Source organism: Hypanus sabinus, chromosome X1 (genome assembly GCF_030144855.1).
Source record: "Hypanus sabinus isolate sHypSab1 chromosome X1, sHypSab1.hap1, whole genome shotgun sequence".
NCBI lineage: Eukaryota > Metazoa > Chordata > Chondrichthyes > Myliobatiformes > Dasyatidae > Hypanus > Hypanus sabinus.
This window is the reverse complement of record NC_082738.1, coordinates 49,388,288-49,460,376: the sequence shown is the minus strand read 5'-3', so window position 1 is coordinate 49,460,376 and position 72,089 is coordinate 49,388,288.

Below are 72,089 nucleotides of genomic sequence, written 5' to 3'. Positions count from 1 at the left end.
TTATAAATCTCTCCCTTGATCATTGCCCTTCTTTTGGGTTTCAACACATCAACTACAGCCGTAGAGCCTTTCTCTCCCCTAACCCCCAGAACCCAGATCCTAGATGCAGCCTTGGTCCAGTACAGGAAATGGGACAGTCAAATTCACAGAGATGCACCACAACTAAAAAGGTCATAATGGCTACTATTATACCCAACAGTCATTGTTGAATTTAAGAGGTCCTTTAAGAGACTCTCTGGTAGGTACATGGAGCTCAGAAAAATGAAGGGCTATGCAGTAGGGAAGTTCTAGGCAGTTTCTAGAGTAGGTCACATGGTCGACACAACACTGTGGGCCGAAGGGCCTGTAATGTGCTGTAGATTTCTATGATTGCCCTGGGCTTAAGAATCCAGAATTAGAAAATCACTGGCTTGCCCAGGATTTTGGCATTGTGTGACAATCTGAGTGTGGTAGCACATGGAGAAAAACCAACAGTTTGGCAACAAACTAGCAGCATTCTCCAGCAAGTTATGCACAATGAACAGAAAACATAAGATATTGCAGATACTGGAAACTGGAGCAACAATTTCCTGGAGGAGCTCAGCAGATCAAGGAGCATCTGTGGCGATAATGGGTGGTGGTGGGATGTTGACATTTTGGGCCTGTACGCACTGGAGTTTAGAAGAACAAGGGGAAATCTCACTGAAATCTATTGAATATTGAAAGGCCTAGATAGAGTGGATGTGGAGAGTATGTTTCTTATATTGGGGGAGTCAAGGACCAGAGGGCACAGCCTCAGAATACAAGGACCTCCCTTTAGAACAGAGATGAGGAGGAGTTTTTTTAGCCAGAGGGTTGGAAATCTGTGGAATTCATTGCCACAGGCAGCTGTGGAGGTCAAGTCTTTGGGTATATTTGATTTGGAGGTTGATAGGTTCTTGATTAGTAAGGGTGTCAAAGGTTATGTGGAGAAGGTAGGAGAATGGGGTTTGAGGGGAATAATAAATCAGTTGTGATTGAATGGTGGAGCCAACTCAATGGGCCAAATGGCTTAATTCTGGACTGTGAATGGAAAGGTGAGATGGCAGAATAAAAGGGGGGTGGGGTGGGGAGACAGGAGCCCAAGATGATTGTTGGACAGAAGAGGGGTAAAAGATGATGGGTAGGTTGTGCAATGTAGGGGAGGACAGAGAGACTGGATTTAGGAGACAGCAGCAGGTAGATAATAGATGGAGGCAGACAGAGAGAAAAATGAGAGGCAGGTTGAGAGAAGTGGGGGAGTGGAGGATGACGTTTGGAGAAGGTTGTTGGTAATAAAATTGGAAATATGAGGAAATTCAAAATTGTTATTTTTATATAGCGATACATTAAGTTAATATGATATGAATAAACTCTCCCCAAATAATATTTCCCAAATGTCCTCATTAAATTGTCTGGACAAAGAATATTCACATTTTAATAATCTCTTCTTGAGATAATTCACCCCTCTTCTGTCCAACAATCATCTTGGGCTCCTATCTCACCACCCCACCCCCCTTTTATTCTGCCATCTCAACTTTCCATTCACAGTCCAGAATTAAGCCATTTGGCCCATTGAGTTGGCTCCACCATTCAATCACAGCTGATTTATTATTGGGTGTCAGGCCAATTTCCCTCTAGCTGACTTTGAAAATGTGCCTGACTTTACTGTAAGAGTTTTATCATTTACAATTTTCTACACAAAAATACTCTGGCTGCTGAAAATATGAAACAGAACAATATGCTGAAAGAACACTGACCTGAAAAGCCCGGCAGAATCTGTGGAGAGAAAATCAAAGTAAATGTTTCTAGGCATTGACTTCACATCAGAACCCAAAGTTATAGTGAAAACCTGCTGCTTGTCAGACAACAGCTTGGAAAGACAAACCAAGTTACTGAATGATCCCATTAACCCCATTGACCAGATTACCTCCACAGCTATGGCAACTCTGTTCTCACCCTTTTAAAGAGATGTCCTTTATCGTAACCATTTCTCCCTCACCTCTTCTACAGTTTAAAACAAACTTATTTCCCTTTTTCACAATTATGACAAAATGTCTTTTATCTTAAGTGTTAACTCTGTTTCACTTTCCATGGATGTTATCTGACCTGCTCAGTGTTTTCACCATTTCCTGTTTTTATTTCAGATTTCCAGCATCTGCACTTCTTTCATATTTATTTAGAGTTATATTATCATTATTAGAAATGTTAGAAAGTAGTTAACAGTAAATACAATACTGACAAAATAAATGAACTTTTAACTCTGTCATTGGAGGTTATTATTTTGGTTTTTCTCACTTGTTTTTTGCACAGAGGCTAATGAAAATGTATTTCCAAAATAGATGTTTGAAAGTGAATTTGATTTTATTATTGCTCATCATGATGCTACTGTTCTTTATTTGCTTGCGTTGTTAAAAAAAATTGAAGAATAAATGCTTCAAAGGTTTTCTGAATTGCTGGTTGTACTGTGGAGTCCCATCCATGGATTAATGGATTCAGATTTCACCAACTTCAGAGTATTTCAGATCCCAATAGAATAAAATATTCATACAAAATAAAGTAGCTGATTGAGGAGTGGGGAGTTAGAAATTGACAGGTATGACATGATGGACATCACAAAGTTCAAAGTTCAAAGTAAATTTATTATCTAAGTACATACAGTATATGTCACCATATTCAACCTTGAGATTTATTTTTCCGTGGGCATGCTCAGCAAGTCTATAGAATACTATCTATAATAGGATCATTGAAAGATCAACCAGAGTGCAGAAGACAACAAACTGTGCAAATGCAGATATAAATAAATAGTAATAAATAACAAGAACATGCGATAACAAGATAAGGAGTCCTTAAGGTGAGATATTTGGTTGTGAGAACATCTCAATGGATGATTAGTGAGTGTAGTTATCCCCCTTGACAAAGGAGCCTGATGGTTGTGGATTAGTAACTGTTCTTAAATTTGGTGGTGTGAGTCCTGAGGCTCTTGTACCTTCTACCTGATGGCAGCAGCGAGAAGAGAGCATGACCTGGGTGGTAGGGTATCTCTGATCTCCTCCGACAGTGTTTCATGTAGACATGCTAAATGGTTGGGAGGGCTTTACCTGTGATGTACTGGGCGGAATCCACCATCTTTAGTAGGATTTTCTGTTCAAAGGCAATGGTGTTTCCATACCAGGCCATGACGCAGCCTGTCAATATACTCTCCACTACACATCTACAGAAGTTTGTCAAAGTTTTAGATGTCATGCCAAATCTTCACAGACTCTTAAGGAAGTAGAGGTGCTGCCGTGCTTTATTCACAATTACAGTTGCGTGCTGGTTCCAGGACAGGTCCTCTGAAATAGTAACACCTAGGAATTTAAAGTTGCCACCCTCTCCACCTCTGATCCTCCAATGAGGACTGGCTCATGGACCTCTGCTTTCCCTCTCCTGAAGTCTACAATCAGTTCCTTGCTCTTATTGACATTGAGTAAGAGGTTGTTGTTGTGACATCACTCACCCAAGTTTTCAATCTCCCTCCTATATGCCAATTTATCACCACCTTTGATTCGGCCCACAACAGTGGTGTCATCAGCAGACGAATATGGTATTGGAGCTGTATTTAGCCATGCAGTCATAGGCACAAAGCGAGTAGAACAGGGGGTTAAGCACACAGCCCTTTGGTGCACCTGTGCTGATGGAGATTGTGGAGGAGATGTTGTTGCCAATCCAAACTGACTGGGTGTGGTGAACTATGTGCCTGTCTGGACACGCCCCCTGCTGACTGCTCCTGTGGCTCCTCCCACAGGCCCCTGTATAAAGGCGATCTGAGGCCTGACGCTCGGCCTCAGTCTCCAGGACATAGTATGATGGACACTCACTCCTAGTTCCTTCTTCCAGTCAATAAAAGCCGATATCTCGCCTTACGTCTCAGTGTGAGTTATTTATTTATTTTTTTTAAATAATTTTTTATTGCATTTTTAAATGATTACAAAGTATGAAAAAACAATGTATATAACCCATACCCCCTCCCCTTAACCCCTCCCCCCTAACTGCCCCATAGAAAAAAAAAAGAAAGAAAGAAAGAAAGAATGCCTGGTGGTTGGAAGATCTCCACATGCTCCATGGAATTCGTAATAATTTTAATATGTATATTTATTTCTTTCCCCTAATAACCAATTGTTTCATCTTCAAAGCATCTATATATTTAATCCTGTCTTTTGTAAATAAGGGCTCCAAATTTTCAAAAATGTTTCATATTTATCTCTTAAATTATAAGTAATTTTTTCTAATGGAATACAACCATAGATTTCTTTCTTCCAAGAATCTATACTTAAATGTGTATCCGATTTCCAAGTAACTGCAATAGCTTTTTTGGCTACTGCCAGTGCAATTTTTATAAGTTCTTTCTGATACTTATTTAGTTTATTTAGTTTGAGTTATTGATGGTGCATCAATTTTATTGACTGGAAGAAGGAACTAGGAGTGAGTGTCCATCATACTATGTCCTGGAGACTGAGGCCGAGCGTCAGGCCTCAGATCTCCTTTATACAGGGGCCTGTGGGAGGAGCCACAGGAGCGGTCAGCAGGGGGCGTGTCCAGACAGGCACATAGTTCACCACATTCACCCCCCCTTTGTTTGAAAGAGTCCCATGTGGCGAAGTTTCTTACAAGTCAAGTCTATCAGGTGGTCGAATCTGTTGCTGCGATCTACGTAGCACCGGCTGTGATCGCATGGATGCCGGCGACATTGGTGATTGCACAGGGGACGGAGGTTGCGCTTGTTCCTGCCCACTAGGCGCCGGTGATCCCTCACGCATGTGCGAGGCGCCTGGTATAAATGCGTACGAAACGCCCGGTATACAAGTGTCGTGAGGAGTCTGTGTAGGGCCTGGTGAGTACGGTGTCACCTCTGGTGCAGGGTTCATAGTTACCGGAGAGCCTTCAGGGTAGTGGTCTGCTGCACCTGCGGGTGCCAGGTCGCGGATGGAGACCGTGTCCTCCCGCCCATCAGGTAAGACCACGTAAGCATACTGGGGGTTCGCATGTAGAAGGTGAACCCTCTCTACCAGCGGGGAGTATTTATTGCTCCTCACATGTTTCCGGAGCAGCACTGGCCCTGGGGATGTCAGCCAAACTGGTAGGGCGGTCCCAGTGACAGACTTCCTGGGAAAAGAGAATAGGCGTTCGTGAGGGGTGGCAGTGGTGTCGGGGCAGGGAATGGCAAAGGGGAACCGTGAGTACTCGTCGATAACACTGAGAAAACAGACATTGCGGTCAGTGGAGGGAAGGGGGCCCTTAAAGTCAACACTCAGTCGTTCAAAAGGGCGGGTGGCCTTGACAAGTTGTGCCGTGTCAGGACGGTAGAAGTGCGGTTTGCACTCAGCGCAAATTTGGCAGTCCCTGGTCATCGTCCTGATGTCCTCCAGGGAGTATGGCAGGTTCCGAGCTTTCACAAAATGGTAAAATCGGGTGACCCCCTGATGGCAAAGTTGTGCATGAAGGGCGTACAGCTGGTCGAGCTGTGTGCTAGCCCATGTTCCCCGGGATAGGGCATCAGGGGGCTCATTGAGTCTGCCAGGCCAGTACAGGATATCATAGGTGTAGGTGGAGAGTTCTATTCTCCACCGCAAAATCTTATCATTTTTGATTTTGCCCCGCTGTTGGTTGCTGAACAGGAACGCAACCGAGCGCTGGTCGGTCAGCAAGGTGAACCTTTTGCCAGCAAGATAGTGCCTACAGTGCCTAACAGCCTCCACTATGGCCTGGGCTTCTTTCTCCACCGCGGAGTGCCGAATTTCGGAGCCTTGGAGGGTGCGAGAAAAGAATGCTACTGGTCTGCCTTCCTGATTGAGGGTAGCAGCCAGAGCAAAATCGGAGGCATCACACTCCACTTGGAAGGGAATGGTCTCATCCACCGCATGCATCGTAGCTTTGGCAATGTCCCCTTTAATGCAGCTGAAGGCCGCACAGGCCTCAGCAGAGAGGGGAAAAGTGGTGGACTTGACCAGGGGGCGTGCCTTGTCTGCGTAATGGGGGACCCATTGGGCGTAATAGGAAAAAAAACCCAGGCACCGTCTGAGGGCCTTGAGAGTGGTGGGAAGAGGGAGTTCTAACAGGGGGCGCATACGGTCGGGATCAGGGCCAATAACCCCGTTTTCCACGACAAACCAAGTATAGCTAGGCGGGTGGTTCCAAACACACACTTGTCTCTGTTATAAGTAAGGTTCAGAGCTGCGGCCACTTGGAGAAATCATTGGAGGTTGGCGTCGTGATCTGGCCTGTCGTGACCACAGATGGTGATGCTATCCAGATAGGGAAATGTGGCCTGCAGTTGGTACTGGTCCACCATCCGGTCCATTTCCCTCTGGAAGACAGAGACACCATTCGTGACACCGAAAGGGACGTGCAGGAAGTGATAGAGCCTGCCGCCCGCCTCGAAGGCGGTGTAGGGGCAGTCCTCTGGGCAGATGGGGAGCTGGTGATAAGCGGATTTCAGATCGATTGTCGAGTACACCTTGTACTGAGCAATCTGGTTGACCATATCCGCGATGCGGGGTAGGGGGTACGCGTCAAGCTGCGTAAACCTATTGATGGTTTGACTATAGTCCACCACCATCCTATTTTTCTGCCCAGTCCGAACAACAACCACCTGGGCCCTCCAAGGACTTGAGCTTGGCTCAATGATCCCCTCCCTGAGCAGCCGCTGCACCTCCGACTGAATGAAGGCCCTGTCGCCCACACTGTACCTCCTGCTTTTAGTTGCCACAGGCTTACAGTCAGGGGTCAGGTTGGCGAACAGCGGTGGGGGAGGGACCTTGAGGGTGGAGAGGCTGCAAGTGGTGTCGGTAGCGCAGCTGTCGGCCTGGTTCTGGATGGGATGTGTGTGCCCGTGTGTGTGTGTGGTCAGTAGCGGGGTATGTGAACTATGTGCCTGTCTGGACACGCCCCCTGCTGACTGCTCCTGTGGCTCCTCCCACAGGCCCCTGTATAAAGGCGATCTGAGGCCTGACGCTCGGCCTCAGTCTCCAGGACATAGTATGATGGACACTCACTCCTAGTTCCTTCTTCCAGTCAATAAAAGCCGATATCTCGCCTTACGTCTCAGTGTGAGTTATTGATGGTGCATCACTGGGGTCTGCAAGTGAGGAAATCCAGGATCCAGTTGCACGAGGGGGTATTGAGGCCCAGAGTCATGGTTGAAAGTTCGCAGCTGGGATTTTAACATCCAAGGATACATGTTGAATCAAAAGGATGGGGAGGAGGGCAGAAGGCATGGGGTGGCTTTGTTGGCAAAAAATGAAATCAAATCCTTGGAAGGAAATGACACAGTGAGTTGAATTGAGAAACTACAAAAGTAAAAAGAACCTGATGTGAGCTATATACAGGCCTCTGAACAGTAGCCAGGATGTGAAGTACAAATTACAACATGAGGTAGAAAAGACCATGCAAAAAGGGCAATGTTGCAATGGTCACGTGTGATTTCAATATACAGGTAGATTGGGGAAATTAGATTGGTGCTGGATGCCAAGGGAAGAAATTTGTCGAGTGTCTACGAGATAGCTTTTTTGAGCAGCTCATGGTTGAGCCCGCTGGGAAAAAGGCAATTTGGGATTGGGTGTTGCTTAATAAAGTTTTGATTAGGGAGCTTAAGATAAAGGAACTTAGAGGCAATGATCATAATGTATTAGAATTCACCTTGCAATTTGAGAGGGAGAAGCTAAAATCAGATGTATCGATATTACAGTTGAGTAGTCACAATAAAGGCATGAAAGAAGAGCTAGCCAAAGTTGATTGGAAGGGGTCACTAGCAGGTATGACAGCAGATCAGCAATGGCTAGAGGTTCTAGGAGTAAATTGAAAGTCGCAGGATTCGTTCTTCCTAAAGAAGAAGCATTCTAAAGGAAGAATAAGGCAACTGTGGCTGACAAAGGAAGTCAAAGGCTGCATAAAAGCGAAAGAGGACATATAATATAGCAAAAAATAATAGGAATCTCGAGGACTTGGAAGCTTTTAAAAACCAGTAGATGACAACTAAAAAAGTAATCAGAAGGGAAGGGATGTAAGCTAACCAATAGTATAAAAGAGAAAACCAAAAGTTTTCTTATATATAGAGTAAAAGATAGTCAAGAGTGGATAGCAGACCACTGGAAAATGACGTAATGGAGAACGAATAATAGCAGACAAACTGAATAAGTATTTTCCATCAGTCTTCACTGTCGAAGATACCAGCAGCCAGTTAGAAATTTGAAAGTGTTAGGGGGCAGAAGTGAATGTCACTATTACTAAGGACAAGTTGCTTGAAAAGCTGAAAGGTTTGAAGGTAGATAAGTCACACGGACCAGATGGACTACACCCAAGGGTTCTGAAAGAGAATGCTGAAGAGTTTGTGGAAATGTTAGTACTGATCTTTCAAGAACCACTAGATTCGGCAAGGGCTCCTGAAGACTAAAAATTTGCAATGTCATTCTACTCTTTAAGAAGGCATGGATGCAAAGGCAGGAAAATTATTGACAGTTAGCCTGACTTCAATAGTTGGCACGATGTTATTAAAGATGAGGCTTCGGGGTACTTGTAACCCCCCCCCCCCCATGATAAAATAGGCCATAGTCAGCATGATTTCCTTAAGTGGAAATGTTTCTTGACAAGTCTGTTGGAATTCTTTGAGGAAATAGCAGGCCGGATAGACAAAAGAGAGTCAGTAGATATTATTGATTTGGATATTCAGAAGGCCAATGGCAAGGTGACGCATATAAGGCTGCTAAACAAGATAAGAGCCCATGGTTTAAATGACAGATACTAACATGGACAGAAGATTGGATGACTGGCAGGAGGCAAAGAAGAGAAATAAAGGTAGCCTTTTCTGGCTGGCTGCTGGTGACTAGTGGTGTTCCACAGGGGTCAGTGTTGGTTCTGCTACTTTTCACATTAAATGTTCATGATCTCAATGATGGAATTGATGGCTTTGTGGCCAAGTTTGCAGATGATACAAGAATAGGTGGAGAGGCAGGTAGTGTTGAGCAAGCAAGAAGTCTGCAGAAGGACTTAGACAGATTAGGAGAATGGACAAAGAAGTGGCAGATAGTCAGCAAGTGTATAGTTATGCATTTTGGCAGAAGGAATACTGTTGTAGACTTTTTTCTAAATGGGGAGCAAATTTCAAAATTGGAAGTGCAAGTGGTCTTGGGAGTCCTGGTGCAAGATTCCTTAAAGGTTAACTTGCAGATTGAGTCAGTAATAAGGAAGGCAAGTGCAATGTTTGCATTTATTTCCAGAGGACTGGAATGTAAGAGTAAGGATGTAATGCTGAGGCTTTATCAGGCACTGTCCAACCACATTTGGAGTACTGTGAGCAGTTTTGAGCCCTATATCTTAGAAAGGATGTACTGGCATTGGAGAGGGTCCAGAGGAGGCTCATGAGAATGATCCCAGGAATGAAAGAGTGGACATATAGAGGATGTTTTCAATCATGGGAGAGTGAGGATTCATAACTACAATAAAGGCTCTTAGTCAGGTTTCTTGCCAACTTTCTCTGTTATCTTTACAGATTTGTATATATAGATATCAAGATATCTCTGCTTATCTACAATTTACAAAACCAAGCTATTTATAGTTTATGTATCTATTTAATTATAATCAATGAGCTCCTATTGAAAACGTTTCCATAATGCAAAATTTCCTTTACTGAATGGAAACAGATGTTCAAAGGGGAAAGCACAGAAGTAATGTGGGAGAAGTTTAGGGATCACTTGAGCTGGGTTCAGGATAGGTTTGTCCCACTGAGGCAAGGAAAAATGGTAGGAAAAGGGAACCATGGCTGACAAAACATGTGAGGCAACTCGTCAAGAGGAAAAAGGAAGTATATGTTAGATATAAGAAGCAGAAAGCAGGAGGGGCTTATGAGAAATATAGGGTAGCCAAGAAGGAGCTAAAGAAACAACTTAGGAGAGCTCAAAGCGGGCATGAGAAGGCCTTAGCATGTTGGATTAAGAAGAACCCCAAGGTGTTCTATGCATATGTGAAGAATAGGAGGATGACGAGAACGAAGGTAGGACTGCTAAAGGATAAAGAGGGCAACATGTGCCTGAAAGCGGAGGAGGTTGGGGTGGTTCTAAATGAATACTTTGCTTCAGTATTCACAAGTGAAAAGGATCTTGATCAGGATGAGGTCGAAGTAGAGCAGGCCTGTGTGCTGGACAGTGTGGAGATTAAGGAAGAAGAACTGCTGGATCTTCTTAAAAATATTAAGATTGATAAATCCCCAGGGCCAGATATGATACACCCCAGGTTGTTGTGGGAATTGAGAGAAGAGATCGCAGGAGCATTAGCCATGATCTTTGAATCCTCTTTGGTTGCAGGGGAAGTGCCGGACGACTGGAGAATGGCAAATGTAGTCCCATTGTTTAAAAAAGGTAATAGGGAGAAACCTGGGAACTATAGACCAGTGAGTCTTATGTCAGCGGTATGCAAACTACTGGAAAGGATTCTTAAGGATAGGATCTATGAGCATTTGGAGAAGTACAGTCTACTCATGGATAGTCAACATGGCTTTGTGAAGGGAAGATCGTGCCTCACAAGCCTGATTGAGTTTTTTGATGAGGTAACAAAAGAAATTGATGAGGGTAGGGCAGTGGATGTGGTCTACATGAACTTTAGCAAAGCATTTGACAAGGTCCCTCATGAGAGACTCATCCAGAAAGTCATGAGGCATGGGATAAGTGGAACCTTGGCTGTTTGGATAAAAAATTGGCTTAAAGGAAGAAAGCAGAGGGTAGTTGTGGAAAGGAAGAAAGCAGAGGAAAGTATTCTGCCTGGAGGTCGGTGACTAGTGGAGTGCCATAGGGATCTGTCCTGGGACCCCTGCTATTTGTGATTTTTATAAATGACCTGGATGTAGAGGTGGAAGGATGGGTGAGTAAGTTTTGCGGATGACACGAAGATTGGAGGAGTTGTGGATGGAGCTGTAGGTGGTCGAAGGTAACAAGAGGATATAGACAGGCTGCAGAGTTGGGCAGAAAAATGGCAGGTGGAGTTCAATCTGGACAAGTGTAAGGTGATGCATTTTGGAAGGACAAACCAGAAGACTGAGTACAGGATTAATGGTCAGTTACTTAAGAGTGTGGATGAACAAAGGGACCTTGGGGTTCAAATCCATACATCCCTCAAGGTCGCTGCACAGGTTGATAGGGTAGTTAAGAAGGCCTATGGGATGCTAGGCTTCATTAACAGGGGGATTGAGTTCAAGAGTAGAGAGGTCACGTTGCAACTCTACAAATCTCTGGTGAGACCGCACTTGGAGTATTGTGTTCAATTCTGGTCACCTCATTATAGAAAGGATGTGGAAGCTATGGAGAGGGTGCAGAGGAGATTTATCAGGATGCTGCCTGGATTGGAGAACAAGTCATATGAAGCAAGGTTAGCAGAGCTGGGACTTTTCTCTTTGGAGAGTAGAAGAATGAGAGGGGACTTGATAGAGGTCTACAAGATTATGAGAGGCATAGATAGGGTGGATAGCCAATACCTGATTCCCAGGGCACCAATAGCAAACACCAGAGGGCATATGTACAAAATTAAGGGAGGGACATTTAGGGGAGACATCAGGGGTAAGTTTTTTACACAGAGGGTTGTGAGTGCCTGGAATGACTTGCCAGGAATGGTGGTGGAGGCTAAAACATTAGAGGTATTTAAGAGTCTCTTGGACAGGCACATGGATGAAAGAAAAATGGAAGGTTATGGGGTAGTGTGGGTTTAGTACTTTTTTTAAGGGTTATATGGGTTGGCACAACATGGAGGGCTGAAGGGCCTGTACTGTGCTGTAGTGTTCTATGGTTCTATGATTGTCTCTGTCCCTATGTAACTGGCATATTAAAATGTAATAATATAATTAAACATTACAGTTTCAAATTCTGTGAACTATAGGATGAGAACTTAAATATTGGAATTCAATGTATTATGGGGGAAGTTTATTAATTAAGAACTGATTTGGATATGGATATCTGAATTTGAGATGGTCAAATCAAGTGGCTTCTGTTTCACTGCTGATCTTAAAATTGTGTCCTCTATAAATGTCTTAACAAAGGTTATATGAAATATAAATTAATATTGCATTCATATTTTGGTGTAGTACACAATTATACCTTTAGAGATGTCAGTTTGAAGGAGGGGACCCATCAGTACTTGATCTCTTGTGTTAAAACGGAACTACTGAAAACAGTGAACCAATGTGGTAGTGGTTACTGGAACAAATTTGCGCAAATAATTCAGGCTCCATCGAGTCTAGTCATTTTAAAGTTCTTCCATTACCTTTAGTCAGTTGTTCAAATGACTTTGGGGATTTTATTTGCTTTAGCATCCAGATTTGCCAAATGCTTGTTTGTGACATTTGTATATTGTTACTGGCCATCAGGATAGCTCTGTGTCAATAAAGCAATGACATTTATATGTACTAATATTTACACTTTTGATGAAAAGGTTGGGTCTATAATGGTAAGAGGCTTTTGAAACATGAAATAACACACAGATAATAAAAACTATGATTAAGGAAAGGCTTGATAGTGTCATGGTTATATGATCTATCAATAACTGTTTATTTTCAGGAGGATTATAGGCTTTGAGCAAATGACCGAGTGACTGCAAGAAAACACAAGCTGTGGGATTTTTACCCATGAATTCTCCAGAAGGTGGAAGTCTCAATCTTCTTACAGCTGTCTAGGGAGAGAGAAAGTAGATGCATCTTGCCTGAATGTCTAGACTGGATGGAGACAGAATGTGAGAAGGAGTGGGACAGGAGCGCAATCAGGAGATGGTGAAACCCAAGCTCTCCTTGCACAAACCTAATTTGTTAATAGCATTGTGGTTATGGCAAAGACTTGGTGCACAGGGTGCCTAGTTGTTTGAATGCAACAGTGAACCATAATGGCGAGGCTTGATTATGAGAATAAGTAAATACATAAACCTCTGCCCTCTCCTATCTTCCTCTCCCCTCATTCTCCTCTGCCCTTTGTCCCTCCTTTCCCTCTCCCATCTCCCCTCTCATCTCCTTCCCCTCTTCCCTCTCCCCTCTCCCTTCCTTCCCCTCAATTGGTTCACCACTCACCTGCCAGCTTGAAATCCATCCTCTCCCACCTCCTTCTCATTCTGGCTTCTGTCCCCATGCTGACCCCATTTCTAATGAAAGTTCTCACTCTGAAACTGTTTATTCCTCTCCATAGATGCTGCCTGACCTGCTGAATTCCTCCAGCATTTTGTGTTTAATGCCTCATACTTGCTCAAGGTTACCAGCATCTGCAGGATCTCTCGTGTTTACGTCGTGAAAATCGTATTGGTTGCCGTACTGGGAAAGCCAGAACATGCGCTCCACACTCACAAATTATGCAATTGCTATGCCCATGACTGTGTAACACTGATTTAATGGCAACACATAGAATCACAACATTAATAAATGAATGATTAGTTGTAGGAAGGAATCCTTTCTGTACTATTTAATGGACTCAGTGGAGTTTAAGTAGGACCTTTACAGTGAATGGTAGGTCCCTGGGGCGTGTTGTAGGTCAGAAGGACCTGGCAGTGGTGTCAAGGGGAGACAGTTGTTGAAGAAGGCTTTTGGCAAGCTGATCTTCAGCATTCATGGCACCGAGTACAGTCATGTTGCAGTTGTAGAAGGCATTGGTGAGGCAACATTTGGAATACTGTGCTCAGTTTTGGTCATCCTGCTATATGAAAAATGCCACTAAGCTGGAAAGAGTTTCAGAAAAGATTAACGAAGATGTTGCCAGGACTGGAGGGACGGAGTTACAGAGAGAAACTGAGCAGGCTAGGACTTTATTCATTGGAGTGCAGGAGAATGAGGAATGATTTTATAGAACATAGAACAGTACAGCACAGGAACAGGCCATTCAGCCCTCAATGTTGTGTCGAACCAGTTAAATTAGTAATCAAATGGCCAACTAAATTAATCTCTTGTGTACACAATCTCCTATTTTCCTCACATTCACATTGCTTATCTAAACGTCTCTTAAAAATCTTTAATGTTTCTGCCTCTTCCACCACCCCAGGCAGTACATTCTAGGCATCCACTACTCTCTGTGTAAAAATACTGGCCACTCACATCTCCTTTGAAATTACCCTCTCTCACCTTAAGTGCATGCCCTCTGGTATTAGACATTTCAAACCTTGGAAAAGATATTGTCTGCCCAATCTACCTATGCCATGCATAGTCTTATAAACTTCTATCGGATCTCCCCTTAGCCGTCGCTCCAAAAAACAACCCAGTTTTGTCCAACCTCTTGTTATAACACATGCCCTCTAATCCAGGCAACATCCTGGTAAACCTCTTCTGCACCCTCTCCAAAGCCTCGACATCCTTCCTATAAAGGGGTGACCAGAGCTGTACGCAATACTCCAGATGCAGCCTAACTGGAGTTTTATAAAGCAGCAACATAACCTTTGAACTCAATGTCCCAACCAATAAAGGCAAGTATGCCATGTGCCTTCTAAACCACCCTATCAAACCGTGTAGCCACTTTCAGGGAGTTATGAACTTGTACCCCAAGATCCCTCTGCTCAATAACTCTGTAAGCAGTGTACTGCCTCTTTACATTTGACCTGCCTAGGTGTAACACCTCACATTTGGCCGGGTTAAGCTCCACCTGCCATTCCTCCGCCCATTTCTGCACTGAACTATATCCCATTGTATTCTTTGCCAGTCTTCTCTGCTATCCACAACATCGCCAATCTTTGTATCATCTGCAAACTTACTAACCAACCTACTGCATTTTCATCCAGGCCATTTATATATATATCACAAACAGCAGAAGTCCCAACACAGATCCCTGCAGAACTCCACTAATCACAGAACTCCAGCTAGAATAAGTCCCTTCAGTCATCATCCTCTGTCTCAGATGGCCAATTCTCCATCAATCCCATGCATCTTCGTCTTCTGGATGAGCCTCCCATGAGGGACTTTGTCAAAAATCTCACCAAAAACCATATAGACAACATCCACAGCTCTAACCTTATCATCACCCTCATAATCTCATTGAAAAAACACAATCAATTTAGTAAGATCCTGTTTTTATAGAGGAATATAAAATCAAAAGGGCGAATGTGTACTGTATTTTTCCCAGGGCTGGTATATCAAGAAGTGGAAGCACCCTGGGGGCTTACTTTCTCACTGAGAAGATGGTTTGCATATGGAACAAGCTGCCTGAGGAAGTTTTTCAGGCAGGTACATTAACAACATTTAGGGATGCTTGGACAGATATGTGGATAGGAAAGGTTAGGGTGACACAGGCATAATGGGAGCAAGTGTCGTGCTTGGATGGGGCTTCATGGCTATCATGGACCACTGGGCCGAAGGGCCTGTTCTCATGCTGTATTACTCTGAATGGAAAAAAAAATCACTTGTGTATTTGTTGCTGGATAGAGGTAAGCATAGAAACATAGCAACATAGAAAACCTACAGCACATTACAAGCCCTTTGGCCCACAATGCTGTGCCGAACATGTACTTACCTTAGAAATTACCTAGTGTTACCCATAGCCCTCTATTTTTCTAAGCTCCATGTACCTATCCAGGAGTCTCTTAAAAGACCCTATCGTATCTGCCTCCACCACCATTGCCGACAGCCCAATCCAAGCACCCACCACCCTCTGCATAAAAAACTTGCCCCTGACATCTCCTCTGTACCTACTTCAAAGCACCTTAAAACTCTGCCCTCTCCTGTTAGCATTTCAGCCCTGGGAAAAAAGCCTTTGACTATCCACATGATCAATGCCTCTTATCATCTTATACACCTCTATCAGCTCTCCTCTCATCCTCCATTGCTCCAAGGAGAAAAGGCCAGGTTCACTCAACCTATTCTCATAGGGCATGCACCCCAATCCAGGCAACATCCTTGTAAATCTCCTCTACACCCTTTCTATATTTTCCACATCCTTCCTGTAGTGAGGTGACCAGAACTGAGCACAGTACTCCAATTGGGGTCTGACCAGGGTTCTATAAAGTTGTAACATTACCTCTCAGTTCTTGAACTTAATCCCATGGTTGATGAAGGCCAATGCACCGTATGCCTTCTTAACCACAGAGTCAACCTGCGCAGCAGCTTTGAGTGTCCTATGGACTCAGACCCCTGGATCCCTCTGATCCTCCACACTGCCAAGAGTCTTACTATTAATACTATATTCTGCCATCATATTTGACCTACCAAAATGAACCACCTCACCTTTATCTGGGTTGAACTCCATCTGCTACTTCTCAGCCTAGTTTTGCATCCTATCAGTGTCCCGTTGTAACCTCTGACAGCCCTCCATACTATCCATAACACCCCTAACCTTTGTGTCATCAGTAAATTTGCTAACCCATCCCTCCACTTCCTCATCCAGGCCATTTATAAAAATCATGAAGAGCAGGGGTCCCAGAATAGATCCCTGAGGCACCCCACTGGTCATGCAGTGTATGACCCGTCGACAACTACTCTTTGCCTTCTGTAGGTAAGCCAGTTCTGGATCCACAAAGCAATGTCCTCTTGGATCCTTTGCCTCCTTACTTTCTCAATAAGCCTTACATGGGGTACCTTGTCAAATGCCTTGCTGAAATCCATATACTCTACATCTACTGCTCTACCTCCATCAATGTGTTTAGTCACAGCCTTAAAAAATTCAATCAGGCTCATAAGGCATGACCTGCCTTTCACAAAGCCATGCTGACTATTCCTAATCATATTATACCTCTCCAAATGTTCATAAATCCTGTCTCTCAGGATCTTCTCCATCAACTTACCAACAACTGAAGTAAGACTCACTGTTTTATAATTTCCTGGACTATCTCTATTCCCTTTCTTGAATAAGGGATCAACATCTGCAACCCTCCAAAACCTCTCCTGTCCTCAGTGATGATGCAAAGGTCATCGCCAGAGGCTCAGCAATCTCCTCTCTCACCTCCCACAGTAGCCTGGGGTGCATCTCATCCGGTCCCGGTGACTTATCCAACTTGATGTTTTCCAAAAGATCCAGCACTTCCTCTTTCTTAATATCTACATGTTCAAGCTTTTCAGTCCACTGTAAGTCATCCCTACAATCGCCAAGATCCTTTTCCGTAGTGAATACTGAAGCAAAGTACTCATTAAGTACCTCCACTATCTCCTCCGCCTCCATACACACTTTTCCTCTATCACACTTGACTGGTCCTATTCTCTCACATCTTATCCTCTTGCTCTTCACATACTTGTAGAATGCCTTGGGGTTTTACTTAATCCTGCTCACCAAAGCCTTCTCATGGCCCCTTCTGGTTCTCCTAATTTCATTCTTAAGCTCCTTCCTGCTAACCTTATAATTTTCTAGATCTCTATCATTACTTAGTTTTTTGAACCTTTCATAAGCTTTTCTTTTCTTCTTGACTGGATTTTCAACAGTCTTTGTACAGCACAGTTCCTGTACCCTACCATCCTTTCCCTGTCTCAGTGGAACGTACCTATGCAGAACTTCACACAAATATCCCCTGAACATTTGTGACATTTCTTCCGTACATTTCCCTGAGAACATCTGTTCCCAATTTATACTTTTAAGTTCCTGCCTGATAGGTTCATATTTCCCCTTACTCCAATTAAACACTTTCCTAACTTGTCTGTTCTTATCACTCTCCAATGCAATGGTAAAGGACATAGAATTATGATCACTATCTCCAAAATGCTCTCTCACTGGGAGACCTGACACCTGACCAGGTTCATTTCCAATACCAGATCACATACAACCTCTCCCCTTGTAGGCTTATCTCCATATTGTGCCTGGAAACCTGCCTGAATACACCTAACAAACTCCACCCCATCTAAACCCCTTGCTCGAGGCAGATGCCAATCAATATTTGGGAAATTAAAAGCTCCCACCAAGACAACCCTGTCATTATTTCTCTGCTCCTTGATGTCCCTGTTACTATTGGGTGGTCAATAAAAAACATCCAGTAGAGTTATTGACCCCTTCCTGCTTCTAACTTCCACCCACAGAGACTCAGTAGACAATCCTTCCATAACTTTCTCCATTTCTGCAGCCGTGACACTATCTCTGATCAGCAGTGCCACACCCCCACCTGTTTGGCCTCCCTCGCTGTCCTTTCTGAAACATCTAAAGCCTGGCACTTGAAGTAACCATTCCTGCCCCTGAGCCATCCAAGTCTCTGTAATGGCCACAACATCATCTCTCCAAGTACTGATCCACGCTCTAAGCTCATCCACTTTGTTCATGATGCTTCTTGCATTAAAATAGACACATCTCAAACCATCAGTCTGAGCACATCCCTACTCATCACCTGCCTATCAGGTAGTTAGTGACGACTGGATTCAGGTACTTTCTGGTGTTTTCTTGGCAGGGATTGAGTGACAGGCAGTTGGACTGTGTATCCCGATTTTGAGGCTTATGCAAATCATGTGACATAAAAGCTTTGATTCCCATTTTCCTTGGAGCACAGGGAGAATGAGCACACAGATCAGAGTGAGCTTTGCAGAGAGGGAAGGTGAGGAGACAACAGGGTCTCTCCAGAGAAAGCCCCACTTGGCAGAAGCAAATCTCTTTTTGGTAGCTCATTGAGTAGCAAGCCTTGAGATAGTTCCACTGAGCCTAACAGAAATATATCATTTGCTGCAGACACAACTATAGCTGCAGAGCAAGGCCAGAGATGCATTACCTATTACTATTGAGGAAAAGACACTATTAATCTTCATGCTCCGATTCTTCTCATGCTGGAGGACATGCAGAAGTCTCTATGACTTTGCAGCAAAGGTGCATTTTCTGTACATAATTGCACAAAAGGCCTGATATTCACAATTTTAATGCACATGGCACTTAATGCTTGTGAGAAAATGGCATTCTTGCACAAAACTTGTATATATCCCTCCCAACCCTTCCATTCCCGCACTGCAGTTGGGATTCCCATGTGCTTTTTAAAGTACGGAAGATCTGTTAAGCTGTGCCATTGATTCTGTATTTGCTCTGCATTTTCCATCTTCAACTGAATTGTGTTTCATCTTCTAATAAGCTGCTGAGAGGTAACTTCTTTCCTGTGTAAAAGATGCTGCAATTTTTATTTTGTTGGCATATTGCATCTTCTGTGGATGTCTGTAGAAGTCTCTAAACGGGAGAGGATCCCGGAAGCAGTTGTCACAGAGTGCAAGAAGGTGCAGGAAGAGCAGCTGCTCGGCAGCCTCACTGACTGAGTGAATATGGAGAAGTCTGCTCGGCACTCCAAGCTCTGCTCAGCTCCATCCAGACCCCAGATGTTGCGTCTTCAGGGCTGGGGTGAGGTTGGGGGAGAAGGCGCCTGGAAATGCCCTCTTCCCACTTCCCAGAAGATGCTAACAGCCCCACATGAGATACTAAATCTATTCCCATCACCCTGCCGGTTTCCCAAATGCCCATTTGTATGCAAGAGGAGTCAACACCCCAAGGTGGTCCAATATTTTAGTTACTAATTTGAATCCCTTATTGTGCCTGAAGCTTCTTGATTTGCAGCAAGTGAGAACTCTTCCACCTGATTGGCTGCTTTGATCTGATGATGATTGTTGCTGGATTCCCTACAGAAGGTGCCTGTTGGATTTCCCAAGGGAAAATGCACAGCACACCAACAAACTGTTGAATTTACTAAATCTCAGACAAATTTCTGAAGCAGCTTTTAGCCTGCCTGGCACTTTAAATGCTGCAGTAGATTTAATCTTACAGGGTCAGGTTAACGTGCAGAAAGGACACAGAGTGACAGTATGAATTAAAAGGAAGAGGATAAGATCAGCTAAGATGTTTCTGCAGCAGGCTGCACAAAGTGAATGCTTTACTCCACATGCTTTTACCACCTGCATACTTAGAGAATATGTTAAAATGCAGTTTGAGTTTTGCAACTATTATAATCTTACATTAGAGGGGTGGGTGTGGGTGTGTGGGACGGATGTTGATATTGTTTTATTTATTGGTAGTGATGTAAAAATAGTGAGAGTTGGAAGGGAAAAATAAACAAAAAATAAGGAAAGAATGGTATAAAAATCAGAAAATGATGGAAACCATTAGCAGGAAAGGTAGTGTCTGTGAAGAAACAGAACTAATATCCCAAGCTGATGACTCTTCTTCCAAATTAAAACAAAGGTAAAATTGTGCCATCTTGCAATTAGCCAAATTGAATTCGAGTTGCTATAATTGGAAAGAATGATCCTGCTGCTTCAGATCATTAATTCTTTGGAACACTGAATCACATGACAGCCTATGCAGCTAATTTAAAATAGTTGGGAAAACAATGACTTGTATCAGTAACAATATTGTCAAAATAGCTCCACTTAGTAATTTACAAATCAGTTACATTCTGTATTTGAAAATACAAAGTAATGAAAAGAAAGTGTATCTGCTTCCTAAACAAAATCTTTCACTGTCATTAATGCATTGCTAAAACATGTTATGGGCATTCCATTCTCCCAGTTCTTCCTGGTCTGTTATGTCTTTTCTGACCAAGAAATTTTCCACACTGGTGCATCCAAAATGTCTTATTTTCTCCTTAAGTATGTCCACTCCTCTACCATAGTTCATAAGGCTAACATCATCATCATCATCCGTGGTTCTGTTCTTTGTTCTCTTCTCCCACTCAAGGCAAGGACAAGGTTCTCCTTGTTCTCACCATAAGGTCATAAGACCATAAAACATAGGAGTAGAATTTGGCCATTTGGCCCATCGAGTCTGCCCCATGATTTCCTCATGACTGATCCATTTTCCTCTCAACCATGTTCTCCTGCCTTCTTCCCATAACTTTTTACACCCTGTCTAATCAAGTAGCCATCAACCACTGCCTTAAATACACCTAATGACCTGGCCTCCACAGCCACATATGGCAATGAATTCCACAGATTCACCACTCACTGGTTGAAGAAATTTCTCCTAATCTCTCTTCTAAATGGGTGCCCCTCTATTCTGAGGTTGTGCCCTCTGGTCCTAGACTCCCCCTCAGCATCGTCTCCACATCCACTCTATCTCGGCCTTTCACCATTCAACAGGTCTCAATGAGATTCCCCCTCATTCTTCTAAATTCCAGCAAATACAGGCCCAGAGCTATCAAACGCTCCTCATATGATAAGCTTTTCAATCACTTAATCATTTTCATGAACCTCCTTTGAACTCTCTTAGATATCAACAGATCCTTTTTTAAGTAAGTGGTCCAAAACTGCTCACAATACTCAAAGTGAGGCCTCAGTAGTGCCTTATAAAACTTCAGCATTATTTCCTTGCCTGTATATTCTAGCCCTCTCAAAGTGAATGCAAACCTTGTATTTGCCTTCCTCACCACCATCTCAAACTGCAAATTGATCTTTAGGGAATCCTGCACAAGGACTTCCAGGACCCTTTGCACCTTGGATTTTAGAATTTTCTCCACATTTAGAAAATAGTCTGTGCTTTTATTCCTTCTGAAAAACTGCATGACCATAATTTTCCCGCCATTTGCCACTTCTTTGCCCATTCTCTGAATCTGTCCAAGTCATTCTGCAGCCTCCTTGCTTCCTCAACACTACTTGTCCCTCCACCTATCTTGGTATCATCCACAAACTTGGTCACAAAGCCAACAATTCCATCATCCAAATCACTGACATATAACATAAAAAGCAGCGGTTCCCACACCGAGCCCTCAGAACACTGCTAGACACCAGCAGCCAATCAAAAACAGCTCCTTTTATTCCCACTCTTTGCCTCCTGCCAATCAGCCAATAGTCAGTCTATGCTCGTATCTTTCCTGTAATACCATAGGCTCTTGACTTGTTAAGCAGCCTCATGTGCGACACCTTGTCAAAGGCCTTCTGAAAATCCAAGAAAAACATTGACTGATTCTCCTTTGTTTATCCTGCTTCTAACTTCCTCAAATTATTTTAACAGATTTGTCAGACAAGATTTTCCTTGAAGTAAACCTTGCTGACTTTGGACTATTTTATTTCATGCCTCTAAGTACTCCAAAACCACATCCTTAACAATCAACTCCACCATCTTCCTAACCACTGATGTTAAGCTCCCAACTATGATCTTCTTTCAGCCATGACTGAGTGATGCCCACAACGTCATACCTGCCCATCTCTAGCTGCACTATAAACTTGCATTCAGATATACTATCTTCAGTCCTGTATCCGTCACCCTTTTCGATTTTGTCCCCCTCTTACACTGCAACTTATCCCTCTGACTGCAATTTTGCTATTTCATCTGCCTGCCCTTCCTACCAGTCTCACTACACATGGCCTCTCTTTGTAAGCCAACAGCCCTATCACTCTGATTCCCATCCCCTTGCCAAATTAGTTGAAACCCTCCCCAATAACTCTAGCAAACCTGCCCGCAAGGATACTGGTTCCCCTCAGGTTCAGGTGCGACCCGTCCTTTTTGTACAGGTTGTACCTTCCCCAGAAGAGATCCCAATGATCCAGAAATCTGGAACCCTTCCCCATGCGCCACTTCCTCAGCCACACATTCATCTGCCAAATCATCCTGTTCTTACCCACACTGATGCGTGGCACAGGCAGCAAATCCAGAGATTACTACCCTGGAGATCCTGCTTTTCAGCTTTCCACCTAGCACCCTAAATCCTCTCTTCAGAACCTCCTCACCTGTCCCCTCAACAGCATTCAAATGGTATTCTTATTATTTCGGGGAATGGCCACAGAGGTACTCTGCTGGCTGCTCATTTCCCTTCCCTCTCCTGACAGTTACCCATTTTCCTACCTCATGCAAGTTAGGGCTGACTACCTCCTTGTAGCTCCTATCTATCATCTCCTCAGATTCCTGTATGAACTGAAGGTCATTGAGCTGCAGCTCCAGTTCCTTACTATTTACTCTGAGGAGCTGCAGCTCGATGCATCTGGTGCAAATGCAGATGTGGCTATCCAGGAGGCTGATATCTCCCAGAATTTCCATATCTCACACAAAGAGCACAACACAGTCCCGGGAGGCATTCGCCCTGTTCTAACTAAGGTACTAAAAGACAAAGAATGAAGAATAAATAAGAAGAAACTTACCAGATACGTACCTTGCCCAAGGTTGAGGAGCCAAAGCCTCCCCACTCTAACACTGGCACACTCACACAATGGCCACTCCGCTTGTCCCTGCCTTATTTATATTTGCTTTTGCTAATGCGTGAGGCCTCCTGCACTGATTTGACTGTGACTGCGTTGCCAAAATCCCATGAAATCTGCAATAATTAATGGGTCACCCTCTGTAATTTCTGCCACTTTAGTGAGATGCTACCACCAGACCTGTAGTCCTCTCTTCATTCAGCATTCAAATGGACATCTCCTTGCCTCACCTTTCCGTCTCAAACAGCATTTGCTCCCTTCCTCATAGCACCATCCCATACAAATGCAGATCATTGTATTGTAAAATGACATTCTAATCAGGATTGTGTACAATTAGAAGTGAGGAATGTTGGCCTTTCACCCCACAATTATTTGTGAATTTATGATAATTGTTTAGGGAAGATTTAATCTAATTTGGCAAGGGGATTAGAACCAGAGTGACAGGCTGAGGATGGGGCAGTCGGTATACAACTAGATGCAGTATGTAGTGAGACTGTGAGGAAGGACAGGCACATGATAGGGCAAAATTGTAGTCAGTGGCATGTGTTAAAGTGTACAACATTATATTGAAAGGATAGGCAGGTCATCAGAAGGGGGGGGGGTGGGTGGCTCTATTGAGAAAAATGAAATCAAATCCTCCGAAAGAGGTGACATAGGATCGGAAGATGTATAATCCTTGTGGGTAGAGTTAAGAGACTGCAAGGGTAAAAGGACCCTGATGGGAGTTATATACAGACCTTTAAATGGTAGCCAGGATGTGGGCTACAAATTACAATGGGACATAGATAAGGCATGTAAAAAGGACAATGTTGCGATAGTCATGAGGGAGATTTCAATATGCAGGTAGATTGGAAAAATTAGGTTGGTGCTGGATTCCAAGAGAGGGAATTTGCAGAATGCCTGCAAGATGGATATCCTGAGTAGCTTATGGTTGAGTCCACTAGGGGAACAGTAATTCTGGATTTGGTGTTATGTCATGACCTAGACTTGATTAGGGAGCTTAAGGTAAAGGAACCCTAAGGAGAAAGTGATCATAATATAATAGAATTCACCTTACAGTTTGAGAAGGAGAAGCTAAAGTTAGATGTATCAGTATTACAGTGGAGTAAAGGGAATTACAGAGGCATGAGAAAGGAGCTGGCCAAGGTGGATTGGAAGGGAACACTACATGGGGTGACGGCAGCAGAACAATGGCTGGAGTTACTGGGATCAATTTGGAGGGACAGCAATGATACTGAAAGATACTGATCAACTGGCTAGTGTGTTCACCAATATCAGTACCCATCTGCTTCAAACAGTCTTCAGTTATACCAGTGCCCAAGAAGAGCATGGTGACCTGCCTCAGTGACTATTGTTCAGTAACACTTCCATCCACAGTGGTGAAGTGCTTTGGGGTTGCTCCTGAAACATATCATTTCCTGCCTGAGAAGCAACTTAGATCAGCTCCATTTTGCCTACTGGGGCAACGGCTCCACAGCAGATGCCATTTCATTGGCTCTTTACTTAATTCTGGAACATCTGGACAACAAAAATGCATACATCAGGATGCTCTTTATCGACTGCAGCTCAGTATTCCATACCATCATCCACTCAAAGCTAATTAATAAATGTCAAGGCCTTGACCTCAATACCCCCGTGTGCAATTGGATCCTGGATTTCCTCACCTGGTAGTCCCTAGTCAATTCAGATTGGCAACAACATCTCCCTCACAATCTCCATCAGTACAGGTACACCTCAAGGCTATGTGTTTTGCCCCTTGCTCTACTCTCTTTACACTTATGATTGTGTGGCTAAGCACAGCTCCAATGCCATATTCAACTTTGCTGACAAGACCACTGTCATAGGCTGAACTAAAGGCGGTAACAAATCAGCATACAGGAGGGAGATTGAAAAACTGGCCGAGTGGTGTCATATCAACAACCTCTTACTCGATGTCAGCAAAACCAAGGAGCTACTCATAGACTTCAGGAGAAGAAAACCAGAGGTCCATGAGCCACTCCTCATCGGAGGATGAGAAGTGGAGACGGATAGCAATTTTACATTCCTGTAAGTAATAATTCAAAGGACCTGTCCTGGGCCCAGCACGTAAGTGCAATTACGAAGAAAGCATGACAGTGTCTTTACTTCCTTGAGAGTTTGCGGTGATTTGGCTTGACATCTAAAACTTTGACAAACTTCTATAGGTGTGTATTGGAGAGTACATTGACCAGCTGCATCACAGTCTGGTATGGAAACACCAATGCCCTTGAATGGAAAGTCCTACAAAAAGTGGTGGAATGAGCCCAGTCCATCACGTGTAATGCTCTCCAACTACTGAGCACACCTACATGAAATGCTATTGCAGGAAAGTAGAATCCATCATCAGGAACCTCCACCACCCAGGACATGCTCTGTTTTTGCTGTTGTCATCAGGAAGAAGGTACAGGAGCCTCAGAACTCACATCACCAGGATCAGGAAAAGTTACTACCCCTCAACCATCAGGCTCTTGAACAAAAGGGAATAACTTCACTCAACTTCACTTGCCCCCATCATTGAAATGTTCTCACAGCCAATGGACTTTCAAGCATGTTCTAATTATTTATTACATATTTATTATTATTATTTCCTGTTTTTGTATTTGCAAAATTTGCTTTCTTCTGCACTCAGGTTGAACACCCTAGTTGGATGGACTTTAATTGATTCTGCTATGTTTATTATTTTATAGATTTATTGAATATGCCCACAAGAAAATGAATCTCAGGGTTGCATGCGGTGACATATATAAATAATACACATATGATAATAAAATTTACTTTGAACTTTGATACATCCCAAAGATTAAGAAGTATTCTAAAGGGAGGATGAGGCAACCATGGCTGAGAAGGGAAGTTAAAGACAGCATACAAGCAAAACAGAAGGTTTGTAATATAGCAAAAAATTGAGGGAAGATAGAGGACTGGGAAGTTTTTAAAAAACTTATAGAAGGCACCAGAAAAAGTCATAAAGAAAGAAAATATGAAATATGAAGGTGAGCTGGCCAATAATATAAAAAAAGATACAAAAACTTCTTCTGTTATATAAAGTATGAAACAGAGATGGGAAAGGATATTGGACCATTAGAAAATGACGCTGGAGAGGTAGTTAATGGGAGGACAAAGAAATAGCAGATGAACTTAATAACTATTTTGTGTCACTAACAGAATGCCAGAAATGCGGGAGCTTCGGCGCAGAATTGAGTGTTGTTACTATTACTGAGGAGAAGGTGCTTGGGAAGTTGAAAAGTCAGGCTAACAGACCTATAATTTCCTTTCTTCTTCTTTCACTTCTAAAAGAGTGGAGAGACATTTGCAATCTTACAGTCTTCTGGAATCATTCCAGAATTTAGTGATTATTGAAAGATCAGTACTAATGCCTCCACTAGCTCTTCAGCTAGTTCTTTCAGACCCTGGGATGTAATCCATCTGATCTAACTACACACCTTCTCCTTAGTAATAGCAACAACACTCACTTCTGTCCCCTGACACACTCTTGAAGTTCTGGCATTCTGCTGGTGTCTTCCTCAGTGAAGACTAATGCAAAATACTTATTGAGTTCTCCTGCCAATTCTTTGTCCCCCAGTAATCACTCCATCATCATTTTCCAGTGGACCAATATCAATCTTTGCCTCTCATTTCGTGGGCTCAACCAAAAGCTGCTCTAAAAGGCCATCTTGTAGGCATTCTACAAATTCCCTCTCTTGGGATCTAGCACCAAGCCGATCTTCCCAATCTACTTGCTTATTGAAATCCCCCATTACTATTGCAACTTTGCCCTTTTTACATACCTTTTTTCGCCCATTGTAATTTGCAGCCCACATCCTGGCTACTGTTCGGAGGCCTGTATACAATTCCCATCAGGGTCTTTTTACCCTTGCAGTTTCTTAACTCTATCCACAAGATTCTACATCTTCTAATCCTATGTCAGTTTTTTGTAAGGATTCGATTTTATTTTTTACCGACAGTGCCACACCATCTCCTTTGGCAACCTGCCAGTCCTTTTGATACTATGTGTAGACTTGGATGTTAAGCTCCCAACTATGACCTTCTTTCAGCCACGAATCAGTTATGCCACAATGTTATACCTGATGTTTTCCTGTTTCTTCTTGGTAGAGAAGCCAAGAATACTCTCACAGGTTCAAACTTAAGTTTGAATCATATTTAAGTTGTGCTGTGATGGTGAGAGAGACTGACCATTCTCTATACAAAATGCCAACAAATAAACATTGAGAAAGTTACATTGATTATCAATAACTGTAGCGCTTCTCTTCTTGATGAACTTAACGTATTCTATGCAAGATTCAAACAGAAGAGGAGTGTCCCACCCCCTCTGGATGAACCGGACCTGGTGGCATCGAGATTCATCGTCACCGAGGAAGGCGTTAGAAGAGCCTTCCTGAAGATAAATCCAAGGAAGGCGACGGGCCCAGATGGCATCCCGGGACGAGTTCTCTGGGCCTGTGCAAGCGAGCTAGCTGAAGTATTTGCTGACATCTTCAACTGCTCCCTGCTTCAGTCTAAGATTCCCTTGTGTTTTAAGAAAGCAACGATAATCCCGGTGCTGAAGAAAAGCAAGGTGGCATGCCTGAATGACTATTGACCTGTGGCTCTGACATCAATTGCTATGAAGTGCTTCGAGCGATTGATTATGGCACACATCAACCATAATCTACTGGTCAACCTCGATGCTTTGCAATTCGCCTACCAGAGCAACAGGCTCCTTTTCATCGACTACAGCTCTGCCTTTAATACCATCATTCCAAATAAACTGATTCCTAAGCTCCGGAACCTGGCTCTTAGCACTCAGATCTGCATCTGGATCTTCAACTTCCTCACAGACAGGACCCAGGCTGTAAAGATAGGGGACACGCTCTCCTCTACAATCCCTCTGAGCACCGGTGCCCCACAAGGCTGTGTACTCGGCCCCCTGCTGTACTCACTGTACACCCACGATTGTGTTCCCATGTTTCCATCGAACTCAATATATAAGTTTGCTGATGACACCACAATTGTAGGCCGTATCTTGGGTAATGATGAGTCTGAGTACAGAGAGGAACTTAAGAACCTGGTGGCATGGTGCAAAGACAATAATCTATCCCTCAACATCAGCAAGATGAAGGAATTGGTTGTTGACTTCAGAAGGAGTAGCGAACCGCACAACCCCGTCTGCATTGGTGGTGCACAGGTGGAACAGGTCAAAAGCAGGTCAAAAACAGGTCAGGGTGAATATCACAAATGACCTGACTTGGTCTAACCAAGCAGAGTCCACTGCCAAGAAGGCCCACCAGCGCCTTTACTTCCTGAGAAAGCTGAAGAAATTTGGCCCGTCCCCTAAAACCCTCACTAATTTTTATAGGTGCACCGTAGAAAGCATTCTTCTAGGGTGCATCACAACCTGCAATGGAAGTTGTCCTGTCCAAGACTGGAAGAAGCTGCAGAAGATCGTGAACATGGCCCAGAACATTACACAAACCAATCTTCCATCCTTGGACTCACTTTACACCGCACCCTGTCGGAGCAATGCTGTCAGGATAGTCAAGGACACGACCCACCCAGTCAACACACTCTTTGTTCCTCTTCCCTCCAGGAGAAGGTTCAGGAGCAGGAAGATTCGTATGGCCAGATTTGGGAACAGCTTCTTTCCAACTGTGATAAGACTGCTGAACAGATCCTGACCTGGATCTGGGCCGTATCTTCCAAATATCTGGACATGACTTGCACTACCGTACTTTCCCTTTTCTATTTTCTAATTATGATTTATAATTTAAGTTTTTATTATATTTACTTCGATTTGTACTTAGGGAGTGCGAAGCGCAGAATCAAATATCACTGTGATGATTATTCGCTTTAGTATCAATTGTTTGGTGACAATAAAAGTAAAGTAAGTGATTGTGATAGAGACAAGTTTAATTTAGTCCCTTGAGAATAGATTTCAATACTTTGATGCCTGATGATCTCAGACAAATGAAAAAATACCACAAACTACACCTTCAAATTTGAGAAACATCAGAATTTAAAATAGTTTCCTTTGGTATACCGTATCTTCAGAACACAGAGGGTTAGTTTTCATTTCATTTAATACTGATTGCTACTATCCAATCTGAGTGCGTCAATTATACAATAAAACGGAAATGACTGTGTTGATATATCTAGTACACAAAACTATCTATTACAGAGGCTCAATAGGTTTATGCTCAGTTAATTTCAGTGGTGTTGCAATCTTCTAAACTTCCATTTGAATGGAAAAGCACATCTTTCCCTCCCCCCACTTTCCACTTTCTGCTGGGATCGCTCCCTACATGACTCCCTTGGCAATTTGTTCCTTCCCACTGATCTCCCTCCTGGTACCTAACCTTGCAAGCAGAACAAGTGCTACACCTGCCCCTACACCTCCTTCCTCACTACCATTCAGGGCCCCAAACACTCCTTCCAGGTGAGGTGACACTTTACCTGTGTGTCTGTTGGGCCATATACAGTGTCTGGTGCTCCTGGTGTGGTCTTCTGTATGCCGGTGAGACCAAACATAGATTGGGAGACCGCTTTGCTGAGCACCCATGCTCCACCTGCCACAAAAAGCAGGATTTCTCGGTGGCTACTCATTTGAAATGTACTCCCCATTTCCATTCCGACTTGCTAGTTGATGACCTCCTCTACTGTCGCGATGAGGCCACACTCAGGTTGGGGGAGCAACACCTTGAATTCTGTCTGGACGGCCTCCAAGCTGATTATTACCCACATCCCCCTCCACATCACCGTTCCCCATTCCTGTTTCCCTCACTTACCTTATCTCTTTACCTGCCCATCACCTTCCTCTGGTGCTCTTCCTCCTTCCATTTCTTCCATGATCTTCTGTCCTCTCCTATCAGATGCACCCTTCTCCAGCCCTTTCACCAATCAACTTCTCAGCTCTTTACTTCACCCTCACCCTCTCTCCCGGTTTCACCTATCACCCGCCAGCTTGTACTTCCTCCCCTCCCCCCACATTCTTATTCTTTCCCCTTCCTTTCCAGTCCTCATAAAGGGTCTTGGCCCGAAACATCGACTTTTTATTCCCATTCATTGATGCTGCCTTCAGTTCATTGTGTGTATTCCTTTAGATTTCCAGCATCTGCAGTACTTCCTGTGTCTATGAAAAACTCAATTATCTTTGCTGCTTGTGATTGGTCGAATTTGCACTCCGCACAACTGATTTGGACTTGGGAATCAGAATTTCTTGTGGGTAAAATAACTACCCGAATTGACTGCTGAATGGCTAGTTAAACGATGGACTGGAGTTAACACCGTGCCCGTGAAGCTGAATCTCTGTATGACCTGATGTCTTTAGGAAGGGAGATAGTTAATAATATCTGCATAAAATCTTACAAATATGAGTGACAAGCTATATAATTAGGGGATTGGCAGCAATTGGAATTACCTTCATAAAAATATAGTTTGATGCTTTTCTTTAGCATTGAAAGGACTCATTTTCAAAACAAAGTATTAGCCAATGAGTGCCTTTCTAGACATTAACGCCATTTTATTGCAGCATTATATTAATAGCTCTCTAGGTAATCACACACGCACACTCACTTTAATTCAAGTAAACAACTATTTCAGTTTTGTTGAAAGGAGTTATTGATTTCAGAACACATTTTAGAGATATAACATTAAATAGTGCAAAGTACTGACCATTTTAAAGGTGATGGTTATTCTTCTGTTTTTAATCTGTCATGGGCATTGATTGCTGGCAAGCAACTGAAGTTACATCTATCCACAGTGCAATAAATTGCGGAATTTTCCAGCTCGTATGGTGGCTCTGTCAAAATGATTGGAGATGTTTATTATTAATGTGTGTTCCCAAATGTTTAATAGCTAAACCAGCAAAAAGACTCTGTGGCACTTTGTTAAGATTTAATCTAGAGTTTGAAGCACATTTGTCCAACATTTCTATCCTGTGTTGTGGTTAGAAGAAAGGGTCCTGATGTAAGTTAACAGAACCACAGAATATCCATTTTCACAGCACCTTATCAAGTCTCCAGGATATCTTAAACCATCTTGAAGTAAACAAACTCAGTGAAATATTCTTAAAAGGTAGTTATGGCTGTAACTTACAAAATGTAGTGAGAATTTTCCCCTTAACATGACCCCACTAACACAGTAATCTGATTTATTGATTTTGAGATAAATATTGGCAAGAATGTTTGGAATAATTCGGCAAGGTGCTCACTATTCATAGATGGCTTGTAGTTGCAATTTGCCCGCCAAATTCCTGATTGTGATGGGTAGGTTCAGCCTTTTGTAGGCTCTGTACCAGCTGTCGATGATTGGCTCACAAGGGAGGTTATGAAACTGACTCCCACATACACTGATGATACTTGTTTCTCCCAGGTGGTTGAACTTTAACCTTTTGTTGGGGGGGGGGGGAGGAGAGTATCCCAATACTAATTCTTTGTCTCAAATAAGGACACCAAGGTTTTACATTTCAGTCATCTGGGAGAAAGGAAATATTCATTAAACTGTAGTACTGTGCAAAAGTCTTAGGCGCATCTATATAGCTAGGGTGCCTAAGACTTTTGCAAAGTACTGTAATAATTTTATGTATTGCACTGTACTGCTGCCAGAAAAATAAACTAATTTCATGACATATGTGAGTGATGATTCTGATATGGGTCTCTATTGGGTCTGAGAATGGGAAGGGGACAGGGAGAGAGGAATCATGGTTGGGAAGAGGGGAAGGGAGAGTTGGACAGTGCTTATTAAAAAAAACACCTTTAAGCCAGCTTTCCTAGTTTTTTTTTAAATACATGAATATCCCTTATGCTAAAGCTGAAACTCAAAACTGTAAAACTGTACCCCCCCAGCTCAAACTGCCACACCAAGTCTCCACCAGCCCTTAGACTGAGCCAGGAATCCTATTTCATCTTGATGCCCCACTCTGTCACAGGTCTAAACCCGAGGAAATCTGCAGATGCTGGAAATTCAAGACACGCACACAAAATGCTGGTGGAACGCAGCAGGCCAGGCAGCATCAACTGTGCTTCTTCCTATAGATGCTGCCTGGCCTGCTGCGTTCCACCAGCATTTTGTGTGTGTTGTCACAGGCCATTATGAGAATGCTGTTCTTGGGCTACAGTTCAGCATTCAACACCATAATTCCCTCCAGGCTCAAGAAGAAGCTCAGAGACCTCAGCCTTCAGCCTGCCTTGTGTAGCTGGATCCTGGACTTCCTGTCAGATCGCCAGCAGGTGGTAAGAGTGGGCTCCCTCAGCTCTGCCCCTCAGACCCTCAACACAGGTGCCCCTCAGGGCTGTGTACTAAGCCCCCTCCTTTACCCCCTGTACACCCATGACTGTGTCGCCACCCACAACTCCAATCTGCTAATTAATTTTGCTGATGATACTGCATTGATTGGCCTAATCTCAAATAATAATGAGGCAGACTATCGAGAAGAAGTCATCATCCTGACACAGTGGTGTCAAGAAAACAACCTCTCCCTCAAAGTCACAAAAACAAAGGAGCTGGTTGTGGATTACAGGAGGAGTGGAGACAGGCTAACCCCTATTGACATCAATGATCTGGGGTTGAGAGGGTGAACAGCTTTAAGTTCCTTGGCATACACATCACCAAGGATCTCACGTGGTCTGTACACACTAGTTCTGTGGTGAAAAAGGCACAACAGCGCCTCTTTCACCTCAGACGGTTGAAGAAGTTTGGTATCGGCACCCAAATCCTAAGAACTTTCTATAGGGACAGAATTGAGAGCATCCTGACTGGCTGCATCACTGCCTGATATGGGAACTGTACTTTCCTCAACTGCAGGACTCTGCAGAGAGTGGTGTGGACTGCCCAGTGCATCTGTAGTTGTGAACTTCCCACTATTCAGGACATTTACAGAGACAGGTGTGTAAAAAGGGCCAAAATGATCATTGGGGACCCGAGTCACCCCAACCACAAACTGTTCCAGCTACTACCATCCAGGAAGTGGTACTGCAGCATAAAAGCCAGGACCAACAGGCTCCGGGACAGCTTCTTCCACCAGGCCATCAGACTGATTCATTTATGTTGACACAACTGTATTTCTATGTTATATTGACTGTCATGTTGTACTAATACTTATTATAAATTACTATAAATTGTACATTGCGCATTTGAACAGTGACATAATGTAAAGGTTTTTACTCCTTGTGTATATGAAGGATGTAAGGTAATAAAATCAATTCAATTCAACTCAATGATCTTTGTGGCTGAAAGAACCAGCAGAGCCTGGAGCACTGCCTGCTAATCCAATGGCTGGGGGTTTAAGCTCCCAGTGATGTGACAAGGGATCTGATTCATCAGTGGGTGGAAGATCAACAGTCTGAAGGTGTCTGTTAATTTCTGAGCAGATACAAAGTCTCAGTGGCTACTCCTATGACAAGTCTGCAGTGTGAATGAGCCAGCTACAGATCCTCTCCTCAAAGGGCAATACCCCCCCCCCCCCCCCAGCTATGTAGCATCCCCTCAGTGCAACACTGCTGCATCAGCTTAGACTTCTGTATTCATGTTCTCTGAATGGTTTGAACCAGAATATATTGACTTAGGTGTGTAATCATTCGAGCTAGAGTTGACTCTGAATTCCAGTTGCCATTGCTATTAAACAATGCAACTAAACATTGCTAATAAACAAGGGTGCCAACTTCACACACCAAACAATGCCATAGAGAACGAATTGGAAGAAGTTGTTTTACTGATTTTGCCGACTGAGGCAAACATTTGGTCCATGATCCTTGCTGCTGGTATTGAACTAGTACAATGAAATCTTTTTTTCTGCTAGGCCTGGTGGACATGAGTTCAGGTTAGTATTTCATATGCACAGAGTTCTAAATGGGACTCTGAGAAGGAATGGGGTCTTTAGTTTTGTCCAGGAGTCAGAAAGTTGAGCACAACTGTGGTGGTGGAGTGGAGGAGAGGCAGTGGGAGGAGTATAAAGTGGAATCTGGAAGTTGAGACAAACTTGTGGTTGGGAATGTTATTTGGAGAAGTAATACATTAGTGAGGCTCTTCTGACTCAAGGAACTGCTGTTTGAGCTCCTATTCCTTCCTATTTACCACCTCTAGAACCAATGATGCAAATATAATATGACCCTGTAAACCTGATGCAATTTTGGAGAAGCAAGTCGAGTCCCTGAGATTGTAAATGGTTAATTGGTTTATTATTGTCACATATACTGAGGTGCAGTGAAAAGCTTGGAAATGGAATTCGAATTGGCTTATTATTATCACATACTCTCATTAAACACATTTATGATAATAGCTATGTAGATTTTTGCATAACAGGGGAATTAAGGGTTATAGGGAAAAGGCAAGTAAGTGGAGCATAGTCCACAGTGAGATCAGCCATGATCTTATTGAATGGCAGAGCAAACTTGATAGACTATTTCTTATGTACCAAGATACAATGAAAAGCTTATCTTGGATACTATTCAAGCAGATCAAATCATTACACAGTGCATAGAAATACAACAACATAAAACAATAACAGAATGCAGAATCTGCAAGATCATCACAAGGTAGATTGTAGGGTCAGAGCTCATCTTATCACACTAGAGAACCATTCTATAGTCTTGCATACTGTTCATACAGATCATTACAACAAGGTAAAACAATAACAAATGCAGAATAAAGTGTTCCGGTTACAGAGAAAGTGTGAAGCAGATTGACAATAATGTGCAAGGTCATAATGACGTAGATTAAGGTTAAGAGTCCATGGATTGTAGGTGGACTTGTCATCAATAAACAGTAGTCTAACATGGGTACCTTTACTGTCTCGATGCTCCAGCAATGAGTGAAAACTAGGGAGAAGGTGTCTGCTCTAGACCTGTTTTGGTGGTAGGTGTGTTGCAGTGGGGTGTGTTGTTTCGGAGGCTGGAGTTTAATGCTTGCCATGACCAGCCTCCTGAAGCACTTCATGATGATGGATGTCGGAGGCACTGGGTGGTGGCCAGTAAGGTATTATTACCTTGTATTTCTTAGATATCAGAGTGATAGTGATCTTCTTACAGGAGGTAGAAACTTCAGATTGAAGCAGGGAGAGGTTAAAAATATCTGCAAATAACTTTGTCAACGGATCTGCACAGGATATAGGGACACATCCAGGGCCACCACCCAGATCTCTCTGGAACACTGACCTTATGTCCGCAATGGTGCATTGGAAGCTGCCAGGGTGGGTGGTGGCATAACAGTCCTTTGCTGTTCGAAGTATGGGAATATCTGATCTGTGGTGGATGCACAGTTGCACATCATATTTAGCCTTGTAGATCCTTGCAGCAAATGTATCTGCTCTGGCAATCTGATCCTGCTTTCTCAGCCATTTTGGACTCTCTTCTTGCCTCTGGTCTTTCATGCTCCCAAATTCCCCTGTCAAGTTAATGGAATTGTGAAGTTGAGAAGTGGTTGTATGGCCCATTGGGCATATTCTAGCTCTTTGAGAGGCCTACCTAATTAATACAGTTAAAGAGCCAAGGCAGTTTCTGGGAGTCTTTTGGACTGATGTACTGTTATTTCAATTCTCTGAATATACCAATACCATTGTACCTGCTGATGGAAGCATCCAAGACAGTGTTGGTTGGACAGAAGAAATAATCTGATTGCCTTGTTCTCTTCTGGTGATGATCCTTAATATTTAACGATTAGTTAGAATAGAATGGGAATCTTGGCAAATCCTGGATCATAAACACAAGGCTTTGTTTTCATTTTAAAAATAATGAGCCAATTTCCTTTTGATGGTTTTTATTGTATTTACCTACACCTGCTTTTATGTAGTGCTTTTCAGAAAAGAAACAACTCACTGCACTTAAAAGTCTCAATTCCTGCTTCCTTTGCCTTCGAGTCTGTGTGTTCTGGCCACTGACACTCCAGTCAGTGAAGGATTTGCTATTTACCTAGGCAATTAACACCCTATTGGTTTTTCATTCCCTACTTGTCCACCTAGCAGATAGCATGAATTAAATCAAATTTTTTGTTTGGTGGGGTGAGTTGTGATGACCACAAATTGGGGATCTTTTTTCTCTTCAAATCATTTGATTGAATAGTTGGAGGGGGTATCTTCTGCAGTGTATAATTGCAAAGTAAGATGCAATTTTTCTGAAAATCCATGAAAAGTTCTTTGACAGTAAACAGAAATCTGAAAGGGAAAACATCAGAAAGAAAGTACAAATTTCACCTGTATATCTCAGAAACACTTTTATGTGGCATTTCCTCCTAATCACATTATGTAAAATAACAGCAAGAATGGACATCTTTGTGCAATGTGCTGCGTGGAATATCAATGAGATATCTCAACTGACCTAAAACTATAAATAGTCTTATTGCCTTTGGGCATAATTCTGGTATGATTGCTCCTGACTTATTTTTTGACCTAAGATTGTTGTAATACCTGAGCTGGGGAAATGAGAATCTCTATGTACTGTTATTGAAAAACATACAAATGCAATCCAAATCTTGATAAAAAATGTAGTGCAGTGTTAGATTTTTGTAGTTCAATAAAACTCAGGAATGTTAAAACTTCTCCCTGCAATGATCCATAGAGTTTATAAATTGATTAGATTGGATTGGCTTTCACCGTATTAGACAAATCCTGGATCATAGAGGCAGACTGAAGATGCATAGTTTTGTTTTCAGAATCAGGTTTAATACCACTGGCATATGTCATGAAATTTGAAAACGTTAATAGACTGTATAAAAAATGTCACCAAATATGTTTGAAAACAAGTAAGTAATTTATGAGTAGCAGGTCATATTCCTGTCCCCACTTTTTTAGTGCCCCTAGATGATAAAATTAACAGGCATTCATAGAAATTCAGTGGTAAGGCAATTTTTAAGATTGGTTTGTGGTTATTCATCAATAAACTTCATCAACATTTTACAGCTGCATTAAATCAAAGGAGAAGGATGCTGGATTTTCACTGCACTGAACAGTCTGAGCAATCTGCAAAGATGGAGTTGTTTTGCTAACTCAGGGAAGCTCTTTACATTATTCCTGTTTTCATGGTTGGGAGTGCAGCTCCAAATAGAAAACCCACTTTGATAGAAGTTCACAAGTGAAGGAGATCAGGCCTGTCCCTGTCTATACCCTTATCCTATAGATAGATGGCCTTGCGGAGTCAAATAAAGGCTCCACCCTTACAAGGTCAAAACAGAATCGTCAGAGTACATCTGGTGCTTGGTTCAATTCATGACTATTGCGTTTGACTTACTGTAAAAATCACTGAAAATACCACACAATTTCACAACACGTTCAAAACTAGTAAATGATTTGTACAAATTCTTTCTTAAAGTGAAAAAACAAATTATTTGTGAAAAACAAAGCAGTGTGTTTACCTGTTAATTTGAGCATTACCTTTAACCTCAATTCTTTCGGGTCATTAAATATAAATGTAAGAATTCTGCTTCCAGCTTGCACAGTGCGGATGCAGAAATATATATTTTCACACGATAGGTAAATATTGAAGTCTTTACGTTTTTGGATCTGTTCTTAAGTTCTTTTGGTACATAATCCTGCATTTCGCATTACATTCAAGATCGAATCTTTAGCCCCTTAAAGTGTGAAGAGTAGTTTTGCTGCACCTGATGTCTGGTTAAGCTGTTTAGAGATAGCAAGACTCTCTTGAGAATTGCTTTAGATACAGAATTTATCTTATGCCTCACAGGAGCTCACTCATGACTTTGAAAAGCAGAATATTGGTTATTCCAGACTGCAAAGTGACTGGGGGTGGGGGAGAGATGGTAGTTTATAACTCCGATCAACTCTGAATAATGTTAGAGAGAGCCAATAGAATTTCAATGTCTATCCACTTTGACACCAGTAACATTGTATTAGCTTAGGCATTATCACGATGGTAATATTAGATAATCACTGATTTATCTCCCGATCGAAATATTAGCAATTTACTTATCCCAGACTACTTCGTATTGGTATGTGTGCTACCTTGTGCTTTATAACATTGTGATCAGCAACCTTTCCAGCTATAAGTGGTCAGTTTTATGCCTGAATGGCCTTGTAAGCTGATGAGGCCTGGCTCCCAGGCTCACCAGCTGCGACAGGTATCAAGCGGCCAGCAACGTTATAAAATGTTTCTGGAAACTCCATTATCACATTTAAAAGAATATCAAGATTTTAAATCTAATTGTCCTCATTGACTGGAGAATCCCTCTCTCAAAAATACTTCTAATACTGTTTGAGTTCTTTTATTTTGCTGTTAGTTTTTGCCTTTTAAATGGTAATTTCAGCATACATTAGTTCTAGATTGTCAGACCTCTAGTGAAGGAAATAAAAGAAAACTTGGATTTTGGACAGAATCTCCTACTGTTTACAAAATCACTGTGCTGCATTGCTGCAGTTTCTTATGTACAAATTTTTGCTTTCCTGCTATATTGGATGATTGATACAACTGGGCTCTAGTTTTAGGCCACCTTTCACTCTCCAGCTTTTTAATGCCAGCTCAAATACTGATAGATAAACAAATAATAGGTGAACTTACCTGCCTTTCTCCAATAGCCAACTATTGCTGATGCTGGAAATCGGAAATAAAAACAGAAGTTGCCGGGAGTGTTCATTTGGTTGGGTAGCATCTGTGGAGAGAGAAACAGAATTATCATTTCAGGTCAATAACATTTGTTGGAAAGCCAAAATAAAAATACAGATGCTAAAACCTATCCTTTTTGTCCCTCTTACCCATTTCTGGCAGAAAGGTCATGAATCTGAAATGTAAAATTTGTTTCCCTTTCTGTGGTGAACTACATATACCTGTCTGGACATGCCCCCCCTGCTGACTGCTCCTGTGGCTCCTCCCACATACCCTGGTATAAAGGCGATTGGGGCCTGAGCCCTGCCCTCAGTCTCCAGGATGTAGCATGGTGGTCAATTGCTGCTTGTTCTTTCTTCCAGTCAATAAAAGCCTATATCTCACCTCACGTCTCAGAGAGTTATTGATGGTGCATCACTTTCCACAGCTATTATTGGTCTGCTGTTTCCAGCAGTTGCTGTTTTTATTTCAGACTTTATAGGAAGGTAGTTGACCTGACACTTTTACTTTGTTTCTTTTATCCATGATGCTTGCTGTGCTGAGTATTTTCAGCAAATTTTATTTTTATCTTGAGTACCAAAAAGTTACCACTTCAGGTTTGGCATGGATCAAACATCTGGGTACAAAAGTGGGTCTACGCCCAGCATTACATCTTGACTTTCCAAAATAAAGCTAACACTTTCTGATTTGTGTCCTTCTGTTGCAAAATTTCTTGTGTGCATCCTGTTTCTGTGATTTTTGTTTTTGCAATTCTTGCTCTGATTATATAGAAATCTGTAATGAAGGCTAAGTTAACCAGTTTTTCTTTTAACACAATAAAATTAAGTCTGTGAACTACACAAGAGGATTTAGCTAAAGTACAAGCAACTTAGGTTCCCAAATGACTGTTTAGGATAGTAAACAGTGTACCCACATCAACTCAGTAGCTTGACATAATGGTGTAAGGAGAGTGTAATAATTGTTACTCTGCATCACTGAGGATCTCACATGATCTGTACATACTGGCTGTGTGATGAAAAAGACACAACAGCCCCTCTTTCACTTCAGACCATAAAAACATAAGACATAGGAGCAGAAGTAGGCCATACAGCCCATCGAGTCTGCTCTGACATTCAGTCATGGGCTGATCCAATTCTTCCAGTCATCCCCACTCCCCTGCCTTCTCCCCATACCATTGATGCCCTGGCTAATCAAGAACCCATCTGTCTCTGCCTTAAATGCATCCAATGATTTGGCCTCCACAGCCGCTCGTGGCAATAAATTCCACAGATTTACCACCCTCTGACTAAAGTAATTTCTCTGCATCTCTGTTCTAAATGGACGTCCTTTAATCCTGAAGTTGTGCCCTCTTGTCCTGGACTCCCCTACCATGGGAAATAACTGCCATATTTAATCTGTTCAGGCCTTTTAACATTAAGAATGTTTCTATGAGATGCCCCTCATTCTCCTGAACTCCAGGGAATACAGCCCAAGAGCTGCCAGATGTTCCTCATATGGTAACCCTTTCATTCCTGTTGAAGAAGTTTAGAATGGCCCCCCAAATTTTAAGAACTGTCTATAGGGGCATGATTGAGAGCATCCTGACTGGCTGCATCACTGCCTGGTATGGGAACTGTACTTCCCTCAATCACAGGACTCTGCAGAGAGTGGTGCGGACAGCCCAACACATCTGTAGATGTGAACTTCTCACTATTCAGATCATTTACAACGACAGGTGTATAAAAAGGGGCCCGAAAGATCATTGGAGACCCGAGTCACCCCAACCACAAACTGTTCCAGCTGCTGTCATCTGGGAAATAGTACCGCAGCATAAAAGCCAGGACCAACAGGCTCCTGGACAGCTTCTTCCACCAGGCCGTCAGATTGATTAGTTCATACTGACACAACTGTATTTCTATGTTATTGTGGTGAGCTAGATATACCTGTCTGGACACGCCCCCCACCCCCCCCCCCCAGCTGACTGCTCCTGTGGCTCCTCCCACAGACCCCTGTATAAAGGCGATTGAGGCCTGAGAACTGCCCTCAGTCTCCAGGATGTGGTATGGTGGTCAATTGCTGCTTGTTCTTTCTTCCAGTGAATAAAAGCCGTTATCTCGCCTCACGCCTCAGAGAGTTATTGATGGTGCATCAATTTTATTGACTGGAAGTTTAAACCATGGACAGCATCTTACGTCCGGAAAAATTAGACCTTGATCCGCAAGACTCTGAAGCAGCTCTTGCCTTTGAACTCTGGCTTGCATGCTTCCAATCATACTTGGAACAGATTCCAGTGACTGAGCCTACCACGAAGTACAAAGTATTACTATCTAGAGTAAGTCCGAAAGTATTCTCCCTTATCAGAGACCCACTGACCTACCAAGGGGCACTGGATGCCCTTAAAAGACAGGTATATGTAGTTCACCACAGTTATATTAACTATCCTGTGGAACCATAATATTTATTATAAATTACTATAATTACACATTGCACATTTGAACGGTAATGCAACATAAAGATTTTTACTCCTCATGTATATGAAGGCTGTAAGTAATAAAGTCAATTAAATTCAATTCAATGCAGCATAAAAGTATAGAAAAGATAAAGTGACGCTAGGCCGTGCAGAAGATGACTGACAGCAAATAATACAGTAGAGGCGGAGTTAGGTGTTGATCAGTCTTACTGCTTGGGGAAAGTAACTGTTTTTGAGTCTGGTGATCCTGCTATGGATGCCGCGTAGCCTCCACCCTGATGGGAGTGGGACAAATAGTCCATGAGCAGGGTGCGTGGTATTCCTTATGATATTACTGGCACTTTTCTGCACCTTTCTGTATATATGTCTTTGGTGGTGGGTAAGCTGCTGCCATTGATGCATTGGGAAGTTTTGACTACCCATTGTAGAGCCTTCTAGTCCACCGCCGTGCAGATTTTGTACCATGCAGTGATGCAGCTTGTGAAGATGCTCTCTACTATGCATCTGTAGAATGACGTGAGTATGGATGTGTAAAGCCTCTTCAAAAAGTAAGGGCATTGGTGAGCTTTCTTGACTATGCAGGATGTGTTCTGGGACCATGAGACAATGTGCACTCCCAGGAGTTTGAAACTGAACAGAACCGCTGATGTAAAGCGGGGTGTGAGTGGTGCGAGTTCTCCTGAAGTTGATAACCATCTCCTTTGCCTTGTTGATATTGAGGAAGAGGTTATTTACTTGGCGCCAGGCCCTGAGCTCTTCTACCTCCTCTCTGTAGGCTGTGTCAGTATTGTTTTTGATGAGTCCCACGACTGCCGTGTCATCGGCGAACTTGACGATGTGATTACTCAGGTGTTTGTTTGTGCAGTCATGTGTGAGCAGACTAGACAGCAATGGGCTCATCACATGATCCTGGAGAGCATCCGTGTTGAGGATGATGGGGAGTGAGGAGAGGTTGTGCATCCTGACTATGAGGTCTATTCATTTACACAGTGCTGTATTTAGACCGAGGAGTAGAAGTCTATTCATCAAAATCTGTGGGGTAATAGTGATATTATTATTATTGTTGTGTTTTTATTTCTTTTCAGCTCAAGCTGAGGTACAGACATAGATAAGCACACTTTTCTCAATTGCAAGGAACTTTTGGTCTATTCTAGTGGTGTTTAGTATTGTAGCTTTCTGAAGATTTACATAGATATTGGTGAATAGCCCTAATTGTTTAATGCTCTTGTGTAGTGCCAGTTGTAGATAGTACTATAAGGACAATGTATACCCTGTTCATGTTCCAAAGTCTTTTGATTTCTTCTGTTAATTCAGCATATTTCTGGTGTTTTCCACTTATTGATTTCTGTAAGTTATAAGTGTTTGGAATTGTTATATCTATTAAATAAGCTGTTCTTGCTTGCTTATCCATAATATTATATCCAGATGGTTATTATGGATTGTCCTATCTGCAATAATAGATTGGTTGTAATATAATTTGGAGACACTGACTATAAAACTGAATCAGGTTTATATTTATAGTGAGGTATGGCTTTGTATTTTAAAGCAAGATTTCGGTGAATGGTGTTCGCCACTTGATTGTGCCTGTGTAAGTAATCAGATTGAGTTAAACTGCTGAAGGATCCTGTAAAGTGTTGGATTGTTTCTGGTTTCTCTTGGTATTTTCTGCATTTATTGTCTTTAATTTGTTGGTCTTTTAATATGTATTTTTGATTTTTCTTTGTGCTAACCACCTGGTCCTGTATTGCCACAAGGAACCGCTCTGGTTGAATGGTGCTGCAACAACTCAATGTCTGCAAAACCAAGGTGTTGATTATTGACTACAGGAGGAGGAAGTCAGGGGATCAGGGGTGGAGAGTGTCAGTAGCTCTAAATTCCTTGACTTTATAATTTCGGAGGATCTGTCCTGGGATCAGCACGGAAGTGCCATTACAAAGAAGACACAGAAGTACCTCTACTTTCTTAGCAGTTTGCACAGATTTGGCATGATATCTAAAACTTTGACAACTTTCTATAGATGTGTGGTGCCGAGTATACTAACTAGCTGCATCACAGCCTGGTATGGAAACACCAATGCCCATAAATGGAAAAGTCTATAGGTACAGCCCTGTCCATCACAAGAAGAAACCTCCCCACCAATGAGCACCAAGGAAGCAGCACTCGTTATCTAGGACCACCCCGTCCCCCCACCACCCATTCAGGACATGCTCACTTCTCACTGCTGGCATCAGGAAGGAGGGACAGGAGGAGTTTTAGTTCCACACCAGAAGGTTCAGGAATAGTTCCTTCCCTTCATCCATCAGGCTCCTGAACCAGCATGGATAACTTCACTCACCTCGACTCTGAACTGATTCCAAAACTGTAGGACTCACTTTCAAGGACTCTGCACCTCATGGTTTTTAATATTATTTATTACTTTTTTTTGTAACTGTACAGTTTGTCTTCTTTTGCACTTTGGCTGTTTGTGAATCTTTGTGTGTAGTTTTCATTGATTCTCTTGTATTTCTTTGTACCTACTGTGGGTGCCTGCAAGAAAATGAATTTCAGGGTAGAATATAGTGACATTTATGTACTTTGGTAATAAATTTATTTTGAACTTTAAACAAGAGATCAGCCTTCTCTTCATTCTCCATGTGAGTACTAGCTAAGTTGAGTCTGGCCTGACTACTCACTGGGCTCACCATGTGGTGAATCAAATGACCCTACCAGCAGAATGAGTTCAACAATAAACACAGTCGTTTGGCTTTAAGTTGGCAAAAGTTGGTTCATGGGTTCTTTCCGTGACATCTGGTGCTGCTTATATCTCCTCCTGTGCTTAAGTCATATTTCTGTGGCCTTCTACCCTATATTCTGCTCTTTTATGTAGTAGCAACGCTATTGGCTATAGACACGTGTTGTGCATTTAATATTTCAGTAATATTTGTGTAATATTGTAAATATATTGTTTGATTAAGCATTCTTTGTTGTTTACACAATTCATTACAGGTTATTTGTAAAAGTATGTGAATGTCATGTGTCATGCCACCACGTCATAGTTGCACACCTCACTAAAAGTAAACGCGAAGGCACACATCTCCTGGCTCCCGTGTTTTTCTTCTGCTTAGTTTTGGAGTCACAAAACATAACCCTGGTGATGAGGAAGCTTTAAAGTGAACCTGAGATGACTACCTACTTGTTGAAGCACAGTGAGATTTTGAGTTTAAAAAAAAAACTCAGCAAGCGTTTCTTCAGAAAGGGACAGAGATGGATGAGTTAATAAAAGCAGAAAATGGCCAAAATTCATGGATTCATAAACACTGAGTACGGGGTGATACTAATCATAAATTAAAAAAAAGCAGAGATGTCTGTCTACATTGGAAAGATAGAAGCGTTCAATTGCACAACAGTTAACTGGCTGATGGATACTGAACAAATTGAGCAGTATTTTCAAGCAAATGAAATAGTCAATGAGAAACAAGTGCCAGTTTTGCTGAGTGTAATAGGTGGAAAAGTGTACAGCTTTCTTACAAGTTTCACTGCTCCAAGCAAATCAGCCAGAATCAGCTTTGCAGATATCATGAAAATAATGCAGGAACATATAGAATCAAAACCATTGCTGATTGCAGAACGCTTTCGGATTCATAAACAGAACCAAAATGAAGGGGAGTATGTGTATGTGGCTGAATTGAAGAAATTGACTGAGCATTGTCAATTCAGTGATGGGCTTGATGATGCACTGAGAGATCATTCAGTTTGTCATAGAGTCATAGAAAACTGCAGTACATGCCCTTCAGCCCATCTGGTCCGTGCTGAACCATTTAAACTGCCTAGTCCCATCAGCCTGCACCCAGACTATTAAACATTTCACCTTTCACCTTTCACCCTGAAGTGATGACCTCTAGTTGTAGTCTCACCCAACCTCAGTGGAAAAAGCCTGCTTGCATTTACCGTATCTATACCCCTTATAATTCTGTACAGCTCTATCAAATCTCCATTTAACCTTCTATGTTACAGGGAATAAAGTTCTAACCTATTCAATCTTTCCTTATAACTCAGGTCGTCCAGTTCCAGCAACATCCTTGTAAATTTTCTCTGTACTCTTTCAACCTTAAATTAGGTCTCACCAATGTCTTATACAACTTCAACTTAACATCCCAACTCCTGTACCAGGCAGCTTGGTGTGACAAGACCAGCAGTCCCTAGGTTTCTTTTCTCTCTTCACTATCTTGTATAATTCACATATAATTTATATTCAGTGTGTTGTCTGAACCTCTGATGCTGCTGCAAGGAAGTTTTTATATTGTACCTGTACCTCATCATACTTGTGCATGTTTTAATAAACCTGACGATTTGACTTGAATCAGAAGGGTTGGCGGGTTGGTGTGGGGTGGGGGGGGGGGGGATTGGTCACTCCTGACTAATGTTCACCACTGCTGAGTTAAATTATGCCCACTGCAATTTATCACTTAACTCGAGCCATTATAGACCTGCTGATATTTGGACGCTACTTCTGCTGATTTATTGTTCATTTCTTCAGAAGATGGCCTCTTGCTGATTCACTTGAGTTCTGCATGGACGTCAGTCAGCTTGGGAACCCAAGCCGAAGTGTCTTATTGGAAGTTTTCATTGATTGTGCTCACTCCATAGGGTTTAATGCTTCCCCTCCCCCCCCCATTTTACTCCAAGATTAAGATATTCACTAAAGGATCCTTTAGAAGGGGCAAGCTATCAACATGCAATTTAGAAACACTACTTGCATAAACAGCAAACAATAACTCACAGTAATAAAGCCATCAGGGTTGGACTGTGTGCCTATTAATTGTGAAGCCATGTGATTTAATGTTTGTATTGATCTGAATCACCGGCCTGCTTTTGCGTATGTTTATTTTGCTCAGTTATCTTAGATAAACAATTCCAAAGTGGAGCAACTGTAGATTGTTCCAAATCACCCCTTTTGTTAGGTTGTAGGAAGACAAAGTCTGTTTTCCATATTCAATAACTTGCATGCAGCTGTGATCAGGGAATTCTGAATTATTGATTGATAGACTTTGGGTTCTGCCACAAGCATTGCATATAACATTCAAACATTTTAGCTTAACACAGTCATCTTAATTCCACAGATACCTACTGTAGGTAGCAACATTGTATGGGATGTTTTGCTTACAAAACAAATTATTGCTATGAAGATTAAATAAAAACATTGGCGGATCTGAACATTATGTTATTCAGTTAATAAACTATTGCTACTTTTATCTTTTCTGGATTGGCATTGCAGTTACTTATGTGAGCAAGTGTGAATCTAACTAAATAATTCAGTCGTGACTTTGTTTAAGCAAATGGAAGCCCACTGATTTAAACTGAAAGGGTGCTGGTGGAACTTGTGGGCAGAAGTGCTTTCCTCTGAGTTTCAATGGGCCATTTTGGAACTGGTTGCTCATCATTGCAAAGCAACTGAGTTAATAAATAGTAAGTTGGAATGCTCGAGCAACTTTCTGACTGTAGATTTCAATATAAACACTTTTAAATCCAAAGGATTAGATCCAATCTGTCCAGTCAATTTATCATTCTGGGGAGTGGTAAATTGAATTTCATCTGCTCACTGTGAAACAGACATGATTATATTGGCTGCCTGTTTTATATCCTGCTTGGAGTTAATGGAAAGCAAAATTGGATATGGTATAAATCTAGTGTCTGATCTGATCCTGTCAGTGTCCTACCAAGTGGGAGAAGTTAAAATGAACTCTGTGATTTTGTGTTTGTGAACTTTACTATGCTCAAGTTGTTTGAATGTGGTTTATAGAAAGTTAGCTTTGTAACAGTAAGTTTTTCTTGTTGTGAGGTGGGAGGAGACAGTACCATCCACAAGGACCAGTATTCTGCTCATTCTTCATCTTACTTAGAGTAAATGACCAAAACCTGGGAGCAGTATTATAATGTTTGTAGATAATTGGAAACTTGGTATGGTATGTAGTGATGAACTGACTCGAGCTGACAAAACAGGGTGACTCCATGGAAATGCAAATGATAATAAACTTGACACTGATTTTGATTCTGATTCTGATCCTGATTCCTTCATGCTCTTTCAAGATAGGGTTCCCAATGTCTTCTCCACCACCCTCTGTATCCAATTAATTGTCCTCTATAATGTCTGTCACCTTCAACATTATGTAATGACAACTATACCTTCGCACTCTCTCCATTCACTAGCTCACTCCTTATTCACCCACAACATTATTCCCCTTCCAGTTGCACCTCTCCTTTGTAGCTGAAGGAGATGGAACACCAGCCTGTTTACTCTCAACTTACCCAGTGCCCTAAGCATTCCTTCTAGGTGATATAGCAGCTTGGAGTCCAGATGAAGTGTTTCAATGCAAAATGTTGACTGTCCATTTCCATCTGCAGATGCTGTCCGAACTGTAGTTTGCTTTTTTGCTCCAGACTCCACCATCTGCAGTTTCTGTGTCTGCGGCCATTTTCTTGATTCCACAAGACTTACTTTCCTTCTCAGAGCATCTTTCCTTGCAACTGCAGGAGATGCAAAACCTGACCTTATGGCTTTTCCCTTCCCAGCATCCAGGGACCCAAATGTTTCTTCCAGGTGAAGTAGTGTTTCACTGTTATTTCTTTCAATCCTGCGTATGGTATTTGGTGCTTATAGTATGATTTTCTCTACACTGGAGAAACCAAGCACCGATTGGCTGGCTGTTTTGCAGAATACTCCTTTCTGTTCACAACAATAATGCCAAGTTTCTAATTTAATTCATCATTCTCTTTCTGATCCCTCTATCAATGGCCTCTTATGCTATTTCCACAAAACCTGATGAAAGCTCAAGGAACAATATCTCATCTTCTGACTCCATATGTTCCAGTTCTTAGAACTCAACACTGAATTCAACAATTTCAGAAAATGGATTAATAAATTTGACCATAGATGAATTGATTAGCTCGAAATGGTTAGCTTGGTACCACCTTAAATATTAGCCTGCCTTTTTCTGAAATACACCAAATTACCGGTTACCAAGATAATATCATGGTCCCGACTGAATGCAGTGGGCATCCAAGTTTTGGCGCTCCAGTTCCCCGGAGTATGATTATCTGCCATTGTCCCTTTAAGACTCAGACTACCAATTATTGCCTGCCACATTCCTTCATGGAAAGTCTGTACTTAAAGGCTTTGTGCTGACCACCTACTGCTCAATTGTAGGAGTTTGCCTTTGGGTTTTTTTTTATATTTTAAAAAAAAGGTGTTGTGTTTATTTTGAGTCAGAGTTAATTCCAGACCTTACTCTGCATTTGGGTTCACTACCATCCACAGCTCTCTAGGTAACTAGTTTGCAGTTAAATCAAGCCAGTCACTTCTGAATAAAGCTTATCCTCCTATTACATTAACTCCTCTTCTCACAGATATTGCCTGGCCTACTGGGGATTTCTAGCATTTCATGGTCAATTTCAGGTTCCACATTATGTTTTATTTACATCTGCTTCAGACAGATCATATCCAATTAATCACCCAACATTACTCTCTTGCAAGGAATGCTATCACTGAACTCATTTAATCTCTCTAGGTTTCCACCCCAGCACAGACCTTCTCTTCATTCTCATCATGCCAACATTTCTCTGTAGTTTAAAGGTCATTATCTGCAACACTAGCTCAGCTTTTCATTTACCACAGATGCCACCTGACATGCTGAGACTTTCTAGAATTATATTTTAAATTTTCAGATTTCCAGTGTCTGTATTTTTTGCTCTATTGTTTAATGCTTACTCCACATGACCTGAGGAGATTTCTCAGCTGACGGTGATTTGGCAGCTAAGAATGTACCTCAGATAAATGTGAAAGTCAAAACCCACTGATGCTGGAAATCTAAACCAAAACAGAAAATGCTCTAAACAGTCACTAGGCCAGGCAGCATCATTTGTAAGAGAAACAGAAATTGTTTCCTGTCATGAGATGCTGTTTCACTTTTCACAGATCGCGTTTGACCTGCTGAATGTCTGCAGCATTATTTAATAAGCCCCTGGCAAGAGAGTGAGCAAGTCTCTCTTCCCATGCAAACCTCTTGTCTCCAGCTGTCAATCTTGAGGCCTCAGCTGGAAGAGTGACTTCCCAACCAGGGTCCCCAGGGTTCCAGCCAAGAGAGTGGCTTATAGGATAGTGGAGGATGGGATCAAGGGCAATAGTGTTTGGAGTTAGTGAAGGGAGGAATGTGGATGATTTACAACCAGCAATGGCCACTGGACAATGTTGAGCTGAACTATATGAGCTTTGGGGTGCTGTAGGCAGAATAGTAAACTGAGCCAAAGTATATGGCAGATGGAGTTCAATGTGGAGACATTTCAAAGGCAGCACTTTGGGAGGATTGGTGCAGAGAGCATATTCTTGACATTACAGGTATATTTTTTTTAGAAAAGTATAAACGAACTGAGAGACTTTGGGGTTCACTTATACAAATCCTTAAAAGTGTGAGCTTATGAAGTTATGTTGAGGTATGTTCAAAGGTAAATGTGGATTAATACTGTATTTATATTCAATTTAAAACTCAAAATATTGAAAATCCATAATTGTAGCTTATTACATTCTTTAAAGCAGTAGATATTGTGACCTCCAATATATCCTCAATGTGTGTAATCTGGTCTGCAGGAAATAACAAAGAGTGAAACTTTCAATTGTTTATCCAGCGTTAGCTAACGGTGTTGTGTGCACCATATCTTACTGCAGCTCAAATCTCACCAATGACATTTGATTTGTATCGTAAAACTACATAATCAAAACATTTGAAAATGGTACAATTTTCTTTTAACGAGAGTACAAGTAGAGACAGATGTGACACAAAACAATCATCTTGTACTTGGAACAGTATTTTTACTAGCATAATTGGTATATTTATCCATGTTGCCTCAGTTCCTCATGTTTCAATATTTTCCCATTTTATTCTTGAACACAATCCCTCTAGATGCTTTTATACATTCTGTCCTTTTTCAATATGGCAGTCTATATGCTCCTTACTAAATATTTTTAGTCGAACTAGGGGACATAGCCTCAAGAATCGAGGGAGTAGATACTGCTTTTCCCAGAGAGTGGTGAATCTGACGAATTCTCTGCCCAATGAAGCAGTGGAGGCAACCTCAATAAATATACTTAAGACAAGGCTGGATAGATTTTTGCACAGTAGGGAATTAACAGTTATGGGGAAAAGTCAAGTCGATGGAAATTAGTCCATGGCCAGATCAGCAATGATCTTATTGAATGGCGGAGCAGGCTCGATGGGCCAGATGGTCTACTCCTGCTTCTATTTCTTATGTTTCTTATGTTTTTTGAGTTTGTACACAAGGAGGAAGATCTCATTCCTTTTCTTCTGCTGTTCTCATCTGCAGTGTGATCCAATGCTATTATAAAAGATTCAATCTCTGTTTTAAATAGAATCATGTTTCTTCAAAAATGAACTATTTACTGTCAACATAAGGGCAAAACAAAAGCCTCAACAACTCATCAGAGGACCAAGGCAGATCGCATGGCCAGCAAATAGCATGAGACATAAATCCGACTTAAGTGAGCAGCATCTTGACTTATGTTACTCCTCTCCCTGCTACTCTCTTTAGATTCCCATTACTAGCTTTGTATGTTCAGTTTTGTTTTGTAAGGGTTTTCTCAACCATTGTCTGATATCTCATTTGCTAACAAGACAAATGTGCAAAGTCTTGCAATGTATCAACTCTAATTCTGAAAGAACTTTATAATGTGATTTCACTCTGAAAAACATGGAACTATGAAACAAATCCTATTGGTGTATGGCAGAAAGAGAGAGACCAAACTTTAAGGAGATACCAAGCTGCAGAGGAGAGTGAGGGAGTGATGGATGGAATGTTTTGAAGAAGGGTTTTTGACCTAAATGTTCCTCTTTCCACAAAGCCTGCCTGCGCTCCTGACTGTTTGTAGCATTCTCTAATTTCAGATTTTCAGCATTTGATTAATAATTAATATAAAGTTCCCACATCAGAACTAATAAAATCAAATGATGTATTTCCACAATAAAGCCAGAATTTTGCATGTGATATAAAAAGCAATCCGGTGAGGTCTATTGAATTGAGTAACTGTGTCAGAATGGGCTTATTTTACACATGAAAAAATTGAAATTTTATAAGAGTGGACAGCCTTCGTTGTGAATCCTTTCCTACTGATCTCTCATACCTGATTACCAGCAGGTTAACGCAGTAATTTGACATGAAGAAGATTACTCAATACCTCATTGATTTTGAATGGTTATTCATTTGCCATGTTAATTTTGTCTGGTTGTCAATTTTCATCAAAGTTTTGTTGGGTCTGTTGGTACTGATACAGGTTCATTCCAAATTTCTATGTTAGTCTGCTCCTGTCTCACTCTGTGTTTAATAGACATGCAGTTAGGTGCATAGCTAGGCAGTAAATTATATGAGATTATTTTGTAAGACGAAGAAAAATTCCATTGGACTCTTTTCTCAGAAATCACCTATTTTTGTATAAAGGATAAACACAAGATATTCTGCAGATACTGGAAATCCAGAGTAATACACACAAAATACTAGAGGAACTCAGCAGGTCAGGCAGCCTTTATGGAGAAGAATAAAGGGTTGACATTTTGGGTCCTGATGAAGGGTCTCGCCCCAAAAAATTGTCTCTATTATTTTGCATAGATGCTGCCTGACCTGCTAAGTTCCTCCAGGATATTGTATGTGTTACTTTGTATCAATGATATATTTTCATTTCTTGCATTTAACCATCATTTGAAATGAATTAATTTTGTTAAACTTGTGAATTTGATGTCTACTCCTTTCTTAAATACACTGGATTTTGTTTTTGGAAATGATAAATCAAGGTTCAGATCAAATTTATTTCATTTGGGTAAATCAGTGCTGCCAGAAACAATTTTAATAGGAACAGAAAATAATCCCATGGAATAATAAAAACAATATTTTGTCCAGCCACAATGTATGAGCTTTGTGTTCTGCCTGAGGTGAAAATGACAGCTTTCTTGCATCCCATCCTGTTAGTCAGAATGCCATATAAGTGAAACACCATGACTAACATCATCAAATTATCAACCGTCAAGGAAGACCTTCCGATCAAGAGAGCAACTTCTGATTTTCTGCTTGGTATGATTTTGCATGACTGGTTATTTATTTCATTTTGGACAAGATAAGTAATATTAATTACTTCTCTTTAGAATGATCCATTTTTCATCTTCCAACACATTCTTCTTGTCTATAGATTTTGTAAATACAAGAGATTCTGCTGATGCTGGAAATCCGAGCCACACACAAAAATGCAGGAACTACTCAGCAGGTCAGGCAGCATCTATGGAGAAGAATAAAAGCCAGCGTTTCAGACCAAGACCTTTCATCAGGACTGGAAAGGAAGGGGGAAGAAGCCAGAATAAGAAGGGAAGGAGTTCAAGCTGGACGATGATAGGTGAAGCCAGGTGAGGGGAAAGGTAGATTGGTGGAGGGGGTGGAGGATGAAGTAAGAAGCATGGAAGTGATAGCTGGAAAAGGTACAGAGCTGAAGAAGAAGGAATCTGATTGGACAGGAGAGTGGACCATGGGAGGAAGGGAAGGAGGAAGAGTGGAGCCCAGAATAGGGAATGGAAAAGGAGCAAAGGAGGAGGGGGAAGAAATTACTGGAATCTGGAGAAACTGATGTTCTTGCCACCGGTTGGCGGCTAATCAAAAGGAACGTGAAGTGTTGCTCCTGCAGCCTGAGAGTGGCCTCAACGTAGCAGTAGAGGAGGCCATGGTCCAACATGTTGGAATGGGAATGGGGCAAGCCATTAAAATGAATGGCCACTGGGAAATCCTCCCTGTTGCAGCTGGTGCTCAACAAAGTGGTCTGCCGATCTACTAAATTTTACATTTCCTGAAATACTATCTTTGGCATTAAATTCTCAGTGAACTAAATGCTAAAAACAACTAACACCAGTTCATTGTTAAAAACAACAGTTATACAGCACCACTATTATAATTAAACTTTTAAAGGTGCTAAATATTAATGTTTCAAGCCAAAGTTTGACACTGATCCACAGAAGAAGGAAACGGGATGAAGGACTAATGAGGAAGGAGAAGCTCTAGGGACTCTTATAGCTGATTTAATATTCAATCATGGCTGATCTGAACTTGACCTTGATTCCACTTTGCTCCTTGTTGCCTTGATTAACTAATTTTGAATATATTCAATGAGCACAGCACCCTGGGGTTAGAGATTTCCAAAGAATCTCTGCCCTCTGGGAGAAGGAATTTTTCCTCGTTCTTTTTAAATGAGTGACACCTTATTGCAAAATAATGCTGAACAGTTCTATGTCACCATAAGGGGCAACAGCTCTTCCTTTAAAATGATTACTGGATAAGGAGAAAAGGAGATTAAAGTGGTGTTTTTGTGCTGCAAATTCTAGAACCACCAGTTGTGCAGCAATTAAAATCCTGTCTAATGTAATTGTGGGGTGCCACAGTAGTGTTGCAGTTAGTGTAATGCTATTACAGCTCGGGAGTTCTATTTCGGTGCCGTATGTAAGAAGGTTGTACATTCTCCCCGTGACCATGTGGGTTTCCTCTGGGTGCTCCGATTTCCTCTCACAGTTCATCAATATACTGGTTAGCAGGTTAATTGGTCTTTGTAAATTGTCCTGTGATTAAGCTAGTGTTAAGTAGCTGAGTTGGGCTGGAAAGGACAGTCCTATGCTGTATCTCTAAATAAAAAAATTCAAATAAAATAAAAAATAAAACAGATTTGAATCTAGATTGTAAAGGTGTAGGAGGCATAAAGGGCTAGAAGAGTTTATAGAATCATAGAATCACACAGCCCAGAAAGAGGCCCTTCAACCCTTTGAATCCCCATCCACTAGCAACCATCCTTTATATCGATTCCAGTTTTATTCTCCCAACTTCCCAGATTCTACCACTCACCAACATACTGGGGGACACTCACAGTGCCAATTAACTTATGAACCCACCTGTCTTTGGGATGTGGGAGGAAAATGGAGCACCAGGAGGAAACCCACAAAATCACAGAAAGAATGTGTAAACTCCACACAGACTGTCACGATGTGCGCTGGCAATATCAGAACCCAAGTGTGGAGGAAAAACAGACTGTGATGTTGAGGCGGCAATGAGAGTTTATTCATTATAATTCCAAAAGACCATTGGTGTCTTGGCCAAGTGACACTAGGACCCCGCAATTAGCGCTAATTGGGTATCCGCTTAAATAGTACAAGTAACACAGAATCCCTGAGCCTATCAAAATAAACTGAACAGGTGTAAGCAGAGGGCACCTGGAGACTGCATTTTAAAGAGCAAGTCATTCAAGAAAAACACATAGAAATCTAAATGATTAATGACTGCCATTAAACAACAATTAACCAATTCAGGTGCTCTAAATCCCTTTGAGCTCATCGCTCTCCAATGCCTCGCATAGGCCTGAAGAACAAAGAATAAATCCAAAGGGTTTCTACAGTTATATTAAGAGCAAAAGGATAGTGAGGTATAAAATTGGTCCCTTAGAGAATCAGAGTGGACAGCTATGTGCGGAACCAAAAGAGATGGGGGAGATTTTGAACAATTTCTTTTCTTCACTATTCACTAAGGAGAAGGATATTGAATTGTGTAAGGTAAGGGAAAAAATAGGGTAGTTATGGAAACTATGATGATTAAAGAAGAGGAAGTGCTGGCACTTTTAAAGAATATAAGAGTGGACAAATCTCCAGATCCTGACAAGATATTCCCTAGGACCTTGAGGGAAGTTAGTGTAGAAATAGCAGGGACTCTGACAAAAATATTCCAAATGTCATTAGAAACGGGAATGGTGCCGGAGGATTGGTGTATTGCTCATGTGGTTCCATCGTTTAAAAAGGGTTCTAAGAGTAAATCTAGCAATTATAGGCCTGTCAGTTTGACGTCAGTGGTGGGTAAATTAATGGAAAGTATTCTTAGAGATGGTATATATAATAATGTGGATAGACAGGGTCTGACTAGGAGCAGTCAACATGGATTTGTGCTTGGAAGGTCATGTTTGACAGATCTTATTGAATTTTTTGAAGAGGTTACTAGGAAAGTTGACGAGGGTAAAGCAGTGGATGTTGTCTATATGGACTTCAATAAGGCTTTTAACAAGGTTCCACACGGAAGGTTAGTTAGGAAAGTACAATCGTTAGGTATTAATATTGAAATAGTAAAATGGATTCAACAGTGGCTGGATGGGAGATGCCAGAGAGTAGTGGTGGATTACTGTTTGTCAGGTTGGAGTTTAATGCTGATAAGTGTGAGCTGCTACATTTTGGTAGGACTAATCAAAATAGGACATACATGGTAAATGGTAGGGCATTGAGGAATGCAGTAGAACAGAGTGATCTAGGAATAATGGTGCATAGTTCCCTGAAAGTGGAATCTCATGTGGATAGGGTGGTGAAGAAAGCTTTTGGTATGCTGGCCTTTATAAATCAGAGTATTGAGTATAGGAGTTGGGATGTAATGTTAAATTTGCACAAGGCATTGGTGAGGCCAAATTTGGAGTATTGTATACAGTTCTGGTTACCGAATTATAGGAAAGATGTCAACAAAATAGAGAGAGTACAGAGGAGATTTACTAGAATGTTACCTGGGTTTCAGCACCTAAGTTACAGAGAAAGGTTGAATAAGTTAGATCTTTATTCTTTGGAGCATAGAAGGTTGAGGGGGGACTTGATAAAGGTATTTAAAATTATGAGGGGGATAGATAGAGTTGACATAGATAGGCTTTTTCCATTGAGAGTAGGGGAGATTCAAAACAGGAAGACATGAGTTGAGAGTTAAGGGGCAAAAGTTTAGGGGTAACACGAGGGAGAACTTCTTTACTCAGAGAGTGGTAGCTGTGTGGAATGAGCTTCTGGTAGAAGTGGTAGAGACAGGTTCGATTTTGTCATTTAAAAAAATTGAATAGGTATATGAACAGGAAAGGAATGGAGGGTTATGGGCTGAGTGTGGGTCAGTGGGACTCGGTGAGAGTAAGCATTTGGCATGGACTAGAAGGGCCGAGACGACCTGTTTCTGTGCTGTAATTGTTATATGGTTATAAGAGATAGTACAGTACCTAAGTTCAGGATTGAATCTGGGTCTCTGGCACTGTGAGGCAATGGCTCTACCAGCAGTGCCTCTGTGCTACCAGTTTGGAGGGATAATGGCGGGTTAGAGAAGAAATTTTGGAATGGAGGAGGCGAGAACTTAATGATAAAGCCATGGAAGGAATTGAAAAACATTGGAAGACTTTAAGCCACATTCATTTTGATATAGCAATAGGTTAGCAAACACAGGGGTGATAAAGCAAGTTATGGTTAGAAATCTTAGAAATCATATAAAGGTATAGTTCAGAAACAGGTCTGTTCAGCCCACTCATCTGAGCCAACTGTGATGCCAATGGGCACTAAAGCCATTTGCCTGCATTAAGCCCACGTCCCTCTATGCTGTTCTTGTCCAAGTATCTGACCCAATGGCTTTTAATGTTGTAATTGTATCTGCCTCCATCTCCTCCTTGGGCAACTAATTTCAGAAAAGAATGCAAAGTTTTTAATGATTTTGCAGGCAAGGAGACAGGAGGCCAAATGGAGAACAATGGAATAAAATCTGCAGGAAACAAAAACATGGAGTGATATTTCAGCAGGAAATGACAAGATGCAGGGCCAGAGTTGGGTAATGTTCCAGAAGGGAAAATTGGCACTTTTATTGAACAAACTTTATGTTAAGCACAGCACCATTGTGAATGGATCTGCTTCAGACTCAGATAATATCCTGGGACATAAATGTGACCAGGATTCTGAGTTTGCGGTGGTGCTAAAGACAATGGAAGGGCATGGCCCAAAACATCGACTACTTATTGCCCTCGATAGATGCTGCCTAACCTGTTGAGCTCCTCCAGCATTTTGTGTGCGTTGCTCAAGATTTCCAGCATCTGCAGAATCTCCTGTATCTTGGCATTGGCTTTTCCTACTTCTAATTTTTCTTTACTGAATATTTAATTTCTCTTCATTCAGTGCTGGATGCTGGCTAAGCAGTTGGTAATGCCTGAGACAGTGTGGTGGAGAAAGGGGGTGTCTGGTTGAAAGAGAGCTATCTGTGAAACCTGATGTTGTATCTTCCACATCTTGTCAAAGGGTAAGGTGCAGTTGTGAAAAAGGAACAAGCACCGGTCTCTGGAAGCAGTGGCTTAGGGATGAGAGTAGGTGATGTTGATGTATTATGCCAGGCAGGTTTCCGACTTTCAGGTGAGTCAGTAAACAGGATGGAACCAAGGAAGAAGATCCGGGACAGATGTGAAAGGTTGAATCTAATACCTGACATTAAATCTAAATCTTTTCTGTTTTCAATCCAAGCATGCAGATTGAGCTGATGAAAATGTTAGGCTCATTGAACTTGTTTCTAACTCAATTAGAAAATACTGCAAAAATTCAGCCAGTCAGATAGAATCTGTGGAAAGAGAACCAGAGTTAATGTTTCCAGTTGCCAGAATCAGATATCTGAAATGTTAACTCTATTTCTCTTCCACAGGTATTGCCTGCCATGTTGAGTGTTTCTAGCACTTTCTGTTTTCATTTCAGATTTCTATCATCTGCAGTTTAGAAAAAAATCAAGTACTGAAGTTTCTAATTGTTTAGAGTTTTGTTTGTCATTTTACAGACACTTTTCTTTGAAGTATGTGTTTTCACATGTTCCTACTTATTCCCATGTTCCTACTTGGAATTAGTCACTAATTGTAGTAAGTATAATTGCCAATCAATTTAAGCTTTTACTGTAAGTACAGTTAAGTTGGGAAATGAAGGCACGCCACCATTCCCTAAGGACAAAGAGGGATGCAGCTATGACCAGATTAGTTAAAAATGGCATAATTAGTGATATACTGCAAAACCTCTATTCTCAAACATACATATAGATTCACAGTCAAATCTAACTGCATTTAGGTTGCTGCTTGTTGACAATAGGGGCTTATGATTGCTGTGAAAACCTGAAACAAAATGCATGAGTTGGCTCGGAGACATTTTCTTATCGTGAAGATGATGTATTTGATGGGAAATGAATGTCAAAACACTAAATCTATGGCTCACTGATCCCAGCAGCTGACAGGAGTGATTGATACAAAAATATATTTGAAATCAATTCTTATTCACTAAAGGAAAAGGCAATTTAACGTGAACTGTAGATGAGGTTAAAGAGTTCACTTTATCCTTCTAAGATAATGAAACAAAGAAGGAAAATAATAAAACATTGGCGGAAAATTGTGCGTAAGATCCCACTTGTTCAGATTTACTTTGCTGATAGGAGTGAGGTGCTGCTCTGGCGGTTTAGTTATGCCAGAACTATGATGGCAATGGGAGCTCATGTAACTGTGTTGCTTTGTCTTGAAACAACTAAATGCTATTGATAAATGCTACAAAGAGGCCTTGGTCTTCATGGGAACCTCTGTGAATCTGGATGATGATATGAGATCAATGCCTCATTCAGAAGGAGACATGGCTGTCCAAACCGGGGTGGGGGAGGAGAGGGAAGTGGGATTTGAATCTACAAAGATGAGTAAGATGCACTTATGGATAGATTTAGAAACTGTAAGCTATATAACAGTTCAATCTCAAGCCTCTTCAGTTTGCAGAGTAAAGCCCTGTGGTTAAAAGACTTGCTTCACATGGACATCCCCTGATGTGGTCCCATGCTGAGCTGTCATGTATTTGAAAGGTGCCTATCTCTACATATTCAAGCCTCTTAATTCTAATGTACACTTTCTTTCCCTCACTTTGGATGTTACTTTGAAACTTGAGGAGCAATCTATAATCCAATATCAGAGAAGTTGGGGCTGCATTCAAATGATTAATGGTCATAATTACTGATAATTTTGCTTCAATTCCAATATATTTAACTGGATTTAAATTTCCAAGCTGCCATGGTGGATGTTGTATCCAGTAACACAAACTACTACCATTCCCAATTAATTTGCATTGGTAATGCTACAAATCTCAATTAGCTCATGTAGAGCTGTTAATGGATTGCACTGATTTTACATACTCAGAAAACTGATGAACAAATATTTTTACCAAATCTTAAAGTGCTGTTTTCATACCTCTGCATCAGATAGCCCCCATGCAGATTCTCAGCAGTGACATGTGACTTATTTCCTTGGCAATAGTTTGCCTTTTATAATGTATCTGACACTGTTTCATTCCTAGTCTTATCTTCAGATGGATATAGTCTGACAGATAAAATATGAACAAAAGAATGACATGCCTCTTCAAACCCTTTCGCACTGGAGCTTCTCACTGCAGATTCTTCAGCACATGTCCTCTATCTCAAGTAATAATTGTGGTTTTCTTTGCATTATATTCTTAGGAATATGATTTATTAGGAAAATTATGCATTTAATACTAGTGGTAATTTATTGCCATCTCCACTTGATGGACAACAGATTGTTCCCTTCAGGAGGTTTACATCGCACGAGAATTTTCTCAGGAACATTGCAAAATGATAGTTTGGGACCAGTCTGATGAGAGTACCACACAGTGAAGCACACTTCACAGCACAGTTCCCTAGGAAAAAGATGCACTATCTGAACCATCCCCAGCTGATCTCTGGCAAAACACGATGTGCTAACTCCTGGATTACAGCATGGTGTGAAAATCATTTCTTGATCCAAGAATTGGTGGTTTGCTTCAACTGACATAAAAATAGAAATGCCAGAAATATTCAGCAGGTCAATGGGAATGTGTAGAGCAAAAAAAAACCCATCAACTTTTCAGGTTGATGACCTTTTATCAGAATTGGAAGTTTAAGGTTTTATTAAGTACAGAGATAGGGGTGGGTGGTGAGAAAAGGAGGAAGATTCTACGGGGAAACTGAAATGATAGAAGGCCAGAGAAATTTAATGACAAAGTAAGGGTGATACAAAGGAAAAGGGGCTAATGAAACAAAGTGCAATAATTGAACCCCATGTTGTCCAGAAGGCTGGAAAGTGGCTATGAAATGTTGTTCCTTGAACTTGCATTGATGATTACAGGAAAAGTATAGAAGTCATGAATGGAGTGGAGTGGGGCATTGACCCATGACTGGCGGTTAAAGTCACATTTCCAAACTCTTCAAAGGAATTCACCAAAGACAATTACTTAAATTTGTGCCAGTGATGCTGCTGCAAGGAAGCTTTTCATTGCATCTGTGCAACATGTAGTTGTGCATATGACAATCAACTTGACTTTGACCTTAAATCTGCACATTGTAAAGGTGAACAAGACATCATCAGTGAATATAATAAATTATGTTGAAAGAAGTACTATAAAAACAGTACTTAGGATACTTACAGTTGGAAAGAAAGAGGTAAACAAATTAATATTGCATTTTAGATGTATTGGTGCTGTTGAAGGTATTATAGCTAATTGAATGAACCAAAATATTGGGGAAGATACTTTAAAATGCAAAAAGGTGCTGAAATAAAGGGGAATATATTTTACGGCAAAATCATGCTGTAGATGGCAGAAAAGACAGAGGATGAATATGGAGGCTGTGGCTTGAAAGCTGAAGATCATGGAAACCTCATTGGTGTAGAGAGAGAGTGTGGAGGAGTGAGACCATATCAGGCACATTAGAGATTTATGAGCTGGAGAAGTTTCTTTGATTGTTTAAACAGAAATACATACCTTCAGTGGCCACTTTATTAGGCCCATGTGTACACTTACTTATTGATACAAATATCTAATCAGCCAATCATATGGCAGCAACTCAGTGTATAAAAACATGCAGACATGGTCAAGAGGTTCAGCTGTTGTTCAGACCAAACATGAGAATGAGGAAGAAATGTGATCTAAGTGACTTTGACTGTGGAATGATTGTTGGTGCTAGATGGAGTGGTTTGAGTATCTCAGACACTGCTGATCTCCTGGGATTTTCATGCACAACAGTCTCTGGAGTTTGCAGAGAACAGTGCAAAAAACAAAAACAAAAAAATCCAATGAGCAGCAGTTCTGTGGGCAACAATTGTTAATGTGAGAGATCAGAGGAGATAGCCAGACTGGTTCAAATGTTACAACAGTGGTGTGCACAAGAATATCTCTGAACGCACAACACATAGATCCTTCAAGAGGAAGTATCTAATAAACTGGCCACTGAGTGTAAGTGATTCATTGTAATGGAAGGCAACATCATCAGCTCAGAAGTGATGGAGACTAAGGAGCATAGAGAATTAAATAGAGTCCTTATAGAAGGAAGAAAGGTGAGGTGAATCATCATTGGATTTTACAGAGGATTTTGCTTGATAGCTTATTTCTGGATTTGGAAATAGAGAAGTCAAAAAAAGGGAAGAGTTGGATTTGCAAAGTTGAGGGAAAGTTGGAAATTGAAAGCAAAGCTGATGAAACTTCCTAGCTCAGGATGAGAGCGGGGCATTCCACAAACATGGAGAATTATGTACAGAAAAGTCTTCAAGCAGGGACAGCTAAATATGATTTGGCTAAAAAAGTCTCATGCTACAAAAACAAAAAGGATAAGCTTCAAATGGAGAATGGAATTAATTATTTTAGAATGTACAAATCTATCACATTCAATAAAAACTTCATGTTTTATCGCCAAACCATTGCATATCCACATTGCCCAATGTGACAGCTTAGCTGTATAAAAAAATTGTCTTATAGCTCTGAGCTCTAATAGTTCCTTGCTGGACTGCCTGATGTAACTCTCACTCTGTGTCACAACGTGGGCACAACCTGCTTAAACAAGGGGTGAAGAGTTAAGTGAGTACTTAAATTACTTCATATATTTACTTTTTTATTCATACATTATTATCATTCACAAAGTTAAATGGCAAATTTAGATATGATTTCACACAACATATTATTTTTGTCAACCTTGCACTGATTATAATGAATAGCACACCATTCATTGGGTATAATTTCACTGCTGCCAAGTATAAATTCACTCTTGTGTTCTATGTAAATTACAGTTTTGAATATTAAGAATCATAGTAGTAGGAGCTATTAAAAATGTTACTTATCAAACCACCAGTCTCTGATTGAGAGTTCACTTTGACAATCTGTTCTATCTATGACTCTCATAATTTTAAAGGCCTCTATCAGGTCTCCCCTCAGTCTCTGACCCTCTAGAGCAGTGGTTCCCAACCTTTTTTTGGCCATGCCCCACCTAATCACCTCTAAAATCCTGTTGCCCCCTGTGGTGATATATAATTCTTATTATTCAAAAAGTGAACTCCTGTTCACCTGGAGGAAGCCTAAAAGACCATTAACTTGGTTTAAACAAGCTTCCAAAGAACATGGCATTCATGAAAGAGAAAAATAAAAGAACCAAAGGACTGTTAAATTTCTGAGGAAGAAATTACTAAGAAATTGTAAAAAAAGAACATTAAGTGATATTAAAATAATAATAATAATAAATAAATAAAACAATGCCGATTCGTTTCTACAGCATACAAAGACAGATACACCATTTAAAAGAGATGACGCAATGTACACACCTTCACACCCCCAAGAACCGCAAGCTACTGCAAAAAGCAGCATTGGCACGACCTCGTACGAGTTTCTCACGTGTTTGGACTTGTTCGTTCGTTCCTTCCTACATCAGTCAATTCATTAATTTAATTATGAAAGCCATTTGATGGTTGTAATGATGGTGATACACTATATATACAGTACATAAGCAATTACACATGTACATACACACAAGTATTTTTATGTATGCATACTGTATATACACATATGTATTAACTCGCGCACACACACACTCATACTCACACAGACTTACCAGAAAAAATTCACTGTTAATAACTCATTCTCGAATTGCCCCCCTTAAAAATCAAATTACCCCCCTGTGGGGCGTACGCCCCACGTTGGGAACCACTGCTCTAGAGCGAACAACTTAATATTTTCCATCCTTTGTCCAGCCTTTCCTTATAGTTTGTATCCTCTAATCCAGGCAGCATCCTGGCAAGCCTCTTCTGTACCGTCTCCATATCCTCCCTGTAATGGGGTGACCACAACTGCGCAGAATACTCCAAGTGCAGTCTCTGTGATAGTTACAGCACGATCTCCTTACTGTTTTAATCAACATCCCTACTAACGAAGGCAAGTATGCCATATGCTTTCTTTACCATCTTTATCAATTGTGTAGCCACGTTCAGTGAACTAAGGACCTGGAACCCAAGATCCCTCTGGACCACAATGCTATTAATAGGCCTACCATTAACTGTATATTTTCACCTTTCATTTAACCTCCCAGGGTGCAACACCTCACATTTACCTGGACTAAACTCCATCTGCCATGTCTCTGCCCATATTTGTAACTGATCTACACTCCACTGCATTCTTGATCATCCTTTACATTGTCCACAACTCCACCAATCTTGGTATCACCTATAAACCTACTAATCCACCCATTCACACTGTTATCCAAGTTCTTGATACATACAACAAAGTTCCAGTTTCCTATCACATCCTAAAGATGTATGGGTTGATCTGATAATTGTGTTCATTAATTGTAAATTGTCTGAAGTGCCTTGGCGAGTGGTAGAATCTGAAGGGAACTGCTGTGAATGTAGGGAGCACAGGTTACAGGGAAAATGGGATTGACCAGTGTTCAGTTCCAATTGCCTCATTTAGGAAGGATGTGGAAACTTTCGAGAAGATGCAAAGGAGATTTACCAGGATGCTGCCTAGAGAACATGTCTTATGAGGAAAGGTTGAGCAAAATAGGGCACATTTCTTTGGAGCGAAGGAGGATGAGAGGTGACTTGATAGAGGTGTACAAGATGATAAGATGCTTAGGTACAGTGGATGGCCAGAGACTTTTTCCCAGGGCAGCAATGACTAATATGAGAGGACATACTTTTAAGGTGATTGGAGGAAAGTACAGGGTTGTCAGAAATAGTTTTTTACACAGAGACTGGTAAGTGCACGAAACATACTGCCGGGGTGGTAGTAGAAGTGGAATCATTAGGGATATTTAAATTCAAAGTAAAATTATCATCAAATACGGTACATATATGTCACCATATACAACCCCGAGATTCATTTTCTTGTGGGAATTTACAATAAATAAAAAGAAACAAAAAAACCCAAAATAATAATAATAAATAAGTAAGCAATAAATATTGAACACATGAGATGAAAAATCCTTGAAAGTGAGTCCATAGGTTGTGGGAACAGTTCAGTGTTAGGATGAGTGGAGTTGAGTGATGTTATACCATGCAGTTCAATAGCGTGATGGTAACTGTTTCTGAACCTGGTGGTGTGGGACCTAAGACACATGTACCTTATTCCTGATCGGGGTCCTTAATGATGGATGCTGCTTTCCCGTGGCACTTCTCAGTGCAGATGTGCTCAGTGGTGGAGAGAGCTTTAGCTGTGATGGACTAGGCAGTATGCACTACTTTTTGTAGGCTTTACCATTCAAGGGCATTAGTGTTTCCATTCCAGGCCGTGATGCAGCCAGTCAATATACTCTCCACCACATATCCATTGAAGTTTGTTGAAGTTTTTGATGACATGCCAAATCTTTGCAAACTTCTAAGAAAGTAGAGGCACTGCCATGCTTTCTTTGTAATCACACTTACGTGCAGGACCCAGGACAGATCCTCTCAAATGATAACACTGAGGAACTTAAAGTCACTGTCCCTCTCTTCCTCCAGTCTTTTGATGACTACTAGCTCATGGATCTCTGGGTTTCCCCTCCTGAAGTCAATAATCAACTCCTTGGTTTTGCTGACATTGATTAAAGAGGCTGTTGTTATAGCTGTACAGTAATGTTATTGCCGGAAACGTACATAATCACACCACTGATATTGGGGTTCACTTTAAGAAGCTGGTCTGACGTGATGATGTAATTATGTAAAGCTTTGTGTTCAGTGTTTGGAGTACAATAAACGAGATGTTGCAGTCTTTCTTAAACATAAAACACCTCATGCTGTTTTTTTTTGCGAGAACCCACATTGTTGACCCCAATTCTCTAGGATGATTCCAGAGTTATTGAACATGTTGGTCAATGCAGTTGCTTTGAAACTGCCAGAGTTTTGGGAGCAAAATGCCGTTGCTTGGTTTGTACAAGCTGAGGCCCAATTCGCATTGCGAGAAATCTCCGCTAACAACACCAAATATTTCTAAGTGGTTGCGTCACTCAGTAATTCCATGGCTGCGAGAGTGGAGAGTCTACTCAACGATGCTAATCTGTCAGAGCTAATGGACCACATGCTGTCTCTCCTGGGAAATCACCATCCTTGTTTCATTTTCAATGAAATCTTCATGCAGCAAATGCCTGATCAAGTTTGCATAACTCTCACTAATGTACCAGTGAAGGACTACAGGGAGCTTGCTAAATACCTGATAGTCTACACTCAGCCAGGCAGCGGTGCATCATTCCTCCTCCTTTCTTTACCTCAATAAGCCTGGTCAGCAAGGCCCCCAACATAAACAGCCCATGGCTGTGAAACAGATGTTGCTGGGCCATGCTCGCTTTGGTACAAACGTTAGTAAGTGCCAACCACCTTGCAGCTTCGACAGTGCCAGCGCATCGGGACATCAGAGGTCTGTGAACACCATGGGTTCCAGCTGCCACTGTTCATTACAGACACCCTTTCAGGGTGACGCTTTCTGTGTGACACGGGTGCTCGTGAGTGTGCTGCTAGCATCAAAGAGCGATGAAACCTCACTGGAGGCCACCAACAGCAGCAGGATCCAAACTGAGTCAATCTCAAGAACTGCCGGCTTGTGGATGTCAAGGACTTGGGGATGTGACCCTGCTCCCCCAGTAAGTTCCCCACAACGACTCTGTCAAGCACATGCACCACCACATGTGAGTTTTTTCGACTGCTGGTCGAATTCCCAAAGCTCACCAAGCCCACATTCTCCACTACAGTCACAAAACATGAGGTCGAGCGCCACATTTCTACAACTGGCCCACCAGTCCATGCCCGCGCGCATAGACTGGACCCAGAAAAGCTGGCAGCTGGGAAGGCTGAGCTTGCCAACATGGAAAGACTCAGAAATGTACACAAGTCAAATCGCCCCTGGTCTTCACTGCTCCATATGGTCCCCAAGTCCGATGGTGGTTGCCGCCCATGTGGTGATTAACGAGGCCACCAGCCTGATTGTTATCCAGTCCCACACATCAAAGTCTTCTCAGCATGTTTAGCCAGAAAGTTATTTTTTTCCAAAGTTGATCCAGTTAGGGGCTACCACACGGTGTCTGTGCATTCGGAGGACATTCCCAAAACGGCTGTGATAACTCTGTTTTCGAGTTTCTGCGTGTGGGTTTGGGCTGAAAAATGAGGCACAGACTTCCCAACGGTAATGGATTCTGTCTTAGAAGATTTTCTCTTTGTTTACCTGGATGACAGATTGTCATCAGTGCACCCAAATCCATCTCATCTCTGCACACTTTTCCAGCGCTTAAGCCAACATTAAACAGGTTGATCATTAACCCTGCTTAATGCCAGTGTGGGTTGTTAACCATTGACTTTCTCAGCCATTGCATCTCCACAGAAGGTGTGAAACCTCTCTCATTAAAGGTAGCCGATATTTTGGGTTTCCCACTGCCCCACACTATTAAAGAACTGAGTTTTTAGGTATGGTGAAATTCTAACACCACTTCATTCTGCGAGCTCTGAATTTAGGCTCCCCCTGTATAGTGCGCTTGAAAGCAATACCCCTAATCACGTGCTTGACTGGTCAGCGGACATGACCAGTAGAGCTCTTTCCAACATGTTCCCTACTGGTGCGCCTGCTCCCTAATGCACCCATAGCCATTACTACTGATGCTTCAGACTATGCTGTGGGTGTTGTGCGTGAACAGTTGGCGTGTGGCAGCTGCTCGTCTTCTTCAGCCGGCAGCTCCGTCCCCCCCCACCACCCCCCGAAAGGACGTACAGTATGTTTGACCGTGAGCTTCTTGGTCTCTATCTGCCATTTTCACCTTCTTTTAGAGGATCACCATTTCACAGTGTTCATTGACCACAAACCCCTCATCATGCAATGGCCGAAGTATCAGACCTTTGGTTTGCGCAGCAACAACGCCAACTGGCCTACACATCAGAGCTCACAACTAAAATACAACATATCATAGGGAAAATAATGCTGTGGCTGATTGCCTCTCATGGCCAGCCTTGAAGCCGTACACATAGGGATTGACTATGCTGCATGGCAGCCGACCAAGCTGCTGACCCAGAGGTCCAGGCTTACCGAACACCAGTCACTGGCTTGTGGTTGCCTGACATTAAATTTGGGGAAACTGGGGTTTTTCTATAATATCTCAAATGGTCGTCCTCACCCCATAGCAAACTGGAGGTGGACTGTTTTTGACTCCATACATGGCCTTTCCCATCTGGGCTGGAAGGCCTCACAGAAACTGGTTGCACTAAAGTTTGTGTGGCATGACCTTAGAAAGCACATACATGATTAGACTGCAGCCCATGTGGAGTGCCAGTGATCAAAAATTACCTGTCTTGTCCAGGTGCCATTGGCACTTTTTGAGGTCCATGAGCAACGTTTTGACCATTTCTATGGACCTTGTTGGTCCTCTTCCCCACTCCCGCATTTTCACACACCTCCTTACCATGGTAGACCATACCACCAGGTGGCCAGAGGTCGTCCCTCTAGTATCAATGACAACCTCAGACGTGGCTCGGGCATTCATCAGCACCCGGGTTGACACCCCATCTGATATTTCTTCTGATTGCAGTCCCCAATTCACGTCAGACCTCTGGGCTACAATGGCCCAGAACCTCAGCGTTAGGCTACATCACACCACAGCACATCAACTGCTCCCTAAAGGCTGCTCTGAGCACTTCCATGACTGATGATTGTTGGCATGATTGTCTCCCGTGGGTCCCGTTGGGGCTCAGAAAAGCTCCAAGAGCGGTCCTGCAGTTGTCCAGGGCTGAATTGGTATACGGGCAGCCATCATGAGTGCCAGGTGATTTCATTCCTGATGCCACAACCACCTAGTTGGCCTCTCAAAAGCGTTCCACCCTCCTCAGTAAATTCAATTCCTTTTCGACTATTCCTACCTCCCATCAGTACTATTGGGTTCCTGTTGACCTACATTTTGTCCTGTTTGTTTTCGTGCGTCATGATGCACATCAACATCCCCTTAGGCCCCCTTATGATGGCCCGTTCCACGTTTTGGAATGGGGAGAAAAGACTTTTATCATAGATAAGAGGGCTTCTGCTTGGAGAAGATTCCAATGGTTTTGTGGGGGGATACTCGTCTACAATTGTTTTTATAAAGTCTGAGACAATTGTGGCATATTCGTTCAGATCCTCTGAGTCCTTAAACACAGCCCAGTCTACTGATTCAAAGCTATCCATAGGCACTCCTCTGCCTCTCACGATCACCTCTTTGTTGTCCTTATCTCTGGAGCTTTGCTCTATAGCTTCTGCCTGTTTGCAGGTAGTCGGAGGACAGCCAAGTGATCAGCTTTCCCAAAATGGGGTCTAGGGATGGAACAGTTGGCATAACTAATTGTAACATAACAGTGATTGAGTATGTTGAGCCCCTGGTGCTGCAGGTTAATGATAATTGGGTAGAGATTTCTTCAAAGAAGCCTGACAATGTTTTGAAAGTTGTTGGAGTAGGCTGTTTCTTGTTTGCTGGAGCGCTTGCTTAACAGTAGCTTTTGGTGGTATGTAAACTGTGGTCAGGATCACAAAGAAAAACTCTCTTGGGAAGTAGAACAGAGAGCAATTAATCATCAGATGTTCCAGGTCAGGGGAACAAGAGTGTGACAAGACAACTATTGAGTCCTGATGATGGGCTCAGCCTGAAACTTCGACTGTTTACCTAGATGCTTCCCAGCTTGCTGAGTTCCTCCAGCATTTTGTGTGTGTTGCTTGGATTTCCAACATTTGCAGATTTTCTCTTGTTTGTGATAAGACCACTATGTCTGAGCAACACGAAGAGTTTATCATGAAACCCAGATCCCCACCTTTTTCCCATTTCAAATCAGCAGTCCAGTCCATCCAGTGTATTCAGAAGCCTTCCAGTCTTACCAGCATATCTGGCACATCTGAGTTGAGCCAAGTCTCTAAACCACAGAATACAGCAATCCCTTATTTCCCTCTGATACAGCAATCTTGGCCTTAGCTGCTCTATCTTGTTCTTCAGTGACTGTACATTTGCTAACAAGTTGCAAGGTAGAGGACGTTTTACATCCCAGCATTTTAGACTGACTTGGAGTCCTCCCCCTGCCTCTTCTGGCCATGGCGATGTACCTTCCTACACTTAAAAGTACTGCTCCTTTATTCCTGAGAGTTAAGTCCACCGAGTCACTTAGAACATTGTGAACTTGCTTGTTCATTAAGACGGTTCAAAAGGTCATTACTTAAAGGAAAATTACAGGCTGCAGGTTGCATTGAAAGTAGTTCAGGAGAAGTATATTTAGAAGTTTTGTAAGCCGCCCTCAAAATGTTGCTGTGTTTCACCAGCGCCATCTTGATCAAGAGACTCTTAGGCCTATGGATGAAAGAACAATGAATTGCTATGGGAGGGAAGGGTTAGATTGATCTCAGAGCAGGTTAAACGGTTGGCTCAACATAGTGGATTGAAGAGGCTGTACTGTGCTATAATGTTCTATATTCCAGCATAAACTTAGTGGGTGATATAGCCCTTTTTCCTTTGTTGTCAGGAAATACAGAATATTTCCAAGTCAGAATGGTGCATCAAGAGTCGGATGGGATGGTTTCAAGGGTGGACATCATCTTCTGGTGACCGTGGACAGGTTTGTTTTCATTAGCGCCATAAGCTGAATGTATTACATGTTCAGCCATTTCCACTAACTTGGAAATGGGTGAAGGTGGCAATAATGAGGGCCCAATTCTGGTTGAGGTGAACTGATCCAATTGGAAGCTGATACGTAGCATTACAGATCAGGTCAAAATAGCATCAACTAATTATTCTTGTGTATTTCCTTCACAGAATGCTTTGCCTCACTTTTGGAATGAAAGGCGAATTTGGCCCCAGATGAGCCTCAGATGATGGCACAGGCCTTTCCTTTATTAGGAACTGGAGATATTTCTGGGTTTACCAGGAATTGTTAGTTGCTACATGGCAGAGCAACTGACATGCCAAGAATATTTTTACATATTTTGCAAACTTTCTACCTAAACAACCCTGGTATAATTAAAGCCTCACATATGCTCCATTTAATTTTTGGTGCAATACCTCCCACTCCCAATCACCCTTCTTCTGGATGGGTGCTCTGCTGAAGTTGATATTTGTCATTGTCTTTAATAACCCAAGACTCTTAACACTAGAAACAACCCAATAATAATAAATAATCATGTATCAGGAATGAGATACTTCAAAAAATCTTTATCATTAGAGAGAAAATGCTATCCAGTCTAATGGAACTAAAGGTTAAAAACTTCCTTTGAACTAATATCACAGAATCTATGGGCTGGAAGAAATTGGATGCAGAGATAATGTATGTCATAGAGTCATAGAAAAATACAACTCACAAGCAGGCCCTTTGGCCCATCTAGTCCATGTTGAACTATTTAAACTACCTAGAGTCATTGACCTACACCCGGACCATAGCCCTCCATACCATACTATCCATGTACTTATTGAAACTTCTCTTAAGTGTTGAAACTGAGATTGCGTGCACCATTTGCACTGGAAGCTTGTTCCACGCTCTCACAATCCTCTGAGTGATGTCTCCTTCATGTTCCCCTTAAACTTTTCACCTTTCAGCCTTAACCCATGACCTCGGGTTATAGTCCCACCTAACCTCAGTGGAAAAGCCAGCTTTCATTGACACCATCTATACCCCTCATAATTTTGTATACCTCTGTCAAATCTCCTCTCAGTCTTCTACATTCCAAGGAATAAGGTCCTAACCCATTCAATCTTTCCTTATAACTCAGGTCCTCCAGACCCAGCAACATCCTTGTAAATTTTCTCTGTACTCTTTCAACATTATTTACATTTCCTGTAGGTAGGTGGCCAAAACTGCACACAATACTCCAAATTAGGCCTCACCAATGTCTTGTACAACTTCAAATTAACATCTCATCTCCTGTAGCTAATACTTTGATTTATGAAGCCCAAAGTGCCAAAAGCTTTCTTTATGACCCCATCTGCCTGTGATGCCACTTGCAATGAATTATGGATCTGTATTCCCCGATCCCTCTGTTCTACCACAGTCCTCAGGTTCTTACCACTCACTGTGTAAGACCTACCCTGATTGGTCCTTCAGAAGGGCAACACCTTGTACTTGTCTGCATTAAATTCCATCTCTCATTTTTCAGCCCTTTTTTCCAGCTGGTCCAGATCCCTCTGCAAGCCATGACGGTCTTCCTCACTGTCCAGTACACCCTCAATCTAGGTGTCATCCACAAATTTGCTGACCCAGTTAACCACATTATCATCTAGATTGTTGATATAGATTACAAACAGCAAGGGACCCAGCACCAATCCCTGCAACACTCCACTAGTCACAGGCCTCCAGTCAGAGAGGCATCTCTCTACTACCACTCTCTGGCTTCTCCCACAATGCCAATGTCGAATCCAATTTACTACATCATCTTGAGTGCTGAGTGACTGCACCTTCTTGACCAACCTCCCATGAGGCACCTTGTCAAAGGCCTTACTAAAGTCCATATAGATAACATCCACTGCCTTGCCTTCATCCACTTTCCTGGCAACTTCCTCGAAAAACTCTAGAAGATTAGTTAGACGTGACCTACCATGCACAAAGCCATGCTGACTATCCTTAATCAGTCCATGTCTATTCAAATACTTCTATATCCAATCCCTTAGAATACCTTCACCACAACTGATGTCAGGCTCACCAAAATTCCCTGGATTCTGGAAAGGTCCCAGAGGTTTGGAAATTGACAAATGTAACACTATCACAAGAACAAATGAGAGAGAAGGAAACTATGAGACATTTAGCAAGACATCTGTAATTGGGAAACTACTGGAATCCATTTTTAAGGAGAGACTGGTGCAGATGTTGAGAGCATATTTTTCTCTGGAAGGAATATATCTAGAACAAGAGGGCATTGTGTCAGAATATTGCATTATTCATTCT